Source organism: Chiloscyllium plagiosum, unplaced genomic scaffold (assembly GCF_037043375.1).
Source record: "Chiloscyllium plagiosum isolate Xiang-an unplaced genomic scaffold, Cpla_swu_hap1 HiC_scaffold_11, whole genome shotgun sequence".
Lineage (NCBI taxonomy): Eukaryota > Metazoa > Chordata > Chondrichthyes > Orectolobiformes > Hemiscylliidae > Chiloscyllium > Chiloscyllium plagiosum.
The window spans coordinates 85,242,837-85,314,925 of NW_028270149.1; the positions used below are offsets into that span (position 1 = coordinate 85,242,837).

Here is a 72,089-nt window from a genome sequence, read left to right on the forward strand (position 1 = left end):
CTGACTTGGCCCTGAAATATTCGACATGTGAAATGTTCTTACGGTTCCCTTTGCTTAATTACAGTGATTTTTAAACTCATCTTGTTACATCATTGCATAATGACTCTTTCTGAGGATAGTTCTGCTTGTACACATTTGTTATATCCCAACTCTTTAAATTTCTTATCGTGTGCTTTAATTAATTCTGATTTTCATTCCCTGATTGGTAGTCAGTGAGAATTATTTAATTTGATTGGCTGCATGGACAGCTGGATGTATCACAGCAGCTCAGCAATAGGTTCTCACATAAACTGTTCCACCATCAAAGTGGACATTGAAAAATGCAAGCTGACCAGTGAGGTTGTTAAATCTCTCAATACAGATCTCTTTGAGGTCAGGGCCAATGATGGGATGATTGTTTTGGCACTGGGTGTTAATCCCAAGTCAGTTTTTCCCTAATGGGTGAAACATGTGCTTTTTGCTTGAGTTCTGGTCTAATCTCTGACTCAGCCATTTCCACTCTCTCCCTCAGGTTGCCAACAATGATGCTGTAAATGAAGATGATGAGAATGTGGAGCGGGGTAACTGGTCCTCGAAGACTGATTACTTGCTCTCAGTGATTGGCTCTGCTGTGGGTCTGGGCAACATCTGGAGGTTCCCGTACCTGACTTACAAAAATGGAGGAGGTAATTTTAACAAATCCACAACACAGCAGAGAGAAAACAAAAGGAAAGGGAAGAATAAACAGTTTATAAATAATATTAAATTCCATTAAATTTAAAATAGTTTATTGAAGTTGGTCAATAATACAGGGTTCAATAATGTTGACATAAAAGACAGTGAATTTAATCTGACATCTTTAACAATCTAACCTGTAAAGATTTTTGCAGCCTCTTTGATAGCTGCTGTCCAACAGTAAGTATATAAAGGAAATGTGATATCCTGGTGCTGGGAGGGCAGGGTGCCATCTGGGGGATATGCCAGGGGGTGAGGTAAGGGGGTATAGACTGTGTAGCAGATAAGGTTATGCCTCAGATTTTATGCAGACACCACTGGTTGAAGACATCCAACTTTACCCTTTAAATATGAGACTGGAATAAAAAGACACAGAAGTTATAGTCCAACGATTCAAAGGGTCTGTGTCTGTGCTGCAAAACTGTACAATTCTATGAGTAAATGAGGATAAATTGCAAATTGAAAATTACTTTCATAGAATAAAAGAATGAAGCAAGGAGATAAGAGGACAATGTTGATCAAAGTTTCTCCTGCTAAAATAATGCCAGACTGGAGAATTGCCTTTTTATGAAGTTGCTCCGATTGCTCCCCAGTTACATTTTTAGAAAGTCACACTCTCATTTCCTCATTTTGATTGAATGATGGTGATGTTTTTCCTTAAATGCTAACATTCCTTCATTTCCATGAATGTTTCTTCTATTTTTTAGTGGAGTGATTCGAGAAAGCACATGAAAAATGGTCAGAATCATTTAAAAAAATTAAAGTTCAACTTGGCTGTTTTCCTGGCTTGGAAATGCTGGTGTTGGATGGGGGTTTACAAAGTTTAAAATCACACAGCATCAGGTTACAGTCCAACAGGTTTAATTGGAAGCACTAGCTGTCAGACCGACGCTCCTTCATCAGGTGGTTTGGAAAACCACAACTTACAACCACCCTGCATGGACATTGTAAAGGGAGGCTACAACCACACTGCATGGACATTGTAAAGGGAACCTACAACCACACTGCATGGACATTGTAAAGGGAGGCTACAACCACACTGCATGGACATTGTAAAGGGAGGCTACAACCACCCTGCATGGACATTGTAAAGGGAGGCTACAACCACCCTGCATGGACATTGTAAAGGGAGGCTACAACCGCACTGCATGGACATTGTAAAGGGAGGCTACAACCACACCGCATGGACATTGTAAAGGGAGTCTACAACCACACTGCATGGACATTGTAAAGGGAGTCTACAACCACACTGCATGGACATTGTAAAGGGAGGCTACAACCACACTGCATGGACATTGTAAAGGGAGGCTACAACCACACTGCATGGACATTGTAAAGGAAGGCTACAACCACACTGCATTAACATTGTAAAGGGAGCCTACAACCACACTGCATGGACATTGTAAAGGGAGCCTACAACCACACTGCATGGACATTGTAAAGGGAGCCTACAATCATACTGCATGGACATTGTAAAGAGAACCTACAATCATTTCTACATGGACATTGTAAAGGAAGCCTACAACCACACTGCATGGACATTGATAAATTCAGGCAGAGATTTACTTGTACATCCTATCATCTCATCACTTGTATCTGTTGCTCTTAATGTGGTCTCCTCTGCATCAGACAGACCATGTGCAAACTCGCGGGACAGTTAAGGGAACATCTCTGTTCTGTATGCACCAACCAACCCTACCTTCCCTTGGCCATGTACTTCAACCCCCTCTCTCACTCCCCAAAGGACATATCCATTCTGTGCCTCCTCCACTGCTGACACAAGGCCACCCACAAACTGGAAGGGGAACACATCATCTTCCGTCTTGGGAGCCTACAACCACATGACATGAACATTGAATTCACCAGTTTCCAAATCTCCCCTCCCCCCATCCCAGATCCGACCCTCCAACTCGAATCCGACCTCTCCATCTTTCTTCCCACCTATCCACTCCACCCCTTCCACTGACCTATCACTACCACCAGCTTTGCCCACCTATCGCCTACTTTTCCCCCAGCCCCACACCTTTCCCCCAATTTATTTCTCAACTCTCGTCCCCCTCCCGAAAACTGAAGAAGGTTCCTGCCTGAAATGCCAACTCTCTTGAACCCCGGATGTTGCCTGACCTGCTGTGCCTTTTCCAGTGCCACATTGAAGTAAAAATGCTAACAACTTTAACAATATGCACATCTTCAAATCTACATGTTTGATGAAGCTCATCCACATAAATCTTAAAGAACATTCATTTGGTGTATCTCACTCTGCCCTATGACACTGAAATGTCACCTCGATACAACAGAGATATCCTCTCAAACAAACTGTCATCAGGATCAATGAAAGAGGAGAACATTAATTTCTAGTGTCGGGAAAAAGACGTGATTATAAATGACTCTGGATAGATAGACAGATGGAAAATAAAATGGACAGCAAGACAGAGAGAGACATATTTCAGATTGGTTTCAGAAGTTTACTTTGAGTGATTATTCTAATCTTTTCAAATCTAATGCAACCCTGAAATTGTTTCCTCCATTTTCCAGCTGTATTCCTTATTCCCTACACCCTCATGTTGGCACTCGTTGGGATGCCACTGTTTTTCTTGGAAACTTCCTTTGGACAGTTTGCCAGCCTCAGTCCTGTGGCAATCTGGAAAGCTGTGCCCATGTTACAAGGTTAGTGTTTATTCCACGGCAGTCTAAATGGTCTTGGGCACTTCATCAAGAAATACTGGTTCTGTCTTGTGATCTAATGGAGACTTGGTGAATTTCTGGCTGTAACCTGATCTTCCTCACACTTCACAAAGGCCAAAGCAGGCTGTGAAGAGACAGGCATCATCAGTGAAATGTCTTCATTTCTTGTTCAATACCCGCCCTGTTGGTGAAATAGTAATATTGGAGCTGGGTTTATTTTCAATTTTATAAATCAAAAAGTCAAGTCAATTATCTGACACCAGGTGAAAAGAAAGAAATAACTTGAGGTTTCATGAGAATCATACAAAGTCTTCAGGTGTTTTCCTGTCAACACTGGAGTTTGGAAGTGTAGTAATCTGGGGAAATCTTGTCAAGGGAAGACTTTACACCCTGCCACACACATTGCTGCGAACGTAGCGCTGTGTTCAACTGAGTCTATTATTTCACCATTCAATGACATCATGGCTGATCTGTCCCTCAATTCTGTGCTTACTACATACCCCCCTGTTCCCTGTGACTGATGAGAATTAATCAATCTTCAGTTTGAGCAGTAACACCCACAGCTTTATGGACAAATGATTCAAGATTACCAGTGTCTTTAGTGAGAAAAATTCATTCCTCATTCACACAGTGACTGGTCTCTAATTTTAAACAAATGTTTCCTTTTATTTTTAATCCCAGAAACCTGATGAAACAGATTTTCTGCACTTATGTATCTGAATTTCCTAATTATTTAAAGGGTGTCTCTTAAATTAATCTTCGTCTCAATGAATACAACAAATATAATCATTCTTCAAAAAGTAACCTTTTAAACTCTGACACTATTCCTATCAACACCATCTGTGCACTGAGCTGACCTTTCTGAGTTATGATGCTGAATCTGAATGAACCAGACACCATCAGAGTAAATCTCTGGACAATACAACACCAGCTCCTTCCTGTGTTGTAGCTCCATGAACAATTCCAGTCGCCATTTTGGTTACATTTATTATTGTGTGTACATGGACATCAAAATCCCTTTGTTCCATATATCAAAGCTCCTGATCCGTAAGATTCCATTTATCCTTCAATAATGGGTTCGCGTTCAGATATTTGTAATTATCAAGTAAATGTGGCATTCATCTACCAGTGTAAATAACTGGCATCATGTCAGCCTTTATTCCTGCTGTTGGGTGAGATTACCATAATACCCCAGATTAATCTAAACACACGTAATTCCTGAGTTAAGCGCTGTGGGAAAAGGGGAACTGGTGAATGTCCTGTTTCCATAATGTTACATGACAAAGGTTTTTCATAAATAGAATCACCGAAACCCTACAGTGTGGAAACAGGCTGATTTGGCCAATCAAGTCCACACCATTGCTCCATGCAGCATCTTCCCCAGACTCACCACCCTACCTTGCATTTTCAATGGCTATCCACCTAACTTGAACATTATTGGATTGTGGAAGATAGATGGAGCACCCAAAGGAAACCCACACAGACATGGACAGAATGTCTGTGTGGAGTTGCACAGTCACCTGAGGCTGGAATCGAACCCAATATCTGGTGCCATAAGGCAGCAGTGCTAGTCACTGGAGTCCCAAGCCATCCCCGCATACGTTCATGACATGTAGGAGCAGAATTAGGCCATTCCACCAATCGAGTCTGCTCCACCATTCGATCATGGCTGATTTGCTCCTCCACCCCCATTTTCCTGCCCTGTCTGCATAATCCTTCAACCCATTACCAATTAAACATCTGTCTGACTCATCTTTAAATTTGCTCACTGTCCCAGCGTCCATTGCATTTTGGGGTATCAAATTTCACAGATTCACAACCTTTTGGGAGCAGTAGTTTCTCCTCAATTCTGTTTTAAACTTGCTACCACTTATCCTAAGATTATGACTTCTCGTCTTAGAATGCACTACAAGAGGAAGCATCTCTTCCACATCTATTCTATCCACACCTTTTATCATCTTGAATAGCTCAATTTGACCTCCCCTCATTTTTTTAAATTCCAGAGATGTAGGCCGAAACTGTTCAATCTCTCTTCGTACGACAAACCCCTTAATTCTGAAAGCAACCTAGTGAACCTCCTCTGACCTGCCTCAATGTCATTACAGCTTTCCTCAAATATGAACACCAAAACTGTGCACAATACTCCAAGTGTGGTCTCACCAATACCTTGTGTCATTGCAATAATACTTCCTTACCTTTATATTCTATTCATTTGGCTGTAAAAGCCAACATTCCATTTGGTTTCTTTATGATCTGCTGTACCTGCATGCTAGTTTTCTGTGACTCATGGATGAGGACACCCAGATCCCTCTGTACCATAGCACCCCAAAATCTCTCCCCATATTGATAATAGGTTGCCTTTCCATTTTTCCAACCAAAACGCAGGCCCTCACACTTATCCACATTTTGGCCTACTCTCCTACCTATCTATGGTCATTTATAAGGTTCTTATGTCCTCATTGCAATTGACCGTCTTATGTCATCAAAATTATTCTTATGCTTCCACAAATTTGGCTAAAGAGCCTTCTATCCCTGTATCCAAGTTGTTAATGTATATTGTAAATAGCTGGGGTCCAATGACCTTACCCTGTATCCCACTAGTTACTGCTTTCCATCCAGAAAAGAAACCATTTATCCTGACTCTCTGTCTTCTGTCCATCAGCCAGTCACCTGTGCAAGCTAATAAATTACCCCTAATCCCATATGATCCAACTTTGGGAATTAACCTTTTGTGTGACACCTAATCAAAAGCCTTCAGGAAGTCGAGGTATATTACATCTACAGGATCCCTATAATCCACTTTGTTCGTTATATCATTGAAAACCTCTACCGAATTAGCCAAACATGATTTGCCCTTCATGCTGACACTGATGGATAGCGTTTTGACTTTCCAAATGTCCTGACATTGCTTCCTTGATAATTGGTCTGACCCTTCCCCAACAGTAGATATTAATCTAACTGGTCTTTAATTTCCCATGTATTGCCTCTCTTTCTGAGTAAGGGCATTGTATTAGCATTTTTCCAATCCACTGTCCCCTTTCCTGTGTTCAGGGAATTTTGGAATATTGTAAACAATGGATCCACCATCTCTACCACCGCTTCCTTTAATATCCTAGGAGGTAGGCCATCAGAACCGGGGCATTTTCTGCCCTCAATCCTCCTAGTTTCCTGAGTACCTTTTCCCAATCGATTTTGATTGTTCTTAGTTCTACCCCTTTTACTGCCTCTGACTTGGAATGGTAATATTATCCTCCATCATGAAAACTGAGGCAAAGATTCAGCATCCCTGCCATTTCAGTGCTCCCCACTATTAACGCTCCGATTTCTATCTTCCAAGGGACTCTTTTCACTTTTATATACCAGTAGAAACATTTGCTATCCTTTTTGATATTTTGTACTCGCTTTCTTTTGTAATTTACCTTAGCTCTTTTTATTAATGTTTTTCTATTCTTTTGTTTATGGTTAAAAGTTTCCCAATCTTCCAGCCTGCCATTAGTCTTTGCTTTGGGCATACCTTAGTTTTTGACTTGATATTGTCCTTCAACTCCTTGTTTATCCATAGATGTATTTACCCTCCTTACCATCTCTCTTCCTTACTGGTATATATTTTAGTTGTGAGGAATTGGGTAGCTCTTTAAACAACAGCCACTGCTCATCCACTTTCTTACCATGTAGCTTTCCTGCATAATCTACTCAGACCAATGTGTCCTCATGCTCATGTAATTTCATGTGTTTAATTCCAGAACACCATTGTGGGACTCTGCTTTCTCACCCTCAAACTGAATTTTGATTTCTACCATATTCTGGTCACTACTCCCTGGAAGATCTTTAACTGAGATTTCATCAATTAATCTCTCTTCATTTCACATTACCAAAACCAGGGTAGTCTGCTCCCTGGTTGGTTCCATAACATTATGTTCTAAGAAACAATCTCAAATACATTCAATGAACTCTGCCTCCAGGCTATCCTTGCCAATTTGATTCTTCCAATCTATGTGCATGTTAAAATCACCCATAATTACTGCTGTACCTTCCTTGTAAGTCTCTAATATTTCCAGATTTATACTGTGCTGCACTGCAGAACTCCTGTTTGGGGACCTGTAGATTATTGCAACCAATTCCTTCCTCCCTTTGCTATTTCTTATTTCTATCCAGACTGATTTGACATCTTGATCTCCTGTGCTTATGTCATTTCTAATGAGAACACTGATCTCTTCCTTCACCAGCAAAGCTCCACCACCTCCTTTTCCTTTCAGTCTATCTTTCCAAAATGCTGAGTAGCCTTGGATATTCAATTCCCAGACCTGGTCTCCTTGTAATCATCTCTCAGTAATCACAACCAAATTCTACCCTTTTGTTTCTATTTGCACTGTTAACTCATTAATATTGTTTTGAATGCTCCATGCATTCAGAATCAAAGCTTTAGAATTTGATCTCCTGGTAAATTTTCCACTGCTATTTAATAATTCCTTGTTGCATAAAGCTGTTCACCTGATCTGTCCCTCACCACTATTGTCTGATAACCATCCACCACATTGCTAACCTGCACTCTTACCTCCTCCTTGAATTTAGGTTTTCTAATTTTCCTTACAACTGAACTCTCCCTTCGACTATTTAGTTTGAAGACCTGTCCACAGCCCGACTTACGTGATTCTCAAGGACTCCGGTTCCAGCACGGTTCAGATGAAAATTGTCCCGTTGGAACAGGTCTCTTTGTCCCCTCTACTGGTGCTAATGTCCCATGAATTCAAATCTATTTCTCCCACACCAATCTTTAAGCCACACATCTACCTGCTTAATCATGTTGACCCTCTGCCAATTAGCTTGTGGCTTAGGTAGCAACCTAGAGATTATTTCCTTTTTGGTTCTGCTTTTTAATTTAGCTCCTCGCTCTTCTTCATGCTCGCTTAACAGAATCTCTGCCCTAGTTTTATCGATGTCGTTGGTACCTATTGGATCTTTACCCTCCCTCTCCAACTTCCTTTGTAGCCCAGGTGAAATATCCTGAACCCGAGCAGTGAGTAGGCAATGCAACCTTTGAGACTCTCGATCTTGGTCACAGAGAACAGATGTCTATGCCCCCAACTAAGATGTGTGACTGTCTCCTGAAACTCAGCGTCCAGTTAACTCTCCCCCTCCCTGTCACAACATCCAAAGCTCAGAATTCAGCACATCAACTCTGAGCTAGATTTCCTTGAGTAACCAACATTTACTACAGACATAGTCACTGAGACCGACAATGGTGTCCAACAGCTCCCACATCATGCAGGAACAACACATCACCTGACCTTCTATCCTCATTTAATTAATTAGTTTTGAATTTGGGTTTTTTAAAAAAAATTAACTGCTTATGATCTCAATCTTAACATAAGTTATAAACAATAATCTAGCATGTATTCAATTGAACACAGACTCAACGTTAACACAGATTCAAACTTAGCAGATTCCCTATTAGCCAATCAAGTCATAGCCATCCTGTGACATTATTTTTCAGCTCCCCCCTCAGTTGAAACACTCAGAATCAGAAACTCTTACCTTCCCAGGCTGCCCTCTGGTTCATTCCCACTCAGGCCTGCTCCTGAAGTGAAGGCCCCAAATCCTCATGGTAAGTTTTTATATCACTTAGCTTCCCAGTCTGCCCTCCGGATCATTCCTGCTCAGCTCCACTCCTGAAGTGAAGGCCGCATATGCCCGTGGTAAGTATTTCTATCACTTACTGTCCGAGGCTGCTCTCCGGCTTGCTCCCTCTCAGTTCTACTCCTGAAGCGTCGGCCGGAAACCCCAGAGATAACTTTTGACATCACTTACTGTCCCAGGCAGCCTCCAACTATTCCTGCTCAGCTCCCCTCCTGAAATGAAGAGCACCACTCCTTCCAATCTGCTTCAAAGTGATGCTGACTTAATGGACTCCCGTCCCAGTCAATTTACAATTAATTTATATTCATAATTTAAAGATATTAATGAGAAGAAGGGACTGAATTAGAATACCAAATTTCTGATAACACAAAGATAGTTAGGAAAGTAGGGAGAAGATAAGAAAGCTAATAGGTTTAAGTGTGAAAGCAAATATCTGACAAATGGAATCTACAGAACCGTAAAATTGCCCATTTTTGCAGGAAAAATTGATAAGGACAGAGCGGTAGACATGATCTATATGGATTTCAGTAAGGCATTCGACAAGGTTCCTCATGGGAGACTGGTCATCAAGGTTAGATGGAATACAGGGAGAACTAGCAATTTGGATGCAGAACTGGCTCGAAGGTCGAAGACAGAGTGTGGTAATGGAGGGTTGCTTTTCAAACTGGAGGCCTGTGAGTAATGGAGTGCCACAAGGATCGGTGCTGTGTCTACTACTTTTCATCATTTTTATACATTATTTGTAAGTGAACACAGGAAGTATAGTTACTAAGTTTACAGATGACACCAAAATTGGAGGTGTAGTGGACAGCGAAGAAGGTTACCTCAGAGTACAACAGGTCTTGGCCAATGGGCTGAGGAGTGGTAGATGGTGTTTAATTTAGATAAATGGGGGTGCTGCATTTTGGAAAAGCAAGTCAAGGCAGGATTTATACGCTTAATGGTGTGTTCCTGGGGAGTGTTGGTGAACAAAGAGACCTTGGAGTGCAGGTTCATAGCTCCTTGAAAGTAGAGTCTCAGGTAGATAGGATAGTGAAGAAGGTGTTTGGTATGCTTTCCTTCATTGGTCAGAGCATTGAGTAGAGGCGTTGGAAGGCAATGTTGCAACTGTACAGGACATTAGTTAGGCCACTTTTGGAATATTGTGTGCAATTCTGGTCTCCTTCCTATTGGAAAGATGTTGTGAAACTTGAAAGGTTTCAGAAAAAATTTACAAGGATGTTGCTAGGGTTAGAGGATTTGAGCTAGAGGGAGAGGTTGAATAGGTTTTTTTTTAGACTAGATTAGATTACTTACAGTGTGGAAACAGGCCCTTCGGCCCAACAAGTCCACACCGACCCGCCGAAGCGCAACCCACCCATACCCCTACATTTACCCCTTTAACCTAACACTATGGGCAATTTAGCATGGCCAATTCACCTGACCTGCACATCTTTGTGACTGTGGGAGGAAACCGGAGCACCCGGTTGTGCCGGTTTTCCCTGGAGCGTCAGAGCGTTAGAGGCTGAGGGGTGACCTTATAGAAGTTTATAAAATCATGAGGGGCATGGATAGGATAAATAGACAGGGTCTTTTCCATGGGGTAGAGGAGGCCAGAACTAGGCGGGCATAAGTTTAGGGTGAAAGGAGAAAGATATAAAAGAGACCTAAGGAGCAACTTTTTCCACATAGAGAGTTGCGTACATGGAATATGCTGCTTGAGGAGGTGATGGAGGTTGGTCCAATCACAGCATTTAAAAGGCATCAGGATGGATATATAAACAGGAAGGGTTTAGAGGGATAGGGACCAAGTGCTGTCAAATGGAACTAGATTAGGTGAGGCTATCTGGTCGGCATGGACATGTTGGACCGAAGGATCTGTTTCTGTGCTGCACATCTCTGTGACGCGATGCCTCTAATATTGGTGTGAGAAATGCAAAGGTTGTCCTCATGAAAGACTTGCTGAATGTCAGTATGCAGGTAAGTAGGAAAGCTGATTGCATGTTATGACTTATCATGAGGTGAACTGAATTCAAAACTGGGGTGTTTATGCTTTATTTATATGGAGCACTGGTGAGACCATTATCTGGAGTATTGTGCACATTACTGGTTATCTTATTTAAAGAAGGTGATAAATGTGTTGGAAGTGATTCAGAGAAGGTTTGCCAGGGTAATGTATGAAATGAGAGGATGTAGCTTAATACTCTTTAAAAAGAAATTAACATTCTTTAAAGAGAAACAGTCAGGATATATAACTTGCCCCTTTACATTCATTGCTTTGTAATTAGATTGTCATTCAATACAGTAATAAGGCTTGATTATTTTTGTCATGTAACCACTGTCTCTATGGAAAACAAACAAAGGAAGCTCTGTCTTGTCAAAAAGGTACATTTTAGTTCAATTATTTGAGGCATTTGTGTCATTGAGGTCAGGCACTCACAATTACTCTTTGTACTTGGTTTAAAATCACACAACACTAGGTTATCGTCCAACAGGTTATTTGGAAGCACTAGCTTTCGGAGCACTGCTCCTTCATCAGGTGGTCATGGAGTAGAAGATCATAAGACACAGAATTTACAGCAAAAGTGTCCTACGATTTTATACTCCACAACCAACTGATGAAGGGGCAGTGCTCTGAAGCTAGTGCTTCCCAATAAACCTGGTGTGTGATTTTTAATTTTGTACACCCCAGTCCAACTCTGGCACCTCCAAAGTTTTGTACTTATTGCAACAAAATGAATACATTCTGTGAAACTTATAGAATTGCATTTACATCCAGAGAGATCTGGCAGCTGTACAGGACTAAAAGACTTCTCGATTGTCTTGCTGAGCTCAGTCAAGAAGTGTAATTGATTGAAGTCTTACGAGAGAGGTGAAATTAAACTGTCCACATTTTACATGTTTCTGAATCGTTGATGTGGAATGAGTTGAAGCAGTGACATTTCTCCCTGTTCTGGTCATCCTGAACAGTCTCACTGGTCTTCATGTATTTCCAGTTTCAAAATAAACACTATGTCAACATAGTAGCTACAGGAGCAGGTCAGATGCTAGGATTACTGTGGCCTGTAACTCACCTCCTGTATCACCAAGGCCTGCTGACCATCTGCAAGGCACAACTCAGGAATGTGATGGAATACTCCCCACTTAGCTGGATAGGTGCAGCTCCAACTACACACAAGAAACTTGTCACTATCCAAGACAAAGCAGCCAGCTTGATTAGCACAATATCCACAAACAGCCAATGCCTCCACCACAAAACCTCAGTAGCAGCAGTATGTACTGTCGACAAGATGTACTACAGAACTTCACCAAAGTTCTTCAGACAGCACCTTGTAAACACACAACCACTTCCATCCTGAAGGACAAGGACAGCAAATGCATGGGAACACAACCTTCAGGGTCCCCTCCAAGCCATTCACCATCCTGACTTGAAAATTGATTGCTGTTCCTTCACCATGGCTGGGTCTATATGCTGGAATTCCCTCCATAATGGCATTGTGGCTCACCCCTCGGCAGGTGGATTGGAGCAATTTAAGAGGGCAACTCACGACCACCTTCTCAAGGGCAGTAAATGCTGGCCAGCCAGAGACACCCACATCCCACTAATGAATTTCAGAGAAAATCTAATTTCAGAAAAATACAATTGATTTACTGTCAAGTCAAATCCATGTCAAAAAAGGTATTTCAAATTAAAAGTTGACAAACTAATCTACTCTTCCTTGTTGTATATGAAGGTGTGGGGCTCACCATGATCATTGTTGTTTCCGCTTCCATCGGTCCATCAACCTGCATCCTCGCCTACAGTCTGTACTACCTGTTTGCTTCCTTCCAATCACCCCTGCCGTGGGCAGACTGCTTCAGTTGGTGGGGAGCAGATGAAACATGCAGCAGGACTCCCAAAGGTACAGTACTTACTTTGATTGGGGAGAGTATGGACACCGACTGTTGTAGAGTCATTGAAATGTTCATCACAGAAACAGACCCTTCGATCCAACTGCACCAGCTCCTCAGCTTCACATTCATCTGCTCTATCCTCCTATTCCTACTCTTACTAGTACATGGGACCAGGAATAATCCAGGTATTACAACCCTCGAGGACCTACCTTTTAATTTCCTGCTTAATTTCCTATATTCTCTGTCCAGAACCTTGTCCTTTTGTCTTCGTGTATTGCTGGTTCCAATGTGTTCAATGACCTCCTGTTGGTCTCTCTTCCCTTTGAGAATATTCTGCACCCTCTCAAACCTGTGTATCAACCAGAACATACTTCCATGTGTGAAGCATCGGTTTCTGGAAAAGAAACAGGAGTTCTTGTGACCATAAGCCTCGGAAGAATCGGCAGCAAAGATAATTCTGTGCCAAAACCTGGGAAGTGACAAGGGAAGCTTCACCAGCCAGTTACCTGTGATTTGCTCATGGTTTGCTCATTTGCTTTTTACAATGATGTCTTTAACTGAACTTGAACTAGTCATTCTGTTGTCTGCTGTTCTTTGGCAGTACCACGCAGTAACTATCAGCTGGAGGTTTCCTTCCCCATATTTCACCAGATGTCAAGAGATTTCAGGTATTCTGAAACCAATTTTGCAAACGTCCAGGGTCACTGCCTTCACACTGTTGTTAGGGCACAGGGTAAACCCCTCTGCTAATGTAAACCAGCAGCACAGAAAAGATTCACCCCATGCTATAACCTTTTAAATTCGAGAGGCAAAGAGCTATCCCAGAGGTCACTATTTAAAGTAAAAATTAACAACTTTATTATTTAAATCCAACAGAGAATATTAGAACCACCAACTGTTTACAACTCCTTTCTCTTAAACCTATCTTTTACCCCCCACTCGACAATACTAGTCCGATTAACATATCCCGATTAAGATTTACAAAAAAAATCAACTTTCAAACGAGTCAGCTGTCAAATCTTCTTTTTGTATCTTCCTCTGCAGATTTTGCTCTGTTGTCTTTTTGATGTTCTGCTGTACAAACATCTTATAGACAGGTACCTTTCAGAGAGCTGGTCTGCTGGCAGACTGTACTTGTTGGTGGCTTGGCAGTTCTCCTCCTAACTTTTCAAAATGTCAGGCTTTATACCACAAAACATCGGATCGTTTCATTGGTTTTAATGTTAGCAAAATACTAAATTCAAATTTGATTGGATTTTGGTATCTTGGGGCATAATTTGAAATGATTGACCAAATTTGAATTGGTTTTGTTTCATAGCAACCCAGCTGCTGCTGTTTGTTTCGACCAAGTGTTACATTGTTCCCTTTTTCCGGACTCTGTGTGCTTTGTCCTTGCTCGCTTTTCAACTTTCTTAAAGGTACAGTACTGCTACACCTTCATAAAACTGCAAAGGAGGAGTCTGGACTGTTACTTCCTATAATTCACAGCACATGACCATGTCAGAGTAATACTTGATTAATCTGTGGAGCAGTTCTCCCAGTTTTAATAAAAGTTCCCACATGTTACTGGAAATAATTCTGCTGGGTCACCTCTTCCTTTGTTAGTTCCAACGTCCAGGTCAATGCTGTGTGATGTGTTTGTTTGTATTCTCTTTCACATTTTCTGTCATGTCTTGTCACCTGATAGGCTTCCTAGCCTGATTGAAAGGTACTGAAGCATCAATTAGATTGCTGGAGCCTCATGCTGTCAAGACCAGGTAGGGAGAAGACAGAAAAGGGCAAAGATTTTAATATTAATGTGCATCAGTGTCCTATGTCCATGGGGAGCGATGAAATAGAGATTATTGCTTTTGATTCTATAACAGATGGTTTATGTTTAGGTCAATAATAGGATGTATCTTTGGAAATTGTTGTGTTTCTTATCCCTTTGTGGTGCTTGGTTCAATTTAAGCAATTCAAGAAAGTTTTGTTCTCAAATGTTTCCTATAGTTTAATGCATCGTGCATACCCACACACAAACAAGGAATGGATGCAATGATATCGATTTTACATTAAACATAAAACATTTTTAATAAAATTTTCATTGGCTCGCCGTGTGTTCGGCCGAATGACTTCCATGACAGATTTCATGCTTCAATCTGGATTAAAGTTTGTGTCGATTGTAGATTTCACAGCAGGTTGTTGGTTACTCAGAGCTGAGTAGCCAGAAGGTTGGATCTCAGCTGAACGTGGAGACTGGAACAGTTGCAGTCCTTTGATTTCGGGTTGAATTCTAGCTGAGAACAAAAGGTTCGGATAGTTTGTAATTGTCCTGTTTTCCCTTTGGTTTCTGGCAAACTTTAGCTGGGAAAAGGCAGTGGCATAGTATGGGGAGTGGGTGGTGTATTGATATTGTGAATGGACTAGAAATCCAGAGATCCAGACGAAAGTCCTGGGCCATGGTTTCAGATACTACCACCTCAGCGTGACATTTACATTCAGTTAATAAACCTGGAATGAGAAAAGAGATGCCGAACGCTTGGATAAAATACTGAGGTGCAGAATGTACTCTGGCTGGTTGACTTCAATGTCCAATTTCTAGAGTAACTCAGTAACACTGTTACTGATTGAGCTGGTTGATTCCTAAAGGACATAGCGGCTAGACCTGGTCTGCATCAAATTATGAGGGAACCAAGAAAAGGTAAAATTAATCATCAGTAAAGTGAATGAATAAACGATTTTATTATCACACGGAAGAATACAACAAAATACATTGAAAAGCTTTCAGTTGTGTCCAATTTTCGGTGCTATTTTGAATAATTTATGAGTAGATAAAGGTTGAAGAGTGCCCATCAGTCCTGAGCCAGCTCATCATCAATGAAGCCTGCATCACTATCACTCCTCCACCACTCCACCACCATCTGCATCAGACTCAACCAACATCAAAGTCATCAATCATCTGGCGCATCTTTTGCTGCTGGGCTGATAATCCTCTGCTACTTCCTGTGCCAGACTAACCAACGTCGGAGTCACGTATTTTACTGCTGGGCCCACATCATCAATATTGCTATGATACCCTTATGCCAGCACGAACCCAACCAACGACAAGTTAATGATCCCCAGACACCATCTTTCGCTGCTGAGCCTCCCTCGCCAACATTTCCTCGCTCGATGCAGCAGTGGCCAAACCCAATGCTGGTCCTGTGCTTGCCCCGGAAAAAGGTAAGGGCTCCCTTGAAGTTCACGCTGGGCCTACCTGAGGACCGCAGGCTGGTCTTGCCTGAGGTCCACGCTGGACCTGCTCAAGGACCACACACTGGATCCACTCAACACCCGCCACTGGGTCTGCTCAAGGTCAGCACAATAGGCTCACTCAAAGTCCGCACTGGACTCTCACCACCCCCAATGCTGTCCGAGCTCAGGGCAAGAGGTAAGTAAAGGTACAGAGAGAAAAAAACAAGAGAGAGAACGAAAGACAACAAAAAGAAAAGCAGTCAGAGAGGATGAACTCTGGCTCCATGAACAAGATGATGGAAGACATCATCAATAGTGATGTCAAACAGCAGCTGCTCAGCAAAAAACTGTCTCCAGGCATTCATTTGGGGTTTCAACAGAATAACGTAGTCCCTGATCTCATTTCAGCCTTGGCCAAACATGGACAAAACAGCTGAGGTGAGAATGACTATATTTGACACAAGGCCACATTTGACCGATTGTGCCTCCAAGTAGCCCTAGGTCATTGGAAATGACGGGAAGGCTCTCTGCTGGTTAGCACAAGCGAGGATGTTTGTAGTGGTTGAAGGTCAGTCATCTCACTCCAGCATAGCTCTGAAGGAGTTCCTCAGGGTCATGTCTAAGGCTCAACCATCTTCTGCTGCTTCATCAATGACATTGCCTCCATCGTAAGGTCAGAAGTGGGGATGTTCACTGATGATTGCAGAGTGTTCACCATTTGCGACTCCTCAGGCACTGAAGCTGTTCATGTCCAATACAACAAGACATGGACAACATCCAGGCTTGGGCTCACATGTGAGAAATACCCCTGAAAAAAATCATGGACACAGTATCCTTGAGAAATGGAACAGCTTTTTGAAAAAAGTGACCAGGTTTGTGTCTCCCTCCACCTTAAAAAAAAAGAACCATCAATATCAAAATCCCGGTTAGTAGTTTAAACACACAGATACACTATACTGACTATACACCTGCAAACATGCGCAACCACAGGCGAATTCAGGCCGTGGCACACGCACAACCGAACGCCTCATTCGAGCCACGATAACGCATCGATAATCACGTCTTCGCGACCTGCCACCTGCACAATTGTCAAACTGAATGGCTGAGACAACAAGCTCCATCTAAACAGTCTGGGATTTTTGTCCATAAATTTTTTCTCAAATGTCAATGAGTTGTGATCAGTGTATACGATTGTCTCAGGTGCATTGCTGGTAATATAAATATTGAAATGTTGTAATGCCAAGACCAAGTCTCTTTCTCCACTGTTGAATATTTCCGTTGATGAACGTTGAACTTTATGGAAAAATACCAGATGGGTCTTAATATTCCCTGGTCATCCTCCAGCAGGAGCACCGTCCCGATACCCACATCACTGGCATTGATAGCCATCTTGAAAGGCTTCAGGTAATCCGGTGTGGCTAATACTGGAGCTGGGGTTAACACAGTTTTTAGGCTGTCAAAAGCATTTTGACAATCCGCTGTCCACTGAAACTTCTTGCCCTTTTTTTAACAATTCGATGAGTGGAGCAGCCACACTGCTGAAGTTCAACACAAATGTTTGGTAAAATTTACTCATTCCCAGGAACCGTAGTACTGCTCTTTTGGTCAATGGTATGGGATATTCCCCAATTACTTTCATTTTCACATCCCGTGCAGCCATTTGCCCATTTCCAATAACATAGCCCAGGAAAATGACTTGTGCTTTGGCAAATGCACTTTTAGCTAGGTTAACCACCAAGCCTGCCTTCCAAAATCGATCGAACTGGTCTGATAAATGCTGTAAATGTTCCTTCCAGGAGTGACTAAAAATCACCAGGTCATCAACGGACACCACACAATTGGGTAACCCGGCAATGACCTTATAAGTCAGTCTCTGAAATGTGGCTGGAGCGTTTTTCATACCAAATGGCATGACTTTGAACTGACAAGAGTCCCTTTGGTGTTTCAAAAGCCGAAATTGCCTTTGCTCTCTCTGACAGAGGTACTTGCCAGCAGCCTCTGAGCAAGTCCAACTTAGAAATGTAAGTTGCTTGTTCCACTTTTTCGACACAATGCTCCAACCGTGGAACCGGATGTGCATCAGTCTTTGTAATGGCGGTGACTTTGCGATAGTCCACACATAACCGTTGCGTACCATCTGGCTTTGGCACCATGAGAATGGGTGAGCTCGAGTCACTGTAGCTCACTTCGATTATGCCATCTTGGAGCTTGCGCTCTATCTCCTTCTGAACCTGTGCCAACTGTAGAGGGTTATACCTATAAGAATGTTGCTCAATCACAACAGCATCCCTATATCTCCATCATGAACAATTAGGTTAGTACTTCTCAGTTTATTTCTGCATATCTCCCCATGTGATAGTAACAACTCTTTCAGGTCATTTCAATTTTCTTGTGGAAGGTAACTTTATAATTTATCCCTATTTTTGACAACTTCCTCATTGTCCAATTTGATGGGAGGAATGTCCAATTCAGAGTCCTCTGAACTTGATTCTTCCTTCTGTGCTGTAATCATTAACATCTTCTCCTCTTGCTTTCCTTCCCTTTCAAAATACTTTTTGAGCATATTCACATGACACATTCTGTGAGGATTCTTCCTGTCTGGAGTCCTTATCAAGTAGTTCACCTCACTCAATTGCCTCTTGATTTGATAAGGTCCACTAAACCTTGATTTTAAAGGCTAATCTGTTACTGGAAGTAACACCAATACCTTCTCCCCAATTACAAAACTGCGAATTTGTGATTTTTTTATCTGCTTCCTGTTTTATTGTACGCTGTGATACTTTTAAATGCTGTCGAGCCAACTCTCCAGCTCTATTTAATCGTTCTCTAAGATTTGATACATTGTCAAATGGGCAGTCTCTGAATTCTGACTTATTAATTTCTCCTTAATCAATTTTAATGGTTCTCTTACTTCATGCCCAAAACTTAATTCAAATGGACTGAATTTGGTTGATTCTTTTCGTGCATCTCTGATCGCAAAAAGTACAAACAGAACTCCCTTATCCTAATCATCTGGATAAACCTGACCATAAGCCATCATCATGGTCTTCAATGTTTGATGCCATCTCTCTATCGCTCCCTGCGATTCAGGACGGTATACAGTAGATTTGAATTGCTTTATTCCCAAGTTATCCACAATGTCCTTGATTAGTTTGGATGTGAAGTTTGATCCTTGATCTGACTGGATCTCTGTTGGTAGTTCCTCTCTGCCTACTTCCTCATCCCAGTTTGCAGCCTCCCTTTGTGGATGACAGGAGAAATTGTACGACTCGCCAAGAGGAAAAGGGAAGTATACAAAAGGTCTAGGCAGCTAAGAACAGAACGGGCTCTGGAGGAATATTGGAAGAGTAGGACAAGTCTTAAACAAGGAATCAAGCGGGCTAAAAGGGACATGTAATAGCTTTAGTGAGCAGCATTAAGGAGAATCCCAAAGCCTTTTATTCTTATATCAGAAGCAAGCGGATAACTAGAGAAAGGATTGGCCCACTAAAGGATAATGAAGGAAGGCTGTGTGTCGAACCTGAGAGAATGGGTGAGATTCTGAATGATTACTTTGCATCAGTGTTCACTGAGGAATGGATTATGATGAATCTTGAGATTAGAGATAGACGTTTGAATAGTCTGGATCACGTTGGCATAAGCAGGGAAGATGTGTTGGGTAGGCAAGAGATTATTAAGGTGGACAAATCCCCAGGACCAGATGGGATCTGTCCCAGGTTGCTGAGGGAGTTGAGAGAGGAAATAGATGGGGCTCTGACAGATATCTTTGTGGTATCCTTAAATACAGGTGTGGTGCCGGAAGACTGGTGCTCATATTGTCCCCCTGTACAAGAAGTGTAGTAGGGATATTCCAGGTAACTACAGACCAATGAACCTGACGTTGGTGGTGGGAAAGTTGCTGGAGAGTGTACTGAGGGATAAGATCTATTTATATTTAGAAAAGAATGGGCTCATCAGTGATAGGCAACATGGTTTTGTACAGGGGAGATCATGCCGTACCAACTTAATAGAGTTCTTCGAGGAAGAGACCAAGTTGATAGATGAAGGGAGGGCTGTTGATGTCATATACATGGAATTTAGTAAGGCATTTGATAAGGTTCCCTATTGTAGACGAATGGAGAAATTGAAGTCACATGGTGTGCAGGATGTTCTAGCTCGGTGGATAAAGAACTGGTTGAGCAACAGGAGACGGAGAGTAGTAACTGAATGGAGTTTCTCCAAATGGAGAAAGGTGACCAGTGGTGTTCCACAGGGGTCAGTGCTGGGACCGCTGTTGTTTGTGATATACATAATGATCTGGAGGAGGGAACTGTTGGTATGATGAGCATGTTTGCAGATGACTCAAAGATCGGTGGAGTAGCAGAAAGCATAAGGGACTGTCAGAGAATACAGGAGGATATAGATAAACTGGAGAGTTGGGCGGAAAAGTGGCAGATAATTTTCAATCCAAACAAATGTGAGGGGATGCATTTAGGCAAGACTAATTCTAGAGTGAATTATATCATGAACAGAAGAGCCTTGGGAAAAGTTGATGAGCAGAGAGATCTGGGAGTGCAGGTCCATTGTACCTACCACAGGTGGATAGAGTGGTCAAGAAGGCATAGAGGATGCTTGCCTTCATTGGACGGGGTATTGAGTATAAGAGCTGGCAAGTCATGTTAAAATTGTACAAGACATTGGTTTGGCCGCATTTAGAATACTATGTACAGTTCTGGTCTCCACATTACCAAAAAGGTTGTGGACGCTTTGGAGACGGTTCAGAGAAGGTTTATGAGGATGTTGCCTGGTATGGAAGGTGCTACCTATAAAGAGAGGTTGAGGAGGTTAGGTTTGTTTTCATGAGAAAAAAGGAGATTGAGGGTGGACCTGATTGAGGTTTACGAAATCATGAAGGGTATCAACAGGGTGGATAGAGACAAGCTTTTTCCCAAGGTGAAGGATTCAATAACGAGAGGTCAGGCTTTCAAGGTCAGAGGTGGAAATTTTAAGGGGGATACATACAGAGGATGGTGGGCATCTGGAATGCGTTGCCAACAGAGGTAGGAGAGGCAGGCACGGTAGATTCATTTAAGATGCATCTGGACAGATGCATGAGTAGGTGGCGAGCAGTGGGACACAGATACTTAGCAAGTTGGTGACAGGTTTAGACAGTAGATTTGGATCGGCTCAGATTTGGAGGGCCGAAGGGCCTGTTCCTGAGCTGCAAATTTTCTTTGTTCTTTGTTCTTTACAACATCACAACAGGGCCCCTTTGTTAATTAACAGCTTCTTGATTTCTAACACTATAGGTTTATTAGCAACACTCATACAATGAATGTGAGGTGAATTGGCCAATGGTTAGTTAAATTGGCCATGCTAAATTGTCCATAGTGTTCAGGGATGTGTAGGTTAGGTCCTTTAGTCAGGGATAAATTTAGAGGAATAAGGTTGGGGAATAGGTCTTGGGTGGTTACTCTTTGGAAGGTTGGTGTGGACATGTTGGGCCAAATGGCTTGTTTCCACACTGTAGGGGTTCTATGAATATTGAATATGTCTGCTTATGTGTTTATTAAGGAAGAGATTCAACATAGGAATTCCTAAAGATTATATAGTTGAAATTATCTGCGATTGATATTCCTTTCTCTGTGATTTTAATTGAGTACAGTTTTATGTTTAATCCATAGAGTGGGATTTGAGGGAAACTATCTGGGAGCAGTTCTGCTGTTTAACAATGTGAAGGAGCTGAATGATTGGGAGACTCTGTGACTGACCCAGGTAGTTTTAACAGTGCAAGGTAAGGCAGTCAATGAAGTACTATCAGGAACCCCATCAAATCCAATCAGCTCTCCAGGGATTTTCATCAACACTCCTCACTATTTAAACAAAGTGGAGAAGCACAATTTTATGTCCAGTTATGTCAATATGTGTACACCATAATACAATGGTTTAGTTCAATCTCCATGTGCTGCATGATCCTTTCAGACATTTAGCGATAAGGTTAGGATTGTGGATACTCCTTTCCAAATAAAATTGGGCTTCCAGTAAGTTCAGAGAGGAATTGTGTGTCTTATTTGCTGAGATATAATTTAAAGAATCTTATCTTTGTGAAGAGGGCTGTTTGTACATAGAGGTGAACTGACCTTTAAGGATGTCTTCATTAACGGGTATTATTGGGAGACTGGGTGAGGACAGTCATGATCATGAATCTTTTGCTGCATATGTAGCTAGCGCGTAATATCCGGAATATTCCAGATATGCTGGCTGTCAATCAGGCAATGAGTGAGAGGAATTGGGTGATATCTCTCACTGAATCAGACCCAGAAGCAGATGAAACATTCAAGGATTTGCTCCCCTTGTTAAACCAAAATGCATTCCACTGTCAGACATTGTGTAGGATGAACAGCACGACAGTTCCAAGATATTGGAGATTACAGAAAGCTATCAGCATGGAACAAGGGCTCAGCGAAGGTACTGGAGAGTTCATTGTAGCTTTAAGGAAACTGTCCAGCCATTTTAATTGGAAAGAATTGAACGAGAGAGAGAGCTTAGCAGTCAGATTTGTGAACAGGTGAAAAAGTGCAAGCATTTCCACTGAGCTCCTGACACAGTTTGGGAAATCGCATTGTCCTTGAATATGGCAGAACAGAACTCGAGAGAAGTCAGAGGTAACAACAGTGAGGTCTCTGCTCAAGTAAATAAACTGTAGCTGAGTAATCCAAAGGCCGCAATGAAGACAAAGTCCTGTTTCCAACACTTAGACCAACACTGGGCACAGAATTGTCCTTTTGTGAATGTGGTAGTAGAATTACAAGAAGAAGGATCATTTTCAGCAAGAAATTCCAGATGAAGCAACATGGAGAAAGTACTAGCAGAAAGAAAATGACCTTTCACATGGTTCTCAAACACCAGCAGGTCAATGAGAGGTCAGGACAGATTTAAGCAATGAGAAGATTAAGGACAATTATTCATTTTTTGGTGTTAACTTTCCACTCACTGTAGACTTTCCAATCTGTCTTTCAAAAATATCCCAAAAGCTTGATAATTAAAAGGAAATGAATAGAAATTGAAGTAAACCATTAAGTACTTTGTTGAATTTTAATGTTGACACTGTCGGCAATTCCATTCTGAAATAAAACTGAATTGAATTATAATCAATCGATAGTTTTAAGAACAAAGAACGAAGAAAGAATAAAGAAAATTTATAGCCCAGGAACAGGCCCTTCAGCCCTCCAAGCCTGTGCTGACCAAATCCACTGTCTAAATCTGTTGCCCAATTCCTAAGGATCTGTATCCCTCTGCTCCCCACCTACTCATACATCTGTCCAGACGCACCTTAAATGAATCTACCGTGTCTGCCTCTACTATCTCTGCTGGCAACACATTCCAGGCACCTATCACCCTCTGTGTAAAGTACCTGCTGCACGTGTATCCCCCTTAAACTTTTCTCCTCTCACCTTCAACGCATGACCTCTCATTCTGGAATCCTTTACCCGATAAAAAAGCTTATCTCTATCCACTCTGTCCATACCCTTCATGATTTTGTAGACCTCAATCAGGTCCCCCTTGAATAATATGTTTTTCTGTTGTCTTTTATTTTTAGTCAAGTGGTTTTACGCCGTTCCAGTTCAATGGATGAGACTGGGGAGATAGTCTGGTATTTAGCTCTTTGTCTGCTCCTTGTCTGTCTGATAATTGGGGCAACATTATCAAAAGGAATCAAATCTTCAGGAAAGGCAAGTCTTGAATAGCGTTAAAACTAATGACAAACTAATGACTATTAGTGTACAGTTCAGTGTGGTCAATGATGTCCCAGTAATTCAGGGAAATCTAACAAGTTACTCTCCACACTCAGGTGGTTTATTTCACTGTGACATTCCCATACGTGGTTCTGACCATACTCCTGATCCAAGGGCTTACCCTGGAAGGAGCCAATAAAGGAATTCAATTCTACATTGGGAGCCAATCAGACTTCTCCAAACTGGCTGATGCTGAGGTAAGTGTAATATTCGAGTTGACTGAAGTTCACATTGTTTAATATACTTGCTTTTTATTTCAGTTTGGTTTTGTTGACAACCTGCAATCGTCAATTTTAAAACCTGATTGTTGCTTTAGGGGGCTCTTGTTTAAATGCCACAGAACACTCACTTTTGATGTTGTCAAATTTTAACAGAGCTCCATGATAAATCATAATGAGTTAGTTTACAGTTTCTATCATGCTGCTGCTTTGAGGTGGGAAGTGTTGGAGAGGGCTATGGTAGGGAGGGAAAAGATAAAATGTCATGGAATGGGTTGGCAAGGGTTGTGATGGGAGAGAAGGTATTGGAAAACTGGCTCAGAAAGAATGAGAGGGAACTGAATTCATTGAAACTTCTTCTCGATGACTTCTTTCTGAAATGTTGAAAAAGAACAAATCATAACATTTTCGGGTGACTGGATAAATATTGGGGGAAATTGGAGAAAAACGTACTCCTCACTCTCATCAACATCTTTGCTCTGAGTGAACATGGAAAGTGACGGAGAGTCGTATCCACCAATCAGATTATTGTGTTGTGAAATGTACCGCTGATGATCTCCAATAAGAAGGAAGTGTGAGGTTAGTCTATGTGCATGTGATTAAGAGAGAGGAAGATTACTCATTCATTGTGGTACCAAACCCCAACCCACTCCACACTCCTCACAATAATGTAGTTTTATCAGTTAGATGAGATGAAGGGAAATCTCTCAGCATTGATTAATTCTTCATTTGATTTACCAGGTTTGGAAAGATGCTGCAACACAAATTTTATATTCCCTTGGAGTTGCCGTGGGACCTTTAATAACTCTGTCATCCTACAACAAATTCCACAACAACTGTTACAGAGATACCATCGTTGTCTGTGTTGTTAATTGTGCTACGAGTGTGTATGCTGGATTCGCCATCTTCTCAGTCCTTGGACACATGGCTCATGTACAAGACAAGCCTATCGCAGAGGTTGTACAGTCAGGTAACTGCAGAGTCAATCTTCCTGATCTGAGTGAATGCAGGAGTACAGCATCACATGATGTCTCTCATTAGTTAACTATCCTCATGCAGCCTTTACTTTATAAATATTTATGGCTCTCAATGAAATTCTGAGCTGATAACAAAGGGAACAGAGTGCCTGGACAGAATGGACATGGAGAAAGATGTTTCCGTGCTTAGGAGAAATTAGGACCCAAGGGCACAGCCTCAGAGTAAATGGATGCGCCTTTAGAAGTGAGATGAAGAGGACTTTCTGCAGCCAGAGTGTGGTGAATCTGTGGAATTCATTGCCACAGAGGGTTGGGAGGCCAAGTCAGTGAGTGCCTTAAGACAGAGATTAGAAAGGGGAACAAGGGTTGGAGGGAGAAGGCAAGAGAATGGGGACGACAAAAATATCAGCATATTTTTGGATGACAGAACAGACGAACTTTTCTGCTCCAATATTGTACGGTCTTATAGCACACTGTGATGTTCAACAGAAGATGGATTGAGAGGTGGGAACTCTGCAACAACTAAGTTGGGGATTAGATCCCTGGAAATCTGGGATCTGAGTATCAGCTCAGGGATAACTCTCTAGAGCGAAAGGAATCAAATATCTCTATTTAATCCCTTCTCATCCTGACCTCTTCATCATTCTTCTGCTCCCTCTCCCAAGGATCCGGTGTTGGGTTTGGAGTTGTTGTAATGAGGTGGAAGGTTTTTATTTCTGAAGAATGTGATTAGCACCACCCATTGTAATGGTGTAAGGATAATGGAGAAGCCTGAGAATGTCAGAGGAGAGTCAAGGAATACTTCAAGCATGGATAGAAGGATTCATTTAGAGTCACAGTCATAGAGTCACAGAGATGTACAGCATAGAAACAGACACTTCGGTCCAACTTGTCCATGCCAACCAGATATCCGAAATCAATCTTGTCCCATTTGCCAGCATTTGGCCCATATCCTTCTGAACCCTTCCTATTTATAGAACCATCCAGATGACTTTTAAATACTGTAATTGTACCAGCCTCCACCACTTTCTCTGACACCTCATTCCATACATGCACCACCCTCTGCATGGAAATGTTGACCATCAGGTGCCTTTTAAAACTTTCCCATCTCATCCTAAACCCATGACATTTAGTTTTGGACTCCCTCACCCTGTGGAAAAGGCCATAATTATTTACCCTATCCATGCCCCTTGATTTTATAATCCTCATAGCCTCCGATGCTCCAAGGGAAACAGCCACACTCTTTTCAGGATCTGCCCATAACTCAAACTCTTCAATGCTGACAACATCCTTGTAAATCTTTTCTTAATACTTTCAAGTTTCACAGCATCTTTTCCGGAGCAGGGAGACCGGAATTGCATGCAGTATTCAAAAAGTGGCCTAACCAATGTCCTGTCCAGCCACAATGTGACCTCCCAATGCCTGTACTCAATGCACTGACCAATGAAGACAAGCATGATTTTTTCTCTCCTGCGGTTGCAGTAGGAAGAGCGACAGCGGTGACCAGCAGCCTGATGGGAAGATGCCGGGGGTGGGGTAGAGGTGGTGGTGGTGTGGTGGGCTGCTGGTTAACTGAGGCTTTGTAGTTGGGAGGTTGCTTTACCCCAAACACAACTCGGATAGTGTCACCCACCCACCCTCCTCCTCGAACCTAAACAAATTCCTGTGCACTGGATTGATAAGGCGACTAGTCTTTTTTTCCTCTCCTTTAATTTTCAGATGGCTCGTTGGGAATTTAGAATAGTGGGAATGGAGGTTAGGGCAGTTGAATGTTCCTCCTGCAGAATGTGGGAAGTAAGGGTCACCGCAAGTGTCCCTGCAGACTGCATCTGCGGGAAGTGCCCCCAACTCCAGCTCCTCAAACCATGTTAGGGAGCTGGAGCTATTGCTGGATGAACTTTGGATCATTCGGGAGGCAGAGGGGGTTACTGAGAGGCATTACAGGGAGGTAGTCGTACCTCAGGTCCAAGAGGGATGTAGATGGGTTACTGTCAGAGGATAGAAAGGGAACCGGCTGGCAGTGCAGGGATTTTGAGGTTAGGGATAGATTTTTGATTACTCCAGGTCAATTCGAAATAAGGAAGGAGGAAGTGTTGGGTATTTTAAACAGCATTAAGATGGACAAGTCCCCAGTTCCAGGTGGGATCTATCCCGGGTTACTGAGGGAAGCAAGAGAGGAAATAGCTGAGGCCTTAACCAACATTTTTGCAGAATCCTTGAACATGGGTGAGGTCCCGAAGGAATGCTATTATTTTCTCCTTGTTTAAGAAGGGTAGCAGGGATAATCAAGGTAATTATAGACTTGTGAGCCTGACATCAGTTGTAGGGAAACTGCTGAAGTAGATACTGAGGGATTGGATCTATTTACATTTGAAGAAAATAGGCTTATCAGTAATAGGCAACATGGTTTTGTGCAGAGAAGTTCTTGTCTTACCAACTTAATAGAATTCTTTGAGGAAGTGACAAAGTTGATTGATGAGGGAAGGGCTGTAGATGTCTCAGACATGGACTTCAGTAAGGTGTTTGATAAGGTTCCCCATGGTAGGCTGATGGAGGCAGTTAAGGCGCATGGGGTCCAGGGTGTACTAACTAGATGGATAGAGAACTGGCTGGGCAACAGGAGACAGAAAGTAGAAGTGGAAGGCAGTTTCTCAAAATGGAGAACTGTGACCAGTAGTGTTCCACAATGATCCATGCGGTGACCATTGCTGTTTCTGATACACATAAATGATCTGGAGGAAAACATAGGTTTCTGATTAGCAAGTTTGCTCATGACACTAGGATTGGTGGAGTTGTAGGTGGTGAAGGGGACTGTCAGAGAATACAGCAAAATATAAATAGGTTCGAGAGTTGAGCGGAGAAATGGCAGATGGAGTATAATCCGAGCAAATGTGAGGTGATGCATTTTGGACAATCCAATTCAAGAGTGATCGATACGGCAACTGAAAAAGCCCTGCGGAAAATTGATGGAGCGAGAGATCTGGGTGTTTAGGTCCATTGTACCCTGAAGGTGGCAATGCAGGTTGATAGAGTGGTCAAGAAGGCATACGGCCTGCATTCCTTCAAAGGCCGGTGTATTGAGTACAAGAGTTAGCGGGTCACAGTTGTGTAGGACTTTGGTTCGGCCACATTTGGAATACTGCATACAGTTGTGCTACCGAAAGGATGTGGATGTTTTTTGAGATGGTGCAGAGGTGGTTCACCAGGATGTTGCCTGATATGGAAGGCATTCACTCTGAAGAGAGATTGAGTAGATTAGCATTATTTTCATTAGAAAGGTGAAAGTTGAGGAGGTCCTGATTGACATCTATAAAATCATGAGAGGTATAGACAGGGAAGATAACAAAAAGCTTTTTCCCAGAGTGGGGGACTCAATTACTTGGTCATGATGTCAAGGTGAGAGGGGAAAACTTCAAGGGAGATATGAGTGGAAAGGTCTTTGCACAGAGAGTGGTGGACGCCTAGAAAGTGTTGCCAGCGGTGGTGGTAGAGGCGGGCATGATATTGACATTTTAGATGTATCTAGACAGATACAGGAGTGGGCAGGGAGTGGAGGGATACAGATCCTTGAAAAATAGGTGAAAAGTTCAGGTAGTCTTTGTTTCTTTGTTCTAATTTGTCCATCAATGTCAGCGAAACAAAGGACCTGGTCATCGGCAACAGGAAGAGGAGCAAAAGGCACACCTCTGTATGTGCAAAGGAGCAAAGGACACACCCCTTGGATTAGAAGGAACTTGAAGCGCATGTAGACTGTTTCATTGGGGGCAGCAGTATGTACTACCAGTCCGGTTAAGGTCAGTGAGCTGAAATGTGAATGAAATGTATAAGTTTGCATCATGGGTGAGATCTCAAACAACAACAAGAGTATAGGAAAGAAATTGAGAGCTTTGTGGCATAGTGTAAACACAACCATCTGTCCATCAATGTCAGCTAAACAAAGGCCCTGGTTATCAGCATCAGGAAGAGAAGCAAAATACACATCCCTGTATGTATCAAGGTGCTGAGGTGGAGATGGTCAAGTTGCTAGGAGTAACAATCTCCAACAATCTGTCCTGGTCCATCCACATCGATGCTACAGTTAAAAAAACACACTAATGCATCCAGCAGGCAAAGAAAATTCAGTCTGTCCAAAATGACTCTTACCAATTTTTATAGATACACCATGGAAAACATCCTATCTGGAAGCATCAGAGCTTGGAATGGGGCAACTGCTCTGCACAAAACCACAGAGAGCTGTGAACTCAGCTCAGTCCAACACACAAACCAACCTTCCATCCATTGATTCCATCAATATTTCCGGCTGCCTCAGAAAAACAGCCAAGATAATCCATGCCCCCTGCCATTCAGGTTGTACTCTCCTCCACCCTCTTCCATCAGGCAGAAGATTCAAAAGTTTGAAAACATGTATCAACAGATTCAAGAACAGCTTCTTCCCAGCTGTTATCAGACTCGTGAATGGACCTCTCAAATATTAAAGTTGATCTCTCTCTGCACCTTCTCTGTTGTTGAAACACCGTATTCTACATTCTGTTCTATTATCCTGATGTATTAATGTATGGTATGATCTACCTGGCTAGCACAGGGAGCAGCACGATGGCTCAGCGGTTAGCACCGCTGTCTCACAACACCAGGGATATGGGTTTGATTCCTGCCTCGGGCGACTGTGTGGAGTTTGCACATTCTCCCTGTGTTTGTGTGGGTTTCCTCCCACATTCCAAAAGATGTGCAGGTTAGATGCATTGGCCATGCTAAATTGCCCATAGTGTTAGGTGCATTAGTCACGGGGAAATGTGTCTGGGTGGGTTACTCTTCCGAGGGTCGGTGTGGACGTGTTGGGCTGCAGGGCCAGTTTCCACACTGTAGGGAATCTAATTGAATACTTTTCACTGATCTCCAAATAACTGACAGGAGCAAATCCAATCAAATCCAATTATACTGGAGTAGAGAGAAAAACAAACCTCACTAACAGCAAAAGATATCTGGGCTGAGAAGTGGAATGATTTATTGGAATTTGCCGAGAGATCACGTCATTGCTATGACATTTGGCCCTGCGGAGAGATTTTTTTAAGGAGATTGGGAGCCAGAACAAAAATAGGATCAGAAAACATTCATTACTGCAGGAAGGAGCAGGGACTCCTTAACCACTGCAAAATAATTCTAACGTCAAAATGATGAAAACTTAAAAAAAAACAGAAAGGGAAGGCATCTAACTCTCACAGCAAGTAAGTTTTAATCCGAGAGATGGATCAAGATAAATATAAAATTGGACATTTTGGAGACTGTTTTCAAGATATAGACCAGTTCACAATTGGATATCCAGTCAGACCAGAACAAACAATACACTTTCTGTCATTGGAAATGTTATTGTTGATTTAACTGTTCACAAGGAGTTCGTGAAAACTAAGGAATCAGATTAACTGAAAATTTTAACAGCTTTTGCCTCTACTTGGAAGTAAATATTAAAGATTGTAATGTCTCCAATTAAGAAGGAATGTTGGCTGTAAATTCACATCAATATTTTTGCAACAGTTCTGTCTCACAATTTAACACAATGCTCCGAAAGATAAAATGGATAGTCAAACAAATATTTCAATAAGATTGTACTCACAGTCTCAGTCTAATTCCATAATAAATTGATGTATCTTTATCTCAACTGCAGAGTGATAAAGAAGGCATTTGGCAGGGGAGTTGGCTTCATTGGTTAGTGCATTGAGTATAGGAGTTGGGGCATCATGTTGTGGCTGAATTGGACATTGGTGAGGCCATTTTAAGAATAAAGTATACAATTCTGGTTGCCCTACTATAGGAAGGATATTGTCCAACTTGAAAGGATGCAGAAATGATTTAGAATGATGTTGCTGTAACTGGAAGGTTTGAGCGATAAGGAGAGGCTGAATAGGCTGGGGATTTTTTCCCCTGCAGTGTTGGAGGCTGAGGGATGATCTTCTCAAGGTTTATAAAATCATGAAGGGCATGCATAGGGCAAATAGGCAAGGCCTTTTTCTGAGATAGGGAATGCTAAAGCAAGAGGCAATGTTTTAAAGTGAGAGGGAAAGATTTAAAAGAGACCTGAGGGGCAACCTTTTCATGCAGAGGGTGGTGAATGTATGAAGGAAGCTGCCAGAGGAAGTGGGGGAGGCAGAAACAATTGCAGCATGTGAAAGGTATCTGGACAGATACATGCATAGGAAGGGTTTAGAGGGATATGGGCCAAACGTTGGCAAATGGGACTAGATCAATTTAGGGCATCTGGTTGGCATGGACAAGTTGGAACGAAGGGTCTGTTTCCATACTATACATCTCAAAACTCTACGAGAGTATCAGGTTGTGAAAAAAACACATTTTCTTACAATTGATACATTTTGCTGATTTTAAAATTGACTTTTCTGAATTGAAAATGGCTGCTACCTGTCAGATTATGTGCAAGTTTCCGACCAGTTCTAGAAACTTCCACCAGTACCATTATAAAAGATAAAGCTAAACCACCATCAGTTTGGAGACTCCATCTTTCATTGTGTCGGTGTTGCATTCAACAAGTAGAAAAGACTAGTAGATAATCCATCCCCCAGTTAGACTTGGAAACAAAAAGGAGCTATCAAACTTCATTACACCTGAAAAAGCGCTGATGGACTATCATCTCGCTCAGCCAATCAACAGTAGCTGCTAACCCAGGTCAAAAAAATTGACTTGTGTATTTCCTCTTGATCCTGAAAATTTTCTTTGTCATTTATGGAGTCTCCTTGTCTTATTTTGGTACAACCAAATTGCAATCTTCTAAGTATTGACCATAGCCAGATGCCAAGCATAACGCAGGTCTTAATTACCACAAAATCTAATTCCCAGACATTTTCCTGTTAGAAATGGAAAAAATTGATCAAATCTCATATTAGATTAGATTCCCTACAGTGTGGAAACAGGCCCTTCAGCCCAACCCGACCCTCTGAAGAGTAACCCAACCAAACCCATTTCCTTCTGACTAATTGACCTAACGCGATGGGCAATTTAGCATGGCCAATTCACCAGACCTGCACATCTTTGGACGATGGGAGGAAACCAGAGCACCCGGAGGAAACCCACGCAGACACAGAGAGAATGTGCAAACTCCACACAGACAGTCACCTAAGGGTGGATTTGAACGTGGGACCCTAGTGCTGGGAGGCAGCAGTGCTAACCACTGAGCCACTGTGCTGCCCATAATCACAATTGAAAGGAATTCTGCAATTGCTGCCTATAATCAGCTAAATATGCTGCAGTCTGAGCTTCATCAGAAATGTACCCTCTCTGGACATTAACTTTCTGAATTCAGACAAAGCAAGTGAATGTCCATGTTTTTGGATTTTAAGTTATTAATGTTAACAAATTCTTTCACTCCCTTTTGTTTCTTCCTTGGACGCTTGAGCATGTGCAAGTGTTGCAAAACCCACTCCCTGATGTGAACGGATGATTAAATCGTACATTTAATTTAATCCGAAAGAGAGACTTTGGAAATTGGACTTAGAAAACATCCAGCAACCTGTTTGAAAAGGAACAAACAAAAATATAAAACACATCCACTTACAGTCTGAAGATGAGAACAACTAAAATAATTTAATTTAACCCATTTTGCTCAAGTCCGTGACATGAGACATGAAAGATTTCTGGTGTGTGCAGAAGCACACATGTAACTTGTTTATAGATGACAGTAATGTTTTAAATGTTTGAACATTTAACTCTTGAAATTTCTGCGGTTGGACCTAACGAGTGGTAGACTCCATCCACCCAAACACAAAACCGGGGTTGGGCTTTTACAGTTGAATTCAGCAAGGTCATAAAGTCAGAGGTTCCGATATGTCTGGAAATATTGACTTGAAAAAGCTTTGTAATTTTTTTTAAAAACACTTAGACAATGAAAGGGGACTGGATTAGTGGTGCTGGAAGAGCACAGCAGTTCAGGCAGCATCCGAGGAGCAGCGAAATCGATGTTTCGGGCAAAAGCCCTTCGTCAGGAATAAAGGCAGTGAGCCTGAAGCGTGGAGAGATAAGCTAGAGGAGGGTGGGGGTGGGGAGAAAGTAGCATCGAGTACAATAGGCGAGTGGGGGAGAAGGATGAAGGTGATAGGTCAGGGAGGAGAGGGTGGAGTGGATAGGTGGAAAAGGAGATAGGCAGGTAGGACAACTCCGGACAAGTCATGGGAACAGTGCTGAGCTGGAAGTTTAGCACGAGGGCGAGGTGGGGGAAGGGGAAATGAGGAAACTGTTGAAGTCCACATTGATTGTCCACTTCTCCCAGTTCAGGGTTTGGTTTGGTTTGGTTTGGTTTTAGCAAGCTGTTTTGTTTTGTCGCTGTTAGTTACATTTTAACTGGAAACCCAGAGGAGCTGTTGGGGTCCCACAGAAGCAGATCCACGCTGATCCTCTCTCTCCGGGCCACCTTCCTGACATGTTTCGAGGGAGTCTACCCTGCCTGACATCACAGGGTGCTGGCTTAGCACATCCACCATCACACATGATCAGAATGTGCCACATGCCACAGCAGGAGTGCCTGCTGACATTTGTTCCATTCTGGGTTTTCATTGGCACCAATGCTGTTAATCTTTAGTTTCGGTTCCATCTGTCTATTGTAAGCATCACTAACATTACCATATAATTTCTATCCACTGTTTAGGTTTTGGATTGGTTTTTATTGCCTATCCAGAAGCTCTTGCCCAGTTGCCATGGGCACCTTTATGGTCCATTTTATTTTTCTTCATGCTGCTCACTCTTGGACTGGACACTCAGTTTGCAGGTTTAGGTAAGAGCGACATTACTTCACTGAACTAATCATTTTCTACTTTCTTGATAGGAAGTTATCTGAATCAGTGTGATTATATTGAAGTCGAAGTTATTGTTTGTGATATCAGTGGATGAATGAACAAAATTTACAGCCCAGGAACAGGCCCTTCGGCCCTCCAAGCCTGAGCCCATCTAAATATACTGTCTAAACCTGTCGGTCAATTCCTAATTCCAATTTGTATCCCGCTGCTCCCCACCTCCTCATGCATCTGTACAGACGCATCTTAAGTGAATCTACCGTGCCTGCCTCGACCACCTCTGCTGGCAACGCATTCCAGACGACCACCATCCTCCGTGTAATGTACTTGCCGCGTGAATCCCCCTTAAACTTTCCACCTCTCACCTTGAAAGCCTGACCTCTCATTATTGAATCCTTCACCCTGGGAAAAGGCTTGTCTCTGTCCACCCTGTTGATACCCTTCATGATTTTGTAAATCTCAATCAGGTCCCCCCTCAATCTCCTATTTTCTAATGAAAACAAATCTAACCTACTCAACCTCTCTTCATTGCGAGCACCTTCCATTGCAGGCAACATCCTCATAAACCTTCTCTGCACCCTCTCCAAAGTGTCCACACCCATTTGGTAATGTGGCGACCAGAACTGTACACAGTATTCTAAATGCAGCCGAACCAATGACTTGTACAATTTTAACATGACTTGCCAGCTCTTATACTCAATACCCCGTCCAAGGAAGGCAAGCACACTATATGCCTTCTTGACCACTCTATCCACATGTGCAGCAACCTTAAGGGTACATGGACCTGCACTCCCAGATCTCTCTGCCCATCAACTTTTCCCAAGGCTCTTCCGTTCATTGTATAATTCGCACTAGAATTAGTCTTGCCCAAATGCATCACCTCACATTTGTCTGGATTGAAAGCCATCTGCCACTTTTCCGCCCAACTCTCCAGTCTATCTATATCCTCCTATATTCTCTGACAGTCCCTTATGTTTTCTGCTACTCCACCAATTTTTGTGCCATCTGCAAACATGCTGATCATACCAACAGTGCCCTCTTCCAAATCATTTATGTAAATTACAAACAACAGTGGCCCCAGCACTGATCCCTGTGGAACACCACGGGTCACCTTTCTCCATTTCGAGAAACTCCCTTCAACTACTACTCTCTATCTCCTGTTGCTCAACCAGTTCTTTATCCACCGAGCTAGAACACCCTGCACACCATGTGACTTCATTTTCTCCATTAGTCTACAATAGGGAAACTTATCAAATGCCTTACTAAAGTCCATGTATATGACATCAACAGCCCTACCTTCATCTAACAACTTCAAAGAACTCTATTAAGGTGGTAAGGCACGATCTCCCCTGCCTGTCACTGATAAGCTCATTCTTTTCTAAATATAAATAGACCCAATCTCTCAGTACACTCTCCAGCAACTTCCCCATCACCGACTTCAGGCTCACTGCTCTTTAGTTACCCGGAATATCCCCACGACCCTTCTTGTACAGGGGGACAACATGAGCAACCTTCCAGTCCTCCGGAACCTCATCTGTGTTTAAGGATGCCACAAAGATATCTGTCAGGGCCCCAGCTATTTCCTCTCTCACCTCCCTCAGCAACCTGGGATAGATCCCATCCGGTCCTAGGGATTTGTCCACCTTAATAACCTCTAGCCGACACAACACATCTTCCCTGCTAATGTCAACGCGATCCAGACTAATCAAACTTCTATCTGTAATCTCAAGATTCATCATCGTCCTCTTCTCAGTGAACACTGATGCAAAGTAATCATTCAGAATCTCACCCATTCTCTCAGGTTTGGCACACAGCCTTCCTTCATTATCTTTCAGTGGATCAATCCTTTCTCTAGTTACCCACTTGCTTCTTATATAAGAATAAAATGCTTTGGGATTCTCCTTAATTCTGCTTACTAAAGCTATTTCTTGACCCCTTTTAGCCCGCTTGATTCCTTGTTTAAGACTTGTCCTACTCTTCCAATATTCCTCCAGGGCCCCTTCTGTTCTTCGCTGCCTAGACCTTATTTGCACTTCCCTTTTCCTCTTGGCTAGTCGTACAATTTCTTCTGTCATCCACGGTTCATGAATCTTGCCCTTCCTATCGTTTGCATTCAATGGGACATGCATACCCAGCACTACCATTAACCTATCTTTGAAATCCTCACACATCTCAAATGTGGACTTTCCTTGAAATAAGAATCATTCTTTATCTTATTTTGATTCTCTGCTTAATGTCTCAATGGGGCATCAAAGTGTTTGAGTGAAATAGGTACATAGCTGTATTAACGAAAAAAACACAGAAATGTGGATGCTGGAGATCTGAAACAAAAACAGGAATTACTGGAGAAACTCATCAGGTCTGGCAGCATCTGTGGAGGGAAAGCTGATTGAACATTTTTGCATTCAGTTCTGAGAAGGGTCACTGGACCTGAAACATTAACTCTGCCTTCTCTGCACAGATGTTGCCAGACCTACTGGGTTTCTCCAGCAATTTTTGTTTTTGCTTCACAGCTGCATGAAGGGAATGACCAGCAAAATGCCCCATTGGTACTAATGACATCGGCAGGCAGAGTGACGGGTACCTGCAAAGGGAATTCAAGGAGTTCGGTAATAAGTTGAAAAGCAGGCCCTCTAAGGTTGTAATCTCAGGATTTCTCCCTCTGCCACATGGTGGCAAGGCCTGGAAGAGGAAGATGATATCATTGAATGCATGGCTGAAGAGCTGGTGTAGGAGGGCCTGGGTAGAATAGCCTTCGTAGGATCGGTGTGAATGTGTTGATTCGCAAGGTCTATTTCCACACTGTAGAGAGTCTTAAAAACTGGAGGGTTCTATGTATCTGTATCATTGGGATGTCTTCCAGGGCAGATGGGACTTGTATAAGAAGGGTGGGTTGCACCTAAATTGGAAGGGACACCAATACCCTGGTGGAGAAGGTAAAGTCACATGGGATCCATGGTGAGCCAGTACGATGGATACAGCATTGCCTTGTGAGAGGAGACTGAGAATAGTAGCAGAAGGATATTTTTCTGACTGGAGATTTGTGACCAGTTATATTTCACAGGGATCAGTGCTGGGAGCCCTGTTTTTTGCAATAAATGCAAAACATTTGGAGCAGAATTTAGATGGTCTGATTAGACAACACAATGATTGGAGAGCTGTGGATAATGAAAGGATAACCAGAGAATGCAGCAGGATATGGGTAGTCTGGATACTTGGGAGAGAAATGGCAGATGGAATTTAATCTGAACAAATGTGAGTTGAGGCATTTTGAAAGGTCTAATGAAGGAGGGAGGTATAGAGTAAATGGCAGAACCCTGAGAACCATTAACATACAGACAGATCCAGGCAATCAGGTCTATAGTTCTGTGAAGGGGGTAACACTTGTGGATAAGATGGTCATGCTGGCATACAACATGCTTACTTTCATTGGCTGTGGCAGAGAGTATAAAAATTGGCAAGTCATGTTGCAGCTTCATAGAATTTTAGTTCGGCCACATCGAGTCATAGAGTCAGAGAGAGGTACAGACAGAGAAACAGACTGTTCGGTTCAACCCGTCCATGCCAACCAGATATTCTAAACATTTGCCAACATTTGGCCCATATCCCTCTGAACCCTTCCTATTCATATACCTATCAAGGTGCCTTTTAAAAGTTGTAATTTACCAGCATTCACTACTTCCACTGGCAGTTCATTCCATACATGCATCACCCTATGTATGAAAAACTTACCTCTTGGGTCCCTTTTATATCTTTCCCCTGTTCCCCTAAACCTGTGCCCTCTAGTCCTGGATTTCCCCACCCCAGGGAAAACACCTTGCGTATTTATGCTATCCATGCCCCTCTTGATTTTATAAACCTCATTAAGGTCACCCCTCAGCCTCCGACACTCCAAGGAAAACAGCCCCAGCCAATTCAGCCTCTCCCTATAGCTCAAATCCTTCAACCCTGGCAACATCCTTATAAATTTTTACTGAACCATTTCAAGTTTTCCAAAATCCTTTCGAAAGAAAGGAGACAGGAGTTGCACGCAATATTCAAAAAGTGGCCTAACCGATGTCTTGTACAGCCGTAACATGACCTCCAACGCAAATTCTCAATTCTCTGACCAATAAAAGAAAGCATACCAAATGTCTCCTTCACTATCCTATCTACCTGCAAATCTACATTCAAGGAGCTATGAACCTGCATTCCAAGGTCTCTTTGTTCAGCAACGCACCCCAGGACATTACCATTAAGTGTGTAAGTCCTGCTCTGATTTGCTTTTCCAAAATGTAACACCTCACGTTCATCTAAATTAAATTCCATCTGCCACTCCATTGGCTCATCTGATTAAGATCACATTGTGCTCTGAGGTAACCTTCTTCGCTGTCCACTACATCTCCAATTTTGGTGTCATCTGCAAACTTACTAACTACATTTCCTTTGTTCACATCCAAATCATTTATATAAATGACAAAAAGTATTGGACCCAGCACCGATCCTTGTGGCACTTCGCTGGTCACAGACCTACAGTGTGAAAAGCAATCCTCCTCCACCAACCTCTGTCTTCCACCTTTGAGCCAGTTTTGTATCCAAATGGTTACTTCTCCCTTTATTCCATGAGATCTAACCTTGCTGACCAGTCTCCCATGGAGAACCTTGTCAAATGTCTTACTAAAGTCTACACAGATCATGTCAACCACTCTGCTCTGCTCACATCTGGAGATCTCATAACAGGATCTCTGTTTGATTTTTATTACAATAATTTTCAATCTCACTTTGTTCAGGTCACTCTTTCTTCCCTGTTCTTTGATCAGAGTAGCTCATATTTTTTCAGTTTGTTCTGAGGCACTGTAACCATTTAAGGATAACCACTACATAATTTGAGGTAGATCTTGAAAATGTTCCCCAGTGTTGGGCAGAGTAACAGGAACGGGATGAGATAAAATGCATTGAGGAATGATGACACTCTCCTGTTACTGCACTGATCCAGAGACACAAAGTCAAATTTCACCTCAGCAGCGAAAGAATTTGAATTAAATCAATCAAATAAAGTTGGAAGGAAAATTAAATATTAGGAATGGTGATAATGAAACTAATAACTTGTTGAAAAAAGCCATCTAGTATGTAATGTCTGTTATGGAAGGAATTTCTCACTGAAGTCTGACAAGAACCTCTAGGTTCACTTTCCAAAATGACCAACAACCATTCAGCTCCTCAGAGACTAAAACAATCTGTGTTTGCATGCAGCAAAACCTGGACAAAATACAGAGTACCTCATATTTATACATTTACACCAGACAAGTACCAGACTGTGACTAATACCAATAAAAGGAATTTAACCAGCTCTCCTTGAAATTCGATCTTTGCTGCTTCCTCACGATCCCTTATCCTGGGGATTATCAACCACCAGAAACTGAACTGGTCCAGCCACATCAATACTGTCGTTAAAAAGAGCAGGTGGGAGTCTGGGAATTCCCAAAGGTCTGTCCGTATCAGCAAGGTACAGGTCAGCAATGTAACAGAAAAACTTCCCCAATGCCTGGTTGAGTATGTTTCTCAGGGTATGTAGACACTAATTAAAACTGTTTGGAGTCATAGCTACCAGATCACCAATTCTTCCACAGGATGGTCTCTGATTGCTGCTGTCCCACTGAAGATTAACTGTCTCCAGTTGGGGATAGGTAAAGGTGGTCGGTAATTGTGTTCAGCCTGTCACCAGGATGCAACGTCTGTCTGGATGGTGTATAAAAGGGGAAGACAGTGTTGTAATGGTATTGGCACTGGCCTGTTAATCCAGAGGACCAGACTAATGCCCTGTGAGCGTTGGTTTGAATTGTAATTAATATAAAGTTAATCATCGGTGCTGCTGACCATGAAACTACCATTTATTGTAAAAATCTATCGATTTACTCATGTCCGTCAGGGAAGGAAATCAGATCCACATTCCCAATCCATAGTAATGTCTGAATGAGTCAATCTGTTCAAGGGCAATTAGGGATGGGCAACAAATACTGACCAAACCAGCAATAACCACATCCAGTGAAATAATAGAAAAATGTAGCAAACACTTTCTCAGGGGACACAGGACATTGGGGAGCCCATCCTTCGAGTACAATATACAACTTCAGCTTTCTTGCTTCAGGAAGTGGGTAATTGCATTGGAGCCAGTTAATAGGAGAGTCACTGGGCTGTTTGACTCCCCGGGGAAGAATGAATTACTTTATGAGGAATGGTTAGTGCTGTACTCATTGAGTTTTGTAAAATGGGAGGTGATCCTATTGAAATATGCAACTCTCTGTGAGGATTGAAAGTTATGAGCTGAGTGAATGTGAAGTGGTCTCGAATGAGCATTACAGTTCAAGAAAATGTCTCCATTTGAGGCACAGATGAGGAGCAATAGTTTCTGTTAGATGTCATTACGTCTTTGGAATTCTCCACCACAGAAACAGTGGGAGTTGGGCCATTGAATATATTCAAGACTGACTGTTGATTAATAAGGGAGTTAAGGATTCTGGGGGACTGGCAGGAAAGTGGAGGTAAGACCACAATCAGATCAGAAACTATCTTATTGAACAGCAGAGCTGGCTTGAGGGGCTGAATAACCAATTCTTCCTCCTGTTTCTTCTGATCTTATGTTTCCTACAGCATGGAACCCTTCCAGTGTTGGAAAGATTGCAGCAGCATCTCTTGTCAGGCCCGAGGTTGCCATGGAAATGGCACTCACTGTTGCCGGGCAAGAAGCAGTTTCTGTTGTTCACCCAATTCCAGCAAAATCACCTGGAGGCAGAATGTACTGGGCCTGTGACCTGACTGTGACCTTTTGAATTTGTCTTCTGTTCTTTTCTCCATTCCTCTCTCCACACATCTCGTTGGATTCCGCCTGGGTCAGAAGAATTTGTCTTGATCTGTCCCTCTGGTCTGCAGAGCTTCAGTCTCTCCAGTGTTGGGTATCTCTGGGACTGTGTAAATTATTCATGAATTCCTAACCTCATTGAAATTTTGTTTTTTTCTCTCTCAGAAATAGTTATAACAGCACTGCTTGACCTGTTCCCCAAGTTTCTTCGAACAAAACGCCTTTATTTGACAATTGGTATTTGTTTGATATTTTATTTCCTTGCCCTTCTTTGTGTGACACAGGTATGTATTTTTTAAAAATATTTTGCTCTGTTTCCAAACATAGTTCAGTCTAAAACTAACAAGTGTACTGATGGTATCTTTGGTACAGTTCTGTTGAGAATACGGTGACTTGTAACATTGATTCAATCACATGGTGTTGGTGACAATTCGGTGCATTACTGAGGGAGCAGTGCACTGTCCGAACTGGAGGCTGTTCTAGCCTGAGGGAGCTACAACAGGATGGGAATGTGGACAAGACCGTTCAATTAGAAACTGGAAATATATTCCTAAAACCAGCACGCCCAGATGAAACAGCAAGATATGATCAGGGAGGTTTCAAAAAATAATAAGCATCACAAGTAACTTGGACATGAGGATGAACAGAAAGTGTGAGCACCTTGTGGAATGACAGTATCGAACTGTTCACAAGAGGAACCATTGACAACAGATCCTCTCCAAACAAAGATGTACAAGTAAACTCAATGAACTGTTCATGAATTCATCCCAACTGAAAGTCACAGACAGTCAATGAGTTTAATTCCTACAGATTCTCAATGTTGGGTGGTGTTTCTAAGTGCACTTAGAGTGACTTAGGAGGAGAAGTAGAAGGCAGAGAAAGTCAGTGTGATGGAGCCGATGAACTCTGAGATTGTCAAACACATTTCATGAATAATGTTAAAATGGCTGAGGAAGAAACCGAACTTGACTTTGTAGGATTAAAGTTAAATCTGTGAATTTATAACCCGTGCTCCAACTAATGAAGGCAAGCATCCCAAATGCCTTCCCAATTACCCTTTTGTCCTGAGCTGCCACCTTCAGGGATCTGGGGACAAATAGCTCAAGGTTCTTCTGTTCCTTTGCTACCTACTGAGTACTCACTTAAATTGTTCATTGTGAGAAACGAAGCTCACCCATTTCAATAATTTCAGTCCAAGACAAGATCCGTTTATTACGCTCTTGCAAGAGGGGTGTGGTGTCCACTGTCCACACACACACTGAATTCAACAAAGTTAAAAATCACACAACACCAGGTTATAGTCCAACAGGTTTAATTGGAAGCACACCAGCTTTCGGAGTGACGCTCTTTCATTATTCTTCCAAAGTGCATCACTATACATTTATCAGGGTTAAATTTCATCTGCCACTGATCTGACCATCTGACCCATCTATTTATATCCCCCTGAAACCTAACACTCTCCTCATCACTGTCACACCCAGCTAATTTTTGTATCATCTGCAAAATTACTTGCCACCCGCCAACATTCTCATTTATGTAATTTATGAATATCATAAAAAGAAACCTGGCACTGATCCTGCAGAATGCAACTGCACACTGTGCTCCAGTCACACAAACAGAGTTCTATCACCACCCTCTGTATCCTGTCACAAAGCTCGCTTTGGATCCATCTTGTCAAGATACTGTGGGTCCTATGAGCATTGATCTTTCTTATCAGTTTCCCATGTGGGACCATGTTAGAGTTACTGTTGAAATCCATGTAAACGACATCAATTGCCCTTCTCTTAGCCATGTGCTGGTCACCTCCGTGTAAAACTCTACCAGATTTGTTCAGCACGACCTCCATCTGGGAAAATCATGCAGACTATCCCTGACCAAACCTTGCCTCTCGAATTGGGGATTAATTTTCCCCTTCACTATTTTCTCCAATAGTTTCAGAGAGAAACGAAGCTCACTCACTTCAATAATTTCAGTCCGAGACAAGATCTGAATCAGTAGTGTCATGTTTTCGCTCTTGCAAGAGGGGTGTGGTGTCTACTCTGCATAAAGGCAGTCTCACACACACTGAATTCAGCTAGTACACAATTTATGTAATTTGTTTCCCTTCCCTCCTCCCATTGCTCCTCCCCTGTTTACATCTCCTCCCTCTCTAAGACTGGCACCCATTACTCTTGTTTATCTCTTGCCTTATCAGCCCCTGTCTGTGACAAAATGCTTTTTCTGGCCTCACAAGGCCATTTGACCACATCCTGCTGTGGTCCATTGTTAGGTATATCCTCCTTCACTCACGTCCATTTCCCTTACTTATTATGACCTTATGATCTCATGACTTCTTGATTGTGGTTTGTTCTTGTTTTTGCAGAAGTGGGAACAGATGCTTATAACTACTGTTTGTACAGGCATTTCTAGCTTAACCCCCTCCCCTCACAGCACCTTATCTATTTGTCTGTAACATCTACCATTGTTTGCAAGCACATTTCATTCTTGTTTGCACATTTTAGCTCATACAAAATCAATTATGTATTTCCTTCACATAGTTTTCATTCTTGTTGACTCATCTCTTGGCTGAAACAATTATACACTGGTGTGAGTTCATTTACCTTGCATAAGTGATTACGATTGCAGAAGTAACACTACTTTACCTATATCCCACAGTTTCCCCACCACTGATGCTTGACTTACTGGTCTGTAATTCCCTTGTTTATATCAAACACTCTTCTTGTGAAAATGAACCACATTAGCTGCCTTCTAGTCCTCCAGCACCTTCGCTGTTGCCAGAGAGGAATTAAAAATTTGGTTCAGTGTCCATGAAATTTTCTTCCTCATCTCCCACTGTAACCTGGAGGACAACTGTAGTCCAGGACAGGGCACCGCATGGACCTTGCAAACTCCCTCAATATTGTTTGATTCAGGATTTCTCCCGGACCTTGCAGACTCACTTGATATTGATCGAATGAAGGGGATCTCTCAGACTCTGTGGACTCACTAGAATATTGTTTGGTTCAGGGTGTCTCTCGGACCCTGTGGGCTCCTTGACCAGAATGTGAGATTAATTTACCCAGGTCTCCCTGTGTGTATCAGGGAAAAGGGCAACACAACATGAGCCCACAAGCAGAGGGATCTCTCCCTCTCTCTCTTTCTCCCTCGGTCTCTCTCTCTCTCCCCTTTGCTCTCTCCCTGCCTACAGTCCGAGGACAAGCTGCTCTGCTCTCTGCCATGTCCCTCAGCTGGAGACTGGGGTCAGGTCAAGCCCTGCCAGGGCCAGTCTCTTCTACTTTCCTGGCTGCTTTCTTGAATCTTTCGAGTACCTGACCAATCAGGGGCATGGAGTTATTGGTTTGAATCACCTTGACATGGCTTTCCAAAGCTCGTTAACAATTAACCTTTTGCCGTGTCTGCTCTGGAGCCTGGATGTCTGGTTTTTTGGACCAGAATATGCACCTAGTTTTTTTGTTTTACTGTCACTTTAAGAGATTATTTTGTCCTCTCCTTTTGAAAAGAGGTTGTAAGGCAGAGATGCCGAGCTGTCTCTGTGAAAGTAACCATTTAATGAGGCCTTGAAGTTATTTTTTAAAGTTGGACCAATGGAAGGAGCCTGGGTATAGCCAGCTCTCACAGACCAGGTTCTCGAGTTTTTCTTTAGCTTTTAGGATTAGTTTTTAGTTTTAGCTTTAAGCAGAAGCCTTTGGGGCCTTAAAAGAGTTGGAACTTTCAGTCAGAGTCTCCCAGCTGCTACGTTCTGTGCAGTTTCTCTGGATGTTATTTTCCCTCCTGAATTGGGGAAGTACACGTGAGAATCTATGGTCTGACAGGAAGTGGACTGAGAGTGGGGCTGACGGTAAAGCAAGGCTGTTCCACACACACAGGCATCAAGTGATTGGAACTGATGGATCATCAGGATGTACTCTCCTAATTCTCAGACAGTGACCTCTTGCAGAAAGAAGAGGGACCATGCTGGCTTTGGGCTTCACGGGAGACACAGAGTGACCTCCGAAAGGCAATCACTGAAGGGATAATGGGGGCGTTAGGGGTGATCTTTCAGGAATCACGGGAGTCAGAGGACTGGAAAATCACTAATGTGACCCCTCCAGACCCACTCCCCTCTCATTTATCTCTCAGCACCCCCAGTCCACAAGCCTCATTCCTGATGAAGGGCTTATGCCCAAAACATCAATTCTCCTGCTCCTCGGATACTGCCTGACCTGCTGTGCTTTTCCAGCACCACACTCTCCAGCATCTGCAGTCCTCACTTTCTCCCTGTTTAAAAATGGAGTAAGACAAAAAAATGGAAAATTACTGGCCACCTAAACTCATCTTGATCATGGAATTATTGTCCTGATCAAACAGTGGAGGGAAACGTTTATGAAAATGTGGAAAACATTTTGTGATGGCATTGTAGGGATTGCAAAGGAGATGCACCAGGATATCGTCTGGAATGGACTATTACTGCTATGAAGAGAGGTTGGAGAGGCTCAGGTTGGTTTCTTTGGAGCAGAGAAGGTTGAATGGTGGGACCTGACAGCAGTGTCTAAGATAATGAGGGGCAGGCACGGTGTGAGTAGAAAGCAGCTGTTAACCTTAGCTGAAGTGTTAATAACAAGGGGGCATAATTTTAAAGTGAACAGCAATAGCTTTTTCACTCAGAGTGCGGGGGGGGTCTGGAATGTGCTGCCCAGGGTTGCCGTGATGATGGGAGTGTGTAATTGAGGCAGGAAACTTCACAACCTTTAAAAAGTACTTGGATGAGAACTTGAAATGTTACTATTCAAAGCTCTGAGGCTAGTGCGGGAAAGTGGGACTCGTGTAGGAGTTTTGACAGTACAGATTTGATGGGCAGAATGACCTCTTCCGTGCTGCATGAATCTCTGATTCTACAGTGAGACCCTGCAACATTAAGATGTTAGTAAACAATTATCAGCTAAATAAAGATAGACTAAACAGCCTTGTCATTCACAAAAATCTCGACATTGGTTGGTGGAGATACTCATATAATACACAGAAATATATTTAAATTGGATTAGAAATGACAGAAATAATTTAATAAAGGTAAATGTAACGTTGTGAGATTCAGCAGATGGAAGGTAGATGTGAAATATACTTTAACGGGGGCTATGGTAGATTGAGGTCATGGGAGGGGAGAGAGATCATGGGAGTTTGAAGCTGTTTTGTGCATTTCATTACATGAAATTTCTCTCTGAATGTAAGCTGTTGCTGTTTTGATGAATGTGTTATCAATACTATTAGCATCATGGAACATGGACTATTGCAGCACAGTTCCGGCCCTTCATCCCTCGATGTTGTGCTGACCTGTGAAATCAATCTGAAGCCCATCTAACCGACACTGTTCCATTTTCGTCCATATGTCGATCCAATGACCATTTAAATGTCCTGAATGTTGGCGAGTCTACTACTGTTGCAGGCAGTGTGCTCCATGCCCCTATTACTCTCAGAGTAAAAAAGCTACCTCTGACATCTGTCCTATTTTGATCACCCCTCAACTTAAAGCTATGTCCCCTCATGCTAACCATCACCATCCAAGGAAAAAGGCTCTCACTGTCCACCCTATCTAATCCTCTGATTATCTTCGATGTCTCAATTAAGTCACCTCTCAGCCTTCTTCTCTCTAATAAAACAGCCTCAAGTCCCTCAGCCTTTCCTCATAAGACCTTCCCTCCATACCAGGCAACATCCTTGTAAATCTCCACTCACTCTTTCCAAAGCTTCCACATGCTTCCTATAATGCGGTGACCAGAACTGTGTGCAATACTCCAAGTGTGGCCGCACCAGAATTTTGTACAGCATAATGTTACCAGGCAGTTAAAGCAGAAAACAGGATATTGAGATACTCAAAGGAATCCATATTAAATCCAATGGGATATTTAAACTTTGTGAATTCACATGTGGTGTACTAATTCGAATTTTGGTCTATTTATTTCAAAAAAGGGAACGGAAATCAGCAAAACTGACTGCACACTGTAAAGGAATGAGTAGACCGATTAGTGTTGGATGTTCTGTCATTGAGATAAAGAAAACCTTCATGACCCAATATTCTCATGTTTTGAATGTCAGAGTTTTCTAAAATTCCGATATAACAGTTTCTGACTTTCCATTTAATTTTAGGCTGGGATTTACTGGCTAAATTTGATGGATCATTTCTGTTCAGGATGGCTTCTCATTTCAATAGGTCTTGTAGAACTGATCAGTCTCAGCTGGGTCTACGGTAAGTGGAACAGGAACAAGACTGAAATAAAATAAAATAATTAAATTCAGAAAGGCTTGTGTGGATCTTCCTGTGTCTTCAAAACTGCATGATAATGCTTTGGGTGAACTGATATTCCTCATCCTTCTTCTCTGAAACTGATGAGAATTCAAATTACCTTCACCCATTTGTATTCTCATTTTGGGAGCTAGGGTTTAAAAGAGGCAGTACAACAATCATGTGCGACACAATTCTGATCCACGGATGGACCTGAGTGTTCAGTCCCCAATTCCAAATTTTACTGCAAGACCTTGGAGCCTCTCAATCCCTGTCTGTCACTTCTGCATGGGTTTTAATCTCCTTCACATCTATAGCCATTTATAGAGAACTTCCTTTGCCTCAGAAATGAGTTTCACCCATTCTTCAGTGAAATATAGAATAGGTGGAAGTTCCATAGCTATGAAACACTGGAAATACTCTTCTGTATCATTTGTGTGGACAGATAGAGTTATGTGCAGTTTTTCACCAGGTTCTGGCTTGAACAGAATTTGGTGGAGAATGGTTCAGTTAAAAGGAATATTGCTGATTGCCAGTTAATTTGTAGATTTATCCAGGCCCCTTTGACTGATCTTGTGTGTCAGGGTTAATATGGTCACATTTCGGACAATTTTTCACGAAATGTTTGGACGTGCCCTTTTAATCGTGGCCACTAATATACTTCCTGAAACCTTTCCAAGGTGTTTTCCAACTCTTAGTGTCCATATATGTTATGGGACAAATAAATCATCAGAATCTTTTCTTTCCCTGGTCTGACACATTCCCTTTCGCACAGTATCACAGCCTCTTTCATGTACATGCCTTTTTATTCAGTATATTCCTCTGCTTCCTTCGCTTACGAGACTTTGAAGAATTCCTTTTTGTTCTCCTGCTCGATCAGTTGAGCCCACTTCTTTCTCTTTGGGTGCTCCTGTTTCCTTGACCTACAGCTGCCATCCTTCTCCAGCTGTTGCCCCTCATTTTGCTCATTCGTCTGCTTTTCTGTTTCTCTCTCATGATAACTTCGAATGAGCTTTCACTTTCATCACTCCATATTCTTTCCCTTTCGCTGATCAAAGATGTACCTCAGCAATGGGGCAGATTGTAGGACCTTTCCATCTGTTGACACAAAGCCTCTCGCCTCCCATCAGGGGAGGTGTTCTGTCAGACTGTTGCACAGGTACATCCTGTCTGAATAGATGGTAGATTCTGGGGATGTTTATCTGGGTGGCTCATTATATACGCCACTGCTGCCAACTCAGCTGCTTGAGCACCCCTGGTCTTTGGCATTTTGAGGACTATACTATCCATCTCCCATCCTTGTTCATCTTCCATATAGATCCCACAGCCATTTCTCCATTCTCCATCCTCTACAGATGAAGAGTCATCAACATCAAAGTAAGGATTATTTGACATTCCCATCCTGTTCTCCTATTTCTGTCTGTCCGTCTCTTGTCTTGGCTATTCCCTGTGATCTCTTGGCCAGTATTCCCTCCTCTTTGTTTTGATAGAAATAATCCCTTGGGTTCATTTGCTATCACCACCTGACAGTCATGGGGTGTCCTCTGGTAAATTAGGTTATTTGCTCACATGGTAGTATCTTTAACCCTTTTTACCTCTCTGTTTCATCCTTGTAATCATCATGTCCATCTCACAATTTTGTTTTGGCTCACTCTGCCAACATTAATATGTCTATCCAGCAGCATCTGAATGGGTATATATTCTATCAAAATTGTCAACAAGTTCAACCCTACAATATAGATGAAATTTTGTAATTCCCAGAACGCTGCCAATAAATACCTTTCACATGCCCAGGATCCCTGCTCTACTGGCGTGAGCATGTTTGAGGCACAGGCTACTGGCCTCAACTGAGCATGCACCTCTTGGAATAAGACTGCCGGTATTGTAGAGTCTGTAGTAGCCATCTCCAAGGAGAATGGTTCAGCTGGGTTTGGGGTTTTTCAGGGCAGGAGCACTCACCAAGCACAGGTTTAAGCTACTATTGCTTGTGTGTGTTCTGCCCTCCATTCCCATGGGGCATCTTTCTTTGCTAACATCATTCGTGGTGTTGACTTTGTAGCAAAACCATCAATATGGTCTCTGCAATACCCAGTCAAGTCTAAAACAAATCTGAATCCCTTCACATCTGTGGGGATGGGAAGTCTAGTTGCTGTTTTAAATTGTTGTTTGTCTATCTTTCTTTTTCGTCGTGTTAACACTCCTCCTAAATAACTCACTTAACAGACATTATTATTTGAGTCTTCCTTGGATTCACTTTTGACCCAAGCCCCTTTAGCAATTGCAAACAGTTGTCTCTCTATCCCATCCTGTTTTGTATTACACATTTATATTGGAGAGGCCTGAGACCATCGTGTTGGGTTAGTGCAACAACCCACTTGTTGCTCAGTTGATGACATATGTGGCACTGGCTGATGTCCCTCTAGTTTTTTTTTAAGATTAGATTACAGTGTGGAAACAGGCCCTTCGGCCCAACAAGTCCACACCGACCCACCGAAGCGCAACCCACCCATACCCCTACATTTACCTAACACTACAGGCAATTTAGCATGGACAATTCACCTAACCTGCACATCTTTGGACTGTGGGAGGAAAACGGAGCACCCGGAGGGCTCCCACGCAGACACGGGGAGAACGTGCAAACTCCACACAGTCAGTCACCTGAGGCGGGAATTGAACCCGGGTCTCTGGTGCTGTGAGGCAGCAGTGCTAACCACTGTGCCACTGTGCCGCCCTCTAGTGGCAAGGGCTGGACCTGCATCTGATTCATCCCACCTCTCCGGGAGTTTGGACAATCTCTGGCATTGTGTCCTTCTTCACTGCAATTAAAGCACTTCCATGACCCCCTGGGGATCCGATCACTCTGTGACCACAGCCGGGTCTTCTCGTTCGTGCCTGCAACCCCTTCCTACCATCTGAGAGGACGGTGGTGGTCCCCTTGGGACTGGTCCCTTTCCTTCATTTCTCCATGCTGCCCCTTGATCTCTAAGAGGTGCCATTCATCCTCCCTGAGCCTTACGTTCCCTGGTCTTCTCTTCCCAAACTCTGCCATTTTCCTCAACACTCACACCTCAATGTGTGTGTTGTTGGAGGGTTAAACACATCACACACCTTTCACAACTTCTCTGTGCAATGGGACACCATTGTATCCATCCACCGATTGTTAAAAGGTGCAGCCAAATGTCACTGGTCTAGCCCTGGGTCGGAGACACTCTGGAACACTAGCCACAGTCTGGCAGCAAGCACAGTTCAGTGCTCCCCTTTCCTGTGTCTACACTCAGTCAGGGCTTCCACTGGGTGCCCTCTATTAGCTCCCACAGCCATCAGTACAACCTCCTATAACACATCTAATGCTCCCCCTCCCACATTTTGTGGCTTGGGCCAAGCTGACTGAATATTGGATCAGTATTTGTGATTTCCTCCTCCTCATTATCGAACCCGTGTGTGGTTCTCTGCTTGTGGATAGCTTGGATTAGCTCCCAGGGATTATCTCCAGGCTGACAATCTCTCATACACTTCGCTGTATTCCTGAACATCATAAGGAGTGGTACTTGTAACATCTGGAGGGTTGGTGGGGAGTATGGGTGTTGCCCTCCTGCCTGTTCTCTCCTACAATGTCTCTATCTGCTTCATACACTTTGTATGTTTGTCTGAGGTCCCTTACACTCAGGGACCTGTGTTGACATATGTAGTACATTCATAACCATTTTCAAATCACTAAACCGTTTCTTTAACCCTTCTGTCTGCACATGAGCCCCTTTCATTTCTTCTTCACTTTTCACCTTTTCCCTCATCAATTTCTCACACTGCGTATGAAACGGGTTCCTATGCATGAGGTCCGAATCTCTGTGGCTTTGTAAATTCCTGATCTTCTCAGTCAATCTCTTTATCTCTTCTCTAATCTGAGCTCCCTCTGATGGCAGCTTCAGCTCTCAGTGCTGGCTTCCTGCCCAGACATCCACCACACAGCCGACTGCAACAGCTTTATGCATTTTCTTAAAGTACCTTTCTCTCATACTCTCTTCTGGCAAACTCCAGAGAGTGTCCCCATGTGTTCTCGTTCCTGTACCAATCCTACCGTTATACTTACACTACTTTGGCTGTTTCCCAGCCACATTGGTGAAGTCCCATCCAATCAGAGTGCCCTTGAGTCATCACTTGCTGTTAGCGCTAACTTCTTTAATGTGTCCACTGTTCTTTTTCTGTCTTTCTCACAATCAAATTTCCACCTTCTCCTTCCCGCACTCACTTACTCCATTGGGGCTTTGGAAAAATCAGACAGTACGATGTCCAGCACCAGAGTAACATAAAGCAACTTCTTATCAACATCCAGCCAGGGACGCCAAATTCTGTTGCCCATCTCTGACAGACAACTGTCTCTACATAGTTCAAGATACAGCAGAAACACTTAGAACTCGAGAAAACTCAATTAATTTATTGAGAACTTAAATGAATCACACACACGTTTAAGTACTAGAGATATCTCTATCACTGTCTTACACTACCCTGTGTTCTGTGATTAACCCCAAACATTATTTCCCAGGAGTGTTGGCAGCTAGCCAGTTTGGAACTCTTCTCGGTGTCTTCACCATGCCTCTTGACATTGGGTACCTCCTGCAAAGTTAATCTTTGAAGTTCTGCTGACAAAAGCATTTTCTCAGGTTTCTCTATACACAGGATTCTGTGCCAATTGTATGCCTCATTTGGAATTATCTGTGCACGTGACCAATCTCAACTGTCTTGTCCTTATTTGGCAGAGACAGCAGTTACTGATGTCCTGCAACCTTAGCTCTTAGCAGACCTGAATGACTCATCATAATTCTGATCACACAACAGCCCATTGTAAAGCCTCTCATCAGTTCCAGTCATCTTCAGCCTTATCCAACAGCTATTTGCCATTTGACTCAGTCAGTCAGCATTTTCTCCCACTGCGGTTGTGGAAAAACAGAACTAATTCTCCATCAGTCTGTTTACAGTTCCCCTGACAGATAATCACCTTGGTGATTGGGAACAGTTTATTCACCCTGTTTGCAATCTTGAATGATCTCTTCCCTGGTTAAACCTGCTCATTAGAGACGGACAGTGCGGGATGGACGATATGATTGTGTTCTGCTTTCTTGTTGTTCACAGGGGCAAACAGATTCATCAAGGACATTGAGATGATGATTGGTCAAAGGACTTGGCTCTTCTGGCTGTGGTGGAGAGTCTGTTGGCTTTTGATCTCTCCGTGTTTGCTGGCAGTAAGGAAATGTTACACATTTTAATGATCTAAAGTGGCAATGATCAAACTCCAGATAGGCGGGTTACACTCTCGTTGAAGTACTGTGAGCAGATGTGGGTACCACACCTTAGGAAGGATACATCGGTCTTGGAAGGGTTACAACATACTGTAGTTCACAAGAGCAATATCTGGATTGCAGGGGTTAAATTATAAAGAGAGATTATACCAATTAAGCCTGTTTTCTCTAAAATCCAGAAGGTTGTGGGTTGATCTGATCAAAGTTTTCAAGATATTAACACAACACATGATGGGTAAAGATAAATTATTCCTCCTGGTTTGGGAATCTAGAATTAGGGGTTTAGTATAAAGTTAGGGCCAAACCATTCAGGAGGGGGGGGAAACACTTCGATACACAAAGTATGGTCTATGTTTGGAATACTCTCTCACAGCAGCAGTGGATACTGAATCAGTTGTTAAAATTATCCTTCTCAGATTTAAAATTATGTTTAGCAAAGATATTGATGGATATGGTGCCAAAACCAGGCATATGGAGTAAGGCCAAAGGTAAGTCATGATGTCATTGAATCAATGGGGCTCAATGGCCGATATCTGCTGCTATTAGTTGTTCAGCCGTTTAGAGAAATTGTTTTGTGCTTTCACTTCATTTCAGGTCATCTTGCTCTGGTCCTTAGTAACATATGCTTCCCCAAGATATGGGCCAGTTGAATACCCTGTCTGGGCAATAGCACTGGGCTGGTCTATGACCACCTTCTGTATGATGTGGATTCCCATTGTGGCCATTGTGAGAGTTGTTCAAGCTGAGGGCTCCACCTTATGGCAGGTAACTCCTTGATACCTTTCAACAATTGAAGAGCAGAATTTCTGTGATGTCCTCCAAATCTCTCTGTTTGATAACAATGAAGTATCCTCATACAGCAACACAACCATCATAAAACATCCAAAAAGAAATTTGCAGTAATTTTTACAGCATAATTTCACATGGCTACATAAAAAGATGCAAAGCATATAAATAAATGTTTGTTTTTAATGAAGATCAAAATGGAAGTGGGCAGGTAAAGCAATGTGGAGCGCAGTTCAAGAGTACAAAGCTTAGGCAGCTAAAGGCTTGGACATCAGTCGCAGGACAAAATAACTAGAGATTGTGAGGAGTACATAATTAGAGTAGGGTGGATAGAACATAGAACAATAAAGAGCTGAACAGGCTCTTCAGCTCTTGATGTTGCGCCAAACTGTGAACTAATCTAAGCCCATCACCCTACACTATCCCATCATCATCCATGTGCTTGTCCAAGGATTGTTTAAATCTCTCTAATGTGGCTGAGATAACTACATTGGCAGGCAGGGCACTCCACACCCTTACCATTCTCTGAGTAAAGAACCAGCCTCTGGCATCTGTCTTAAATCTATCACCCCTCAGTTTGTAGCTATGCCCCCTCATACAAGCTGAAGTCATCATCCTAGGAAAAAGACATTCACTCTATACCCTGTCTAATCCTCTGATCATCTTGTATGTCTCCGTCAACTCTCCTCTCAGCCTTCTTCTTTCCAATGAGAACAGGTCCAAATCTCTCAGCCTTTCCTCATAACACCTTCCCTCCAGACCATGCATCATCCTGGTAAATCTCCTCTGCACCTTTTCCAATATTTCCACATCCTTCCTCTAATGGGGCGACCAGAACTGTATGCAATATTCCAAGTGCGACCACACTAGCGTTTTGTATATTTGCAGCATGACATTACGGCTCCGGAATTCTCTCCCTTCACCAATAAAACCTAACATACCGTATGCCTTCTTGTCAGCATTATCAACCTGCATGGCAATTTTCAGGGATCTATGTACATGCACACCAAGAACCCTCTGTACATACTACCCAGAATCTTTACATTGTCCCAGTATTCTGCCTTCCTGTTATTCTTCCCAAAGTGAATCACCTCACATTCAGCTGCATTGAACTCCATTTGCCACCTCTCAGCTCAATTCTGCAGTTTATCCAAGTCCCTGCAACCTGTAACATTCTTCCACACTGTCCACTACTCCACTGACTTTAGTGTCATCTGCAAACTTACTAACCCATCCACCTATGCCTGCATTTAAGTCATTTATAAAAATGACAAATAGCCCCAAAACAGATCCTTGTGGCACACCATTAGTAACCAGACTCCAGTCTGAATATTTTCCATCAACCACCACTCACTGCCTTCTTACAAAAAGCCAGTTTCTAATCCAAACTTCTCAATCCCATGCCTCTGCATTTTAGATTAGATTACTTTACAGTGTGGAAACAGGCCCTTCGGCCCAACAAGTCCACACCGACCCGCCGAAGCGCAAACCACCCATACCCCTACATTTACCCCTTACCTAACACTACGGACAATTTAGCATGGCCAATTCACCTGACCTGCACATCTTTGGAACTGTGGGAGGAAACCGGAGCACCCGGAGGAAACCCACGCAGACACGGGGAGAATGTGCAAACTCCACACAGTCAGTCGCCTGAGGCGGGAACTGAACCCGGGTCTCTGGCGCTGTGAGGCAGCAGTGCTAACCACTGTGCCACCGTGCCGCCCACTAAATTTTCTCCAACAGCCTACCATGTAGAACCTTATCAAAGGTTTTACTGAAGTCCATGTATACCACGTCAACTAACCTACCGTCATCCACATGCTTGGTCACCTTCTCAAAAAGCTCAGTGAGTGTGAGACACGACCTGCCCCTGACGAATCCGTGTTGACTATCTCAAATCAAATTGTTGCTTGCTAGATGATTATAAATCCTATCTCTTATAATCCTTTCCAAAACTTTTCCTACATCAGACAGGTGAAGAAGGCATATGGCGTACTGGCTTTTATTGGGAGAGGAATTGAGTTCCGGAGTTCTGAGGTCATGTTGCAGTTGTATAAGACTCTGGTGTGGCCGCATCTGGAGTATTGTGTGCAGTTTTGGTCGCCATACTATAGGAAGGATGTGGAGGCACTGAAATGGATGCAGAGGAGGTTTACCAGGATGTTGCCTGGTATGGTAGGAAGATCGTATGAGGAAAGGCTGAGGCACTTGGGGCTGTTTTCATTGGAGAAAAGAAGGTTTAGGGGTGACTTGATGGAGGTGTACAAGATGATTAGGGGTTTAGATAGGGTTGACCATGAGAACTTTTTTCCACATATGGAGTCAGCTATTATGAGGGGGCATAGCTTTAAATTAAAGGGTACTTGGTATAGGACAGATGTTAGGGGTAGATTCTTTACTCAGCGAGTCGTGAGTTCATGGAATGCCCTGCCAGTAGCAATGGTGGACTCTCCCTCTTTATGGGGATTTAAACGGGCATTGGATAGGCATATGGAGGATAGTGGACTAGTGTAGGTTAGGTGGGCTTGGATCGGTGCAACATCGAGGGCCAAAGGGCCTGTACTGCGCTGTATTTTTCTATGTTCTCTGGTATCTAGGAATATGAAGTTCATGGTGGGATCCGAAAGAGAATGTTTTCAGTCATCCCAGCAGTAATTTGGAGCAAGTGTGTGCTTATACAGTACAGTTTGTCTGTGAAGCAGTCTGTCTGTTTTGAGTGGGTGCTGCTGTTGAGGAGGGGATGCTGGGGTCTGTCTGGTTGCATCATGGAAACTGACAATGGGCCACTTGTAGTGTTGATGATCCCACTGCTCCCTGGCTGGCCTCTATCTATCTCCTCCTCTCAACGTGAGTTCATCTGAAACTTTGCTGCAAGTATTCACACTGGCACAAAGTCATGTTCATGAATAACTCCTGAGCTCACTGACCTCTGCTGGCTCCCAGTCTGGCAATGTTTCAATGACATATTCATATTCTGGTTTCAGATCTCTCCATGGCCTTATTCCTCACTCTGTGTGTGACCTCCTCTTGTCACAAAACACTCCAACGTCACTATGCTTCTCCAATTCTGTATCTGGCTCATACCTGATTATAATCTCTTCACTATTCATTGCTGTTTCTGAAATCTGCAATTACCCCCATGAACATCTTTACCTCTCCCCCTCGCTCATCTTTCCAAAGTGCCTTAAAAGTTTCAAAGATTTTGGTCATCCATTCTCATGTTTCCTTTTATTTCTTACTATCAACAATATAGGTTCACGCTCTTGCTAACCATCCAGAACCATCTTGCTGTTATAAAGATGTGAATGCATTGTTTTTTCATTAGCAACATGGCTTTCCTGATAAGAGACATTAATTGCATCCCAGAGCAGGCAACGATTAAAAATGCTGTACGAATGTTGGTGTTGCTGCAGTGTTTGACATTTTGTTGTCTATCCCAGTTCGTTCTTCATTCGGTTCTGGTGAAACCTCTTCCTGAACCCCTGTAATACGCCTTGTGAATGTGCTCTCACAGTGTCCTCAGCACACACCATGTCTCTGGAATGAATGATCAGGGGATATGTTAAAGCTAATGAAAGTCAATCGGTGATACGTCCTGCATCAAGAAGATTTAGCTATCAGTGAGACTAAATGAATGGCTCAGTAACACTGCTTCAGTTAATGTGGCAGTGCTCACAGTAAACTATAAGTTATAACACATTCCTTGAGTGTACTTCACTGCTTAAGAAATTAGAGTTTACACACAGGAGTGTAATCTCCAGAATACATACACAGGTTAAATATATTTTCAGTACAATATGAAATGCTATGTGTTAAAGGAAAATCTCAATAAAATCAGGCATTAACCTGGTTAAATATTGTTTAAAATCAGGAAGGATTTCTTCAACATTTCTTTGTTACTTTCACAGAAACTTTCTGCCGCTTGCACATCAGCTCCTGATTGGGGTCCATTCTTGAAACAACACAAAGGGGAAAGATACGGAGACAGAGCTGATTCTGCACAACTCTCAAACTCTGTGCAACTTCTGGCCACACCAGAGATGTGAACATTTATGGGGATATTTCTGTTTGATTTGTAAACAATGGATCTGAAATTTTATTGTTGTGATGATGCACACCACTGTAACTCCAGGGAGGATGTTCAGAAACTCAGCCAGGTGTAACACCAGCTGGCATCTCCTCTGTCAACAGCAAACATGGGCATTAATTTGGAGCAGGGTGGAGTGTGGTGGAATTACTGAGCATTGTGTTTCCTGTATCATGAGCTTTTTGACATGAGCTGAGGCTCCTGCCTAAGACCTCATGCTAATACTGTTTTTTATTAATTCACAAGATATGGGTGTCACTGGATGTGCCAGCATTTATTGTCCATCCCTAGTTGCCCTGGATAAGATGGTGCTGCTTTGAACTGCTGTCCATGTGCTGTTCATAGACCCGCAATGCCATTCACAACTGAGTTCCAGGGCATTGAGCTGGTGACTCTGAATGAACAGTGGGCGGTATGGTCAGAATGTGAGTGGCTTGGAGAGGAACTTGCAGGTGGTGGTTTTGTCCATGCTTTGGACTCGTTGTTCAGAAACACATATTAAAAATTCTATACTCATTTGCACTTGACAATGAGATGGACACAGACACAGAATTCAGTTTGCAGTTCAATTTATTCTTATTAACAAAATGTTCCTTATTTAAACACAATATTAGTATTTCCCAAATTCCCATAATATTTATGCTTTGTCAACTTCCATCCATCTGAGACAGGATATTGTCCACAATGATCCATGTGTTTGAGCTGTGCTATTGGAATATCCTTCCTCTCTGACGTACGGCTAGCTCTTTTCCATGAAGGTGGGTTTTTCACGTCAGGGGCAATTTTCTTCTGGGTCTTCATGGGCTGCTGCATGATCTTCTGTCATGAGTCTTCACTGCAAAACTTCCCTGAGAATCTTCACTGTGAGTCTTCACTGAGGGGAGGTGACCATGTCTGTTCTTATCCCTCGTTGCCCTAGATCTTCCAGAATGTTCTGTGGCCTTTGGTCAATAGGGTCATGAGCTGTGTTCAAAGGATCCAAATGATTCACACCCACACCCTTCACTGTTGCCATGCCAGGGAAGTGTAAAGTGCACATCCTCAGGCACCAGCTGGAAGTCAAGGTGCCAGAAAGTCTGATTGATACTTCTGCAGTACACCATCCTCAGGATGTTTGTAATTGGTTCCCCCTTAATCTTTATGACCTCTTTGACCTTGCTTGCCACGGTTCTCTGTAGTCAATAGCTGCAGGCTGCTGTTTAATTTACTTTGGCCAATTTTCTGTTAGGCCTGATTTCTCCAGCTGTTGGTCAATTTAGAATATCCCATTTTAGGTGCATGGTCCACAGTGTCTCCTGCTGATCCCTTGAAGTGTTTCGCAGAAATAGGATCAGACATTCATAACACACTCTCATGCAGCAACATACCATAATCTCCAATAGAGATACCCTAACTCCCTGATTGTCTGAATTCTCCATTGTATAATGCAACCATACCCTATACACCAGTTATCATCCTACTCACATTAATAAGCTTCACAACTCTATATTCAAATACCCAAATACCTATGATGATGCTGTCACTTTAACAAGGTTAGTTTGTACTTGGGTTTTTTTTTAGAGAGTTCGTAAAGGCAGATGTGCTGAAATGTCTCAGAAAGAGTCTAGTTTAACAATGGCAGAAGAGAAGCTAGTTCTCTCAATTCAGTTTTTTTTTCTACTTTGGTAGCTGTAACAATGAGAGATTGCTTGCAGTGGAGAAAGGTTCCAAGCTTCCGCAGATGGTTCCTGACTGGCTTTCTCTCTGAAATCTCTTTGAAAGTAGCTGCAGAGAGGAAAGGTTCCATGCTTCAACAGATGCTTCCTGGCTGATGTTCTTCTCTGAAGTCTCTCCTGTCTGTAAGAAGCTGTGTTTGATTTTACCTTTTCCAAGGGGTGTGTTTATGGGGTGTTACAGGAATTGTAACATCTTTACATCTCCTTTGTTAAATTGTGTTCTCGAGTCAGCTGAGTCTTCAAATAGTTTAGTTGTTCTAAATTCTGTTTTCTTTTGTTTGTGTTTCAACTGTTGTGTTTAAATAAATTATGTTTTGCTCAAGGCCAAGTGGTTTGACAAACTGCATCACAGCTGGGATATCCACTTTGCATCTGCTTTTAAAATAAGAAAAAGGTGGGGTCTGGACTACCTTCCTGAAATACCTTGAGGGAGTCTGGCCTGGTCCATAAGAGATATCAAAGGAGAATTAGACACTATTTACGTACATTGGCTCATCCTCAAGCCTCTTTGGCGATTAGTAGTACTCGATAGAATAATATACATACCATGCATCAATTAACATAGTCCATTCCCGATGGAGTCTGGGTTCATTAATTTCTTGGCTCCTGTTGTTGGTCCATTGAGTCCATTGCTGGTTTCTGGATGAATCCTTGCTTACACAGATTAAATTAACAGTAAAAATGGTCAGGTTGATCAAAGCAAACTGGATGTTCAACACAGCCATTTGTGATAGGACTTGTACCCACTGGTGTATCTGCACATTTGACCCCCAGAGCCAGAAGTCTTACCATTAATTAACCACTTTGATTTCCCTGATACCCTTTTAAATTTGTTCTGTCTGCTAACTAACAGGAGTAAACAATTTCTGTGCATTTGCCAATTCTGACTGGACCTGCTGTAATTGTTCTTGTCAGAGTTCAATGTCTGGTACTTTTCCCAATAATCCCCAAATGTTTGCCCAAGTTCACCACTGACATTGACAAAGGTCTTAGTTCTCCTGTGGATGCCTATGAGCTCGATGAGGCCTATCTTGGCTGTCATGTGTGATCTAACACAAAAGGTGGTGCTTTGGATGTTACATGTGAAGGTCCTGTACTGATAGTGAATTTGAGATTCAGTGTTCTCCTCCTCCCCTCTCCACTACCCCAGTGTACAGGCTCTGGATCTCTGCAGTACAGTATAGAAGAGTGTTCATCTGAAAACTGTGCAGGGCATGTTCATTTAAATATACGAGTTAGTGGCACACATTTCCTTCTTTTGTTTGCTGGCATTCATCCAAAATGGTACCTATGAGCCTTGTTTCTTTCTCATTCTTTTACAGAAGAATGCCATTGTATTCTAACCCTGCACCCTCTCAGATAATGCTGCCATTTCCCACCTCAAAGACTTGTAGCCGATTTTGATTTGGTGTAAGGATTGGGATCCTCAGTACCATCACCACGGCTTTTCCTGGATCCCCCTGAAATCATCACTAAACCAAATCGTGGTCAATTGCCATAATTGACAATGTGAAATATTGGGACAATGCTTCCTGTGGAATAAGTGTTCTGTCCGTTCATTGCGGATCCATGATGGGTCTGGCTTGGCCTGCCCAATGTTCCTCCTCAACTGATTTGCTCATCCCCTGGCCACAGATGCAGCACAGCCTGCTGGTTGTCACACCCATGGATTTCTTGGGATGGACCCAGAATGGAGGGTCAGGAGTGGATTTCATTGTGTGTCTATGCCAAGCCTCAGCTCAGACCTGACATTTGTTCATCCAAATGGGGGCAGATTAGTGGGGGGGAGGGAGTCGGGAGGGTGTGTGTGTTGGGGGGTGTTTGGGGTCGGAAACTGGTCAGTATGTTGGCATAGTCAGAGGTTCAGATGATTAAAATTTCAATGACACGATGGACAATGGCCAAGGACAAAAATGATAGCTGTCTTTCGTACGGTATGGTTCTGTAGCCCTGTGTGATCATAATAGACTGACAGATTGAGGCTACAGTGCTATGAGAGGTTTATGGCAATATTCCTCTACGAACATGATGGATTAACGGAGCACAAGGTTGGGGTGTGCGTGCCCATGTCTGTCTGTCTGTGTCTGAGTCTCTGTCTGTATAAACATGCGTGCAGATGTACGTGTGTACAAGTGGATTGCGTTCCCTGCCGGGGGAAAGGCTCTAGCTATCTGGGACTTGCTCCTCCAGCTTGTCATGGTGGGAGCATTGGAATGACTGCCTTCATGAAGGAATTTTTAAAAGTTCATTCACGGGATGATGGCATCAGTGGCTAGATGAGCACTGGTTGCCAATCCCTAATTGTTAAGAGTCAACTACATTGCTGTGGGTATGTAGGCCCGACCCGTTAAGGATCACAGTTTCCTTCCTTAAAGGACATTAGTGAACCAGATGGGTTTTTTCAGATAATCAACAATGGATTCATGGTCATCATTAGACTCTTAATTCCAGATATCTATTGATTTCAAATTCCACCATCTGTTGCAGTGGGATTTGTACCCAGATCCCCAGAACATTATCTTGCTCTCTGGATTAACACTACAGCAATAATACCATTAGACCGTTGCCTTCCCCTGTTGTTCATGTCTCTAGGATGAAACCACCACAAAGGACACTTTGTTGGGTGGACATTCCCTAATCATCCTTTTCACTTTAGGGCTGCTACACACTGATGCCCTGTCTGTACTGGCCATAATTGGTGGGGCCAGCTATGCTTCAATTCCTGAGAAAGAGGCGTCAAGAGGGACAGTATTCCAGGACAGCATCCAGGATCCTCCTCTGGATTGAAAACTGGGGCTGGTTCTCAATTGGGATTGAATATTTGGACTGGCTCTGGAGTAATGGCTGCTCTGGTCTTCTTCTTCTTTAACTCTTACTTTCTCCAGTTCCTGTTTTCCTCATTAGCGAAGGAGGCTGAGGAAGAGATTGCTGTGCCCTTGGTGATGACCTTTGCATCCTCACTGTCCACTGGAGTAGTGCCAGATAATTGGAGGGTGGCAAATTGGATCCCCTTGTCCAAGAAAGGGTATAGGAATAATCCTGAGAAATACAAACCAGTCAGTCTTACGTTTGTGGTGGGCAAATTATTGGAGGGAAGTTTGAGTGGCAGGATTTATGATTACTTAGAAAACTATAGCTTGATTAGAGATAGTCAGCATGGCTTTGTGAGGGGTATGCCTTATTGAATTCTTTAAGGATGTGACAAAACAACATGGATGAAGGCAGAGCCGTGGATGTGGTGTACATGGATTTTAGCAAGGCATTTGGTAAAGTTCTGCATGGTAGGCTCATTCGGAATGTCAGGAAGCCTGGCTGTCTAGATACAGAATTGGCTGGCCCAGAGAAGACAGAGGGCGGTAGTAGATGGAAGGCATTCAGCCTGGAGCTTGGTGACCAGTGTGTTCTGCATGGATCAGTTCTGGGACCACTGTTCTTTGTTATTCTTATTAAGGTTGGGGAAGCAGGATGGGCTGTCCTAGAGGAGATCGGAAGGTGTCAGGGTGGACAGAGAGCTGGAAGGGGCATAGGGGTGGGCTGCCTTAGAATGGCTGGAAGATGGAAGGGACTGGTGGCTTGCTGAATTGCTGGGGCTCTGTATTTAATGCACTTTTTAAAAATGTAATTGGACTGTCCTATGTACAAATCTGTTGTTACTATTTAGTAATGATTAAAACTGAGATTTGAGGTTTGTCCTTATTTCCCTGAAAACTGGTTGAACAGTGGGATTTGGGGCCTAGCTTTGCTGTTCCTTTCCTTTGTAAAACTGCTGTTTCTTTGTATACAGCTGTATATGTTACTTGTTTTGTATACTGTGTATTGTTGAATGGAAAAAAAATTTAAAAACAGGAGATTTAGAGTCTCCTCAGTTTAGGGGACTGACTCTGTGCTGGCTGGGCCACAGTCAGCATGTTACTGTGGCTGTTGGTTTCTGCTTTTGTTTGGGCGGAAACCTGATTCCTGAACTGGCTGAATTATATAGCTGGTTTGTTAACTGGTATTGTTTTTTATTAAGGACTGATTTCTCAACTGCTTCATCGACCCAGTCAATATGTCTCTGGGGTGGAGGGTGGATGGGGGGGGGGGGGGGGGGGGCGGCATATCTGTATTCTATGCACTGTTTTATCTAATTGGACTGTCTTATATGTATTTGCTAGTGTTACTGTTTTGTGGTGACTGAAACTGGGATTTGAGGTTAGTCCTCATTTCCCTGAAAACAGTTTGAACGGTGGAGTTTGGGGCCTGGCTTTGCCACTCCTCACCCTTGTAAAATTGCTGTTTCATTGTATACAGCTGTTAATGTCAACTGTTTTGTAAACTGTACTATTTCCTAAAATTTGAGAGTGTCAGTCATTCTAGTCACTGACAGCTAGCTCTCAGAGGGAGCTGGATATGTACCAAGGTCTCTCCATTCATGTCAGAGGACTGACTCTGAGCTGGCTGGGCCACAGTCAGTGTGTACTAATGCTGTTGGTTTTTATTTGTTTTGGGGGGAAACCTGATTCCTAAACTGGCTGAATCATATAGCCAGTTTGTTAACTGGCATTCCTTTTTATTGAGGACTGATTTCTAAAATTGCCGTGTCCTGGAATTCGGGAGTGGACCAAACCCACGTGAGTTAACTGCGCCTTCACAATGTACTGTGTTCCTGTGAATGGACCTGGTTCTCTGTGGTTAAACCAGGCCTCCATGGAGGCATGAACTCTTGTGTGTGTGCTGTGGGGTATTATTTATTGCCTTCAGGAGTGGACTCTGCATAACAGCATGGATTCTGTCTTTGGTTGTGGACTCTATCGCTGACAATGCATTCTGCATACTGGAGTGGATTCTGTTCCTGGAAATGGACTCTGCATCTTGAAGAGAACTATTTATGGTAATGGACTCTGTGCACCAGAAAGGACTCTGTTGGTAATTGACTGTGTCTTGTTAGTTGGTGGGTTATCACCTGCACTGTCTTGTGTATCCCTGGGTCTGGCGGGCCTTGCTGTGAGCTGGGAGCTGGGAGGCTCAGGTCATCCCGAAAGCTGTCACCCCGAGGGCTGGGGGGTGAGTAGGCCAAACTGTGAACCTGAAGGTGGGTAGTCCATCCCGATTCTGGCTCTCGGGGCAACTGTCAGGTGGTAGGCAGTTCTGAGCACTGTTGTCCTGACAAGAGGTAATTGGGATGGGCTGTCCGAGAGGTGACCAGAAGGTGTGTCAGGGCAGACGGAGAGCTGGAAGGGGTGTAAGGACAGGCTGCCTTTGAGTGGCCGGAAGGTGGAAGGAACGAGTGGTTTGCTGGGTTGCCAGGAATGTCTGTTATATGCACCAGTTTTGTTGCTCAGTTTATCAAACTGTTTGTATGTGATTGCGTTTTACTGTTTCCTCTTTGATGCAAGGTGGGATTCGAGGTTCATCCATGTGTCTCTGTGAACTGATTGTACGGTGGCATTTGGGATCTGACTTTGCTACCCCTTGCCCCCATATATTGCTGTTTCTTATATACAGCTGTTAATGTTAACTGTTTGGAAATTTGTACTGGTGAATAAAATAGGAATGTCGGTCATTCTGTTCATTCTGACAGCTGTCTCTGGGGGCATTGAATCAGTGTCAAGGACTCACCATGCATGTCAGGGAGTGATTCTGAACTGGCTGCTCACATCCAGTGTGGACTGATGCTATTGGTTTCTGTTTTGCTTTTGGGGGAAACCTGATTCCTAAACTCTCAATTATATCGCCAGTTTGTTAAGCGATATTCTTTTTTTTTGACAAAGGGTATTTAAATCTTTATTATTTTCCACCACCAGGAAGAAAGGAAACACCCGAGTGCCCTTCACGTCAAAGGGCAATGCTGCGTGATCAAAAAAGTGAAGAGGGGGTAGGGATGAAATCAAAATAGACGTTATTCCTTTTTAATTTTGTTAAACAGTACAAAATACAGTTGACAATAAACAGAAAGCAGCAGTTCACAAAAAACATTATATACAGGGGAAAGAGCAGCAAAGTCAAACTCCATTTACCACCGTTCAGCCAGTTTTCAGGGCGATAAGGACAAAGCTCAAATCCCACTTCCACTCATCACAAAGATAACAGTAACAAACACAGACAGGACAGTGCAATCAAATCAGAAACAGTGCATAGAACACAGACCCAATATAGCCACAAAAAAAACCACCCGACACCCATCCGCTCAACATACCAATCAGACCATCCTTGGCTAGCCTTCCGGTCTCTGGCCGCCCTGTGTGCTGACTGACCCTCCCCAGCCCACTCCCTGGCTCCCGGTCACCCCGTGTGCGATCCAAACCACCCCCCGATCTGCTTTCCTACCGTCAGGTTGTTGGCCTTCCAGCACCGGCCACCCTGTGTACTGACTGACCCTTTCTCCTGGTCAGCGTTCCTACAGACCGGCCATCGGGTGTCTGGCTCCCAGCCTCCCTGCGTACTGACCAGTCCTCCCCCAGTCAGCCACCTACCTCAGCCTCCCCATCGATGCCCGGCCTGCCTGTGTTGTGTGGTTGGGTGTCGGGTGGGTTTTTTTGTGGCTATATTGGGTCTGTGTTCTATGCACTGTTTCTGATTTGATTGCACTGTCCTGTCTGTGTTTGTTACTGTTTTCTTTGTGATGAATGGAAGCGGTATTTGAGATTTGTCCTCGTCGCCCTGAAAACTGGCTGAACGGTGAGAAATGGGGTTTGGCTTTGTTGCTCTTTCCCCTGTACGTAGTTTTTTTTTGTGAACTGCTGCTTTCTGTTTATTGTTAACCGTATTTTTACAGTTTAATAAAATGAAAATATAAAAGAAGTGTCAGTCATTCTGTTCACTCTGACAGCAGGCTCTGAGGGAGCTGGATCAGTGGAGCTCCATTCATGTTAGGGGACTGACTCTGAGCTGGCTGCTCCCATCCAGTTGCTGTTGGTTTCTGTTTTTTTTGGGAACCTGATTCTGAAACTGGCTGAATTATATAGTCAGTTTGTTAACTGGTATTCCTTTTTATTGAGGATTGCTTTCTAAACTGGCTAATCTACACAGTCAATGAGTAATTCAGTTCTCATTAGGGGATTGTTGTTGCACTGACTGGTTACTGTCTGTTAGTCCTTTTCTCAAGAAAAAGAGTATGTTGATTTTGTGGCAGGGCATAGCCCTTGCATTCTGGTTTTCTTTGTTTTTTTTCACACGTGTCTTCATTTTTTTGGTGTTGGACTGAGCTCCTGTGAGATATTGCTCCTTTCCAGATGAACTGTTCCTCTGTGGGTAGACTAGGCCTCTGTAAAGTCTGAATACCTCTGTGTGTGCTGGGAGGTGAGCATTTGCTGCATCCTGGAGTGGGGTCTGGCTTCAGGAGTGGACCAACCCCCTGTGAGTTAACTGTACCTTTCGGGTGGCTCAGTGGTTAGCACTGCTGCCTCAGAGTACCAGGGTTCCAGGTTCGATTCCAGCCTTAGGTGACTATCTGTGTGGAGTTTGCACATTCTCCCCGTGTCTGTGTGGGTTTCCTCCAGGTGCACCGGTTTCTCCCACAGTCCAAAGATGTGCAGGTCAGGTGAATTGGCCACACTAAGTTGCCCAGTGTTAGGTGCATTAGTCAAAGGGAAATGGGCTGGGTGGGTTACTCTTTGGAGGGTCGGTGTGGACTTGTTGGGCTGAAGAGCCTGTTTTCACACTAGAGAATCTAATCTAATCAAATGTACTGTGTTCCTGAGAGTGTGCCTGGTCCTCTGTGGACAAAGGCCTCTGCGATAACTGAACACCTGTGTGTGCTGTGGGGTATGTATTTGATGCCTTCAAGAGTGGACTCTACCCTTGGTTGTGGACTCTGTGTTTTTGGTAATGGACTCTGCATACTGGAGTTGATCCCATTCCTGGGAATGGACTCAGCTTTTGGAAGTGAATTGTTTATGGTAATGGACTCTGTACCAGAAAGGACTGTTTGTTGGTAAATATCTCTGTCTTGTTGCTTGTTGGGTTTATCACCTGCACTATCCTGTGTGTCCCTGGCTCTGGCAGGTCTCGCTGTGAGGTGGGACGCTCACAGGTCATTCCAAAAGTTGTCACCCCGAGAGCCGGCGGTTGGATAGGCCGTCTTGAGAACTGGGAGATGGGCAGGCTGCCCTGAGAGCTGGAAGGTGGGCCTGATGCCAGTCACCCTGACAACCGGAAGGTGGGTAGGCCATTCTGAGTGCTGTCATCCGCGAAGAGGTAATCAGGGCAGACTATCCTAGAGGTGGCCATCACATTTGTCAGAGTGGCTGAGAGCCAGAAGATGTGTAGGGGCATACCAACATCCAGATGGCTTGTAGGATGCCCTGTGTGCTGCTGTCCCAGGCAGGGTGGGGGGGGGGGGGGGGGGGAACCGAGCTTTTTAGACATGGCCCGGATGTTTATCAGCGCAGCACACAGGCTGGGTGGTTCATTGGGGTGGGTGAGAGCCAGATGATACATAGGGGAAGACTGAGAGCCAGAAGGCAGGTAGGCGATCCTCAACGCTCAACGCTGTCACCCCGGGGTTGCCTGGGAAGACGAAATGTGGGTTGGTCATCCTCGTCGCTGTCACCCTGGGTGGGGGGGGAGGGGGGGGGCGGGGATGTTGGTTGTGAAAAGTGGATGGGCTATCCCAGAGGTGTAGGTGTCCAGAAGGTCTGTCAGTGCAGACCAAGATCCGGAAATGTCAGAGGTGGGCTGCCTTTGAGTGGCTGGAAGGTGGGAGTGATGGGTGGATTGCTGGGTTGCCATAGGTGGCTGAGATATATGCACTGTTTTATACAGTCATAGAGATTTAGAGTGTAGGTTTGATTAGATTAGATTACTTACAATGTGGAAACAGGCCCTTCAGCCCAACAAGTCCACACTGACCCGCCGAAGTGCAACCCACCCATTCCCCTACATTTACCCCTTTTACCTAACACTACGGGCAACTCAGCATGGCCAATTCACCTGACCTGCATATCTTTGGACTGTGGGAGGAAACCGGAGCACCCGGAGGAAACCCACGCAGACACGGGGAGAATGTGAAAACGCCACACGGTCAGTCGCCTGAGTCGGGAATTGAACCCGGGTCTCTGGCGCTGTGAAGCAGCAGTGCTAACCACTGTGCCACCGTGCTCGCTGGGTTGTAGGTTTGATTACCTGGCTAGGTAACATCATCAGTGGCGACCTCCAAGTGAAATGAAGCTGTTGTCTCCTGCTTTCTATTTATATCTTTCTCCTGGATGGGGTTCCTGGAGTTTGTGGTGATGTCATTTCCTGTTCGTTTTCTGAGGGGTTGATAGATGGCATCTAGATCTGTGTGTTTGTTTATGGCGTTGTGGTTGGAGTGCCAGGCCTCTAGGAATTCTCTAGCATGTCTTTGCTTCGCCTGTCCCAGTCGAAATGGTGTTTTGTTTCCTCTGTGTGTAGGGCTACGAGGGAGAGAGGGTCGTGTCTTTTTGTGGCTAGCTGGTGTTCGTGTATCCTGGTGGCTAACTTTCTTCCTGTTTGTCCTACAGAGTGTTTGTGGCAGTCCTTGCATGAAATTTTGTAGACAACGTTGGTTTTGTCCATGGGCTGTACTGGGTCTTTGAAGTTTGTTAGTTTTTGTTTGAGTGTTGGTGGGTTTGTGTGCTACTAGGATTCCGAGGGGTCTTAGTAGTCTGGCTGTCATTTCTGAAACTTCTTTGATATATGGTAAGGTGGTTAGGGTTTCTGTCTGTTTGGTCTGTTTGTCGGGGTTTGTTCTTGTGGAATCTGCGGACTGTATTTTTTGAGTATCCGTTCTTCTTGAATACGTTGTATAAGTGGTTCTCCTCTGTTTTCCGAAGTTCGTCTGTGCTGCAGTGTGTGGTGGCTCGTTGCAATAGTGTTCTGATACAGCTTCGTTTGTGTGTGTTGGGATGGTTGCTGTGTAGTTAAGTATTTGGTCAGTATTTGTCGGTTTTCTGTGTACGCAGATTTGTAGTTCTCCATTGTCCTTTCTTTCGCCTGTGACGTCCATGGGATCTCCGCTATCAGGATTCATAGCAGAAGCTGTAATGCAAAGACTAGAACAAACAGCCCTACCAACCATCAAACCAAAAATCTGGGTCCGCTACGTAGATGACACCTTTGTCATCACAAAACGAAACAAGATAGAAGAGACATTTACCATCATCAACAACACCCTCACAGGCATAAAGTTCACCAAGGAGGAAGTAACCGACAACAAACTCGCATTCCTGGACGTCACCAACAGTCTCAAACAAAAACTAACAAACCTCAAAGACCGAGTACAACCCATGGACAAAACCAACGTCGTCGACAAAATTCTATGCAAGGACTGCCACAAACATTATATAGGAAGAAAGTTAGCCACCAGGATACACGAACACCAGCTAGCCACAAAAAGACACGACCCTCTCTCCCTCGTAGCCCTAAACACTTAGGAAAAAAACCCACCATTTCGACTGGGACAACACATCTATCCTGGGACAGGCGAAGCAAAGACATGCCAGAGAATTCCTAGAGGCCTGGCACTCCAACCACAACGCCATAAACAAACACAAAGATCTAGATACCATCTATCAACCCCTCAGAAAACAAACAGGAAATGACATCACCACAAACCCCAGGAACCCCATCCAGGACAAACATATAAATAGAAAGCAGGAGACAACAGCTTCGCTTCACTTGGAGGTCGCCACTGATGATGTTACCTAGCCAGGTACTGAAACATCTGGATATCAAACCTACAGCTCAGCGAGCAAACCTACATCCGAAACCTCAACCTGAGCTACAAGCCTTCACAAACTTTGCAGTCACAGAGATGCACAGCATGGAAACAGACCCTCAGGTCCAACTCATCCATGCCAACCAGATATCCCAACCTAATCTAGTCCTGTTTCCAGCACTTGACCCATTTCCCTCTAAACCCTTCCTATTCATATATCCATCCAGATGCCTTTTAAATGTTGTAATTGTACCAGCCTCCACCACTTCTTCTGGCAGCTCATTCCATACACACACCACACCGTGTGAAAAAGTTGCCTCTTAGGTCACTTTTCTATCTTTCCCCTCTCACCCTATACCTCTGCCCTCTATTTCTGGACTCCCCTGCCCCAGGGAAAAGACTTTGTCTGTACATCCATTCCATGCCCCTCATGATTTTATAAACCGCTATAAGGTCACCCGTCAGCCTCCGACACTCCAGGGAAAACAGCCCCAGCCTATTCAGCCTCTCCCTATAGCTCAAATCCTCCAACCCTGGCAATATCCTTGTGAATCTTTTCTGATAGGAAGTAGATCAGAGCTGCATGCAATATTTCAAAAGTGGCCTAACCAACATCCTGTACAGCTGCAACATGACCTCCCAACTCCTGTACTCAATACTCTGATCAATAAATGAAAATGCCGCCTTCAATATCCTATCTACCTATGACTTTACTCACAAGGAGAGTCACTATGAACCTGCACTCCAAGGTCTCTTTGTTCAGCAACACTCCCTAGGACCTTACCATTAAGTGTATAGGTCCTGCTTTGATTTTCCAAAATGCAGCACCTCGCATTTATCTAAATTAAATTCCATCTGCCACTCCTCAGTCCATTGGCCCATCTGATTAACATCCCATTGTACTGTGGGGTAACCTTCTTCACTGTCCACTACACCTCCAATTTTGGTGTAATCTATAAAATTACTAACGATACCTCCTATGTTCACATCCAAATCATTGAAATAAATAACAAAAAATAGTGGATACAGCACTGATCCTTGTGGCACTCCACTGTTTACAGTCTGAAAAACAACCCTCCACCACCACCCTCGATCTTCTATCTTTGAGCCAGTTCTGTATCCAAATGGCTAGTTCTCCCTCTATTCCATGAGATCTAACCTTGCTAACCAGTCTCCCATGGGGAACCTTGTTGAGGGCATTATTGAAGTCCATATAGATCACGTCTACCGCTCTGCCCTCATCAATCCTCTTTGTTACTTCTTCAAATAATTCAATCAAGTTTGTGAGACATGATTTCCCATGCACAAAGCTATGCTGACTATCCCGAATCAGTTCTTGCCTTTCCAAATACATGTCCATCCGGTCCCTCAGGATTCCCTCCAACAACTTGCCCACCACCGACGACAGGCTCAAGGTCTGTAATTCCCTGGCTTTTCCTTACCAACGTTCTTAAATAGTGGCACCAGTGTTAGCCAACCTTCAATCTTCTGGCTCCTCACTTGTGATGATACAAATATCTCAGCATGGGGCCCAGCAATCACTTCCCTAGCTTTCCACAGAGTTCGAGGTTACACCTGATCAGATCTTGGGGATTTATCCACCTTTATGCGTTCATTCTTTGGTTTATTGGACTCTCTGTATGTGATTGTGTTTACCGTTTCCTTTTTGACATAACAAGGTGGGATTTGAGGTTTGTTCACTTTTCCCTGTGAACTGGTTATATGGTGGGATTTGGGGGCCTGGCTTTGATGCCCCTTTCCCTTGTAAATTGCTATTTGTTTGTTTGTAATTTGTACGGGTTATTAACATTTTTAAAAAATAAATAGGAACTGTCAGTCATTCTATTTACTCTGACAGGTGGCTCTGAGGAAGTCGGGTCAGTGTCAAGGACTTTCCACGTGGGAAAAGATGACGGAATACGAGCCTCTGTGGAGTTATTTCTGCTACATTTTCTCTGCTTTCTCTCCATGGTTGTTGGCAGACTTGCTGTGTTTCTCCAGCAATGTCTGCTTTTGCTTCAGCTCCCTTGTGCTCACTGGCAGTAGGAATGATCACTCTGCTGAGACCTTCGATGTTCATTTGGCACCAGCACCATATTTAAACCCCAGGCTTGCACCCGGTCAAATGCTGCCAGTTAGATGTAGACCTTCACAACACATGCAGTCAGAGGAACCAGGAAACAGGGGCTTCTCCCGGTCGGATGAATTATCAGATGCACTTGGTGGTAACAACGTCGATTTGCATTCCTACTCATTTTCTGGATCTGCAAACTAATGTTATGCAAGTCATCTTCTCGGACACCAGAGGCTCTCCACCTCAGCATTATATAAACTTTCTCCCTTTCAATATTATGCTTTTTTCACTTCCTACCAAAGTGGATAATTTGATTTTATTCATACTTTATACACTCTTGTTAACATGCTGCTTCAGGATGGATAGGCTGATCGGTGTCTAGGCTGCTCTCTCTGCTGTCTCCAATACCCTAAATCTCTGACTGTATAAAACAGTGCATATATCTCAGCCACCTATGGCAACCCAGCAATCCACCCATCACTCCCACCTTCCAGCCAC

The 72,089-nt window shown here is 43.3% G+C and overlaps 1 protein-coding gene across 1 annotated transcript; it reads left to right on the forward strand.

Moving 5' to 3' along the window:
- Positions 1–240: 240 nt before the first annotated feature.
- On the forward strand, positions 241–57,440 carry LOC148148866 (sodium- and chloride-dependent neutral and basic amino acid transporter B(0+)-like). Its single transcript, XM_087991813.1, has 13 exons — positions 241–372; positions 512–665; positions 3,250–3,381; positions 13,511–13,577; positions 23,702–23,834; positions 23,954–24,094; positions 24,857–25,085; positions 33,737–33,862; positions 40,885–41,003; positions 46,840–46,939; positions 52,103–52,212; positions 52,864–53,034; positions 56,967–57,440. Exons 1-13 carry the CDS (start codon positions 241–243, stop codon positions 57,102–57,104), a joined length of 1,752 nt encoding a protein of 583 aa, XP_087847939.1. The 3' UTR covers positions 57,105–57,440.
- The last annotated feature ends 14,649 nt before the right edge of the window (positions 57,441–72,089 follow it).

Bases quoted from the DNA above. Each gene is read 5' to 3' on its own strand.
- LOC148148866 (XM_087991813.1), top strand. From the start codon at position 241: ATGGACAGCTGGATGTATCACAGCAGCTCAGCAATAGGTTCTCACATA. The intron at 41,004-46,839 runs GTATGTATTTTT...ATTTAATTTTAG, and splicing joins CCCTTCTTTGTGTGACACAG to GCTGGGATTTACTGGCTAAA. The intron at 53,035-56,966 runs GTAACTCCTTGA...TTACTTTCACAG, and splicing joins AGGGCTCCACCTTATGGCAG to AAACTTTCTGCCGCTTGCAC.